This window comes from Rhinichthys klamathensis, unplaced genomic scaffold (assembly GCF_029890125.1).
Source record: "Rhinichthys klamathensis goyatoka isolate OS25496 unplaced genomic scaffold, OSU_Roscu_1.1 h1tg000289l_1, whole genome shotgun sequence".
Taxonomy (NCBI): domain Eukaryota; kingdom Metazoa; phylum Chordata; class Actinopteri; order Cypriniformes; family Leuciscidae; genus Rhinichthys; species Rhinichthys klamathensis.
The window spans coordinates 774,094-846,182 of NW_026606808.1; the positions used below are offsets into that span (position 1 = coordinate 774,094).

Below are 72,089 nucleotides of genomic sequence, written 5' to 3' on the forward strand. Positions count from 1 at the left end.
TGGTTTCCGCAGCGTTCCCTTCCCTTTTCATGGGTTAGGGCACGCTTTCCCAGTGTTATTCAATGTCCACTGAGTGGGTCTTGCGGAACAGCAGTGTGACTTCCTAGCTAGCTCCCACAATTTGTGAAACTGCTTGGGTAGCTTAGCTGGGTACTGGAAGGGGCATGGCGCTTTGTTAGGGATCCCAATTCGTCAGGGAACTCCCCGACGACACGTTGGAGTTCCCAGGACGAAAGGGAACGTCTCGGTTACGTATGTAACCCTCGTTCCCTGAGTACAGGGAACGGAGACGTGTCGTCTCTTCGCCATGTTGCTGTACCTTCGCGGAGGTCTGGACTCTGTTCGGCTCCTCAGCGAAAAGCGTCAATGCAATGTTTACTTCCGCTTTTTATATCCACGCTAGTAGGCGGCTCGCGGAATGCAAATCTTGTATGCCAATGTTTATTGGCTCGTTTTTAACTCTCTCGAAGGCAATAGGCTCCCTAGCGTGATCCCAATTCGTCAGGGAACTCCCCGAAGACACGTCTCCGTTCCCTGTACTCTTACATACGTAACCGAGACGTTTTTATAAATGACAATTTATGCGTCGGAAGTGGCGTACGCCTCTTTCAGGGCCTGTTTTGTGCGTATATACGTGACGCAACGGTTATAAATGAGGCCCCAGAACAGTCCCCTTACGCTCTCGTTTGAAGCAGTTTCTCAATAAAAACAGGATGGTGCACATTTAAGGCCTATATCAAAATAGGCTATTAGCATGCATCCATAATACCAACACAGTGGCATATTTTTGAACGATAATTTTTGAAGATTTTGTAAAGCTGTGTCATGTGAAGTCTTTTAGAGTCTGAAGCTGTTTAAAAGTGTGTGGAATGTGCGCTTTTTTGTTTTTAGTTTGTTGCAAAAGATTTATTTTAAATAATTTATAAAAGACTTTTGGTTTGCAAAGCCCACTTCTTCTTTTGCTATTTTCCTAATAAAATACGTAATTAAATAATGTAGATTTTTGTTTTTTATCTTTCAAATTACATTCTGAAAATAAAAACATGCACCCAAGTTTTCTACAAATACAGGTTTCTAAATATTTTCTGAAATCTTAATATAATAAAATAATTATAATAAATATAAATGTAATAAAACATGCAGAATTGTCTTTTTTTCCAATCCACAAAATTCCCAAGTGAACTGTTATTTTTTTATCATAACGGGATGAATATGTGGGCTAGTATTTTATGTGGGATATAATTCTGTTATTGATACAACATTTGTTTAGCATTTTCCTTGCTTTGACCCAGATCCTTTTATGTGTTAAAAGTTGTCATGACATCACATGTTTGATATGCGTTTATAACTGAAAAGGGGAAGGTTGTAAATTATTTATAGGTCTATAGGCTACGTGGTTTAGGGGATAGCTCAGGGTTAGTATTATTATTACCCAGTCACTGTAATAAGTATAGTAGGCTATGCACATGGGGAACGGGACTGTAAAAGTGCTACCAAAGTTTTTTTTTTTCAATAGTAGCCCTATAGAACTTTTTTGCACACTTGTTCCCTACTGACGAAAGGAATAACGCCCCTGGTCACGCCCTCTCCATTTAACGCGTTGTGAGCTGAGGTTTGCGTGTGTTTTCACTATTTGTTGTGACGGACGGACGAGCAGAGATGTCAGGAATTGCGTCGAAGCTCCAGCAAAACAGGGCTCGAGCAGCGGGCTTCGGTACCAACGCTCAAGCGTTCAAATTCCTTAACCAGGACTACGAGGCGCTCAAGCGCGAGTGTCTGGAGTGCGGACGCTTATTTCAGGATGACACGTTTGAAGCCAATACATCTGCGCTCGGGTTCAAGGAACTGGGACCAAACTCCTCTAAAGTGCGCGGGGTTGAGTGGATGAGACCAAAGGTGGGTGTAATACAGACCTTTTATAGCTATTTAAAATATTTAATAAAAAAAAATGAAATTGCACTGGTTAAACCTTTTGTAGCTATTCCATGTTTTGATATCTTTGGCATGGACATTTCCCTTATTTGCATGTTTGAAGTGGGCTATTCATACCCATAGTAACACATACTGGACATTCTTCTCGAACCAAGTTCAAATCTCCACTTTGACTACTTCTCTTACTGTTTTGCTCTAGGCTAAAAGTGAGCATCACCTTACTCATCTTGTTCTGTGTTCGGTAATTACAATAAAGCTCCCTGTATCTGGGTGTGTTCACCATCATTTGTTTTTTTGAGGCACTATATGAACAGGAGGCTTCACTTGTCAATAATTATTATAGTTCAGTCAGATCATTGTACTGAAAGATGAATGTGATTTCAGAAAAACAAATACACATCAGTGTGTTTTCAAAAACCATCCAGGCAGCCATGAAAGAACAAAAAGTCTACACTATGACCATGCAAAGCCATTGCTTGTTAGTCTGAACCTGACAAACTGGTTCAGTGCCAGACAGACCAGGAAATTATAGGAACATATGCTCCCCCAAGAGCATTATCATTTTAAATGCTGCATGCACTGCTTTGTGAGCCGCGTTATGCATTACTGGTTGCCAGAAGACCTTTTAGATTCAATTAGAGTAAATATGATCCTTACAGCTGGGATGATGGTTGGTTATTGTTGTATTCAAGAATGGTGTCAGTTAGACTCACAGCTTTTTTTTTTTCCAGAGGTATAACTGTATTCAAACCATTTTTAGAATAAATATCGTGGCCTAATGGTTAGAGAGTCGGACTGCGAGTTCGATTCTCAATACTGGTAGGAAATGACTGAGGTGCCCTTGAGCAAGGCACCTAACCCCCAATCGCTCCCCGGGCGCCACTTATACTGTAGGGTATAAGTCATTAGAAAACCTTTGAGATTGAAGAACACAAGATGCACTTGTCACTTTCCACAAATACACTTATGTGTCCATATAGGCAACTCCGACATTTTTGTTGTAAAAACTATTACATTTATTAGTATTATATACTGTATAAAATACCGTTAAAAGTAGCTTGTCCATCAGAGGTCTTGGCCTTGATAGCCTAGTATTCAACATTTAAAATCATACAAAAATATAATAATTTTGACACACTGTTGGACTGAAATTCAGTGTTATATAAAGAAAATCCAAACAAATTTGTAATAATTAAAATAAAAACAATTTATTGAATAACGAAAGAAAAAGCTAATATTTGGCTATATCCAACATTTTTCAACCCTGTTATGACTTGCCCCCTTATAGAACATGTAACATTCATTAAAATCATAACACCTAAGAAGAAACAACATTTGGTAGGAGGACAAAATAATCTAAATTTGTTTTATTTAAGCTAATTTTGCAACCCTGTCCTGCATTTAATTCCTGTTATAAAAAAATGAAACTTAAAATTGTAACACCCAAGAGGACATATCATTTGGACCCTTCCAATGGCGGGAAGATCAAATTACTTCATTTTCATTGTACATTTTTACACACATTTCAGAGTTAACTGCTCAACCATTCAACCCTGTTACTCAGGTCATTGTAAAAAAAAAAAAGACCAAGCAAATATTAAAATAACCCCAAAATAGCTCCTTCTGAGTTATATGTTATGTAAGCAAAGTGTTCAACCCCATTACTTGGCCCTATTTTGTTTCCTATTGTATGGATGAGCCATGTGTTTGATCATGTTGATTCAGCGATTAACTCATCTCTTGTTAAGGTAAATCTGTGATTCATGTTTTTGGAATGCATGTTTTGTCATCCAGCAACTGACGTCCAACCCAGCGTTCATTAGTGGAGGAGCGACCAGAACGGACATCTGCCAGGGTGCTTTGGGTGAGTCCATGTACCTGTAATATTAGCCTATTGTTGAGCTGCTGAAACTTTAGAAATGTTGATAACAAAAGATCATGTATAGAACTGCCCCAAATAGAATGGCCATCAGAAGACACAAAAGCATTTTTTTCTGATTTGATTCTGATCAGATTTGCAACACCCTGTTTTAACACACTAATTCAATATGATCCATTTTTTAATTATTATTACATTGTCTATTTCCTCATATCTGGGAATTATATTAATTACATATCTTAAAGAACTGAAAATAACTACCAGGCTCAGTAGAATCTGTGGAATGGAACAGAATTCCTATTGTAGAATATGGAAAAAGCAAAACCTTTTTGTCTAGGTTGCAACTCTAAATCCCAAACAAACACATAAACACACCCTGTCAGACCTGCTTTATTCCATACAACCCAAACACTTTTGTGCTTTTTTCCTATCTTGGATCAAACGCCACAGGTTTCTCACATACAAACATCTCCCTTCAGTTTTCCACTCTATCTGAAATTGTTTGTCACTGATAAGAATCACAATCATGCTGCATTTGCTGAGTTGATGCCACATACTGGCTATAAAGAAAACGCCTGTGATGCAAATGAGTTTGCAAAGTGTGTAGGAGGAGCAGGAATAATAGGATGGGTGTTGTCCCGACTCCCGAAGCATGGGAGAACAACAAAAAGCTTAGGTCGATGAGAATTTCCGTTTCACCAATGATATCGCAGCTTGTCATTGTTGAAGTTTTGCTTACAATAGTGAGTTTGTAGATGTTATAGTTAATTTAGCTCATTTAGTTTTGAACACAAAATGATATCACATCTCCCGACTGGTTTTCCAGGTGACTGTTGGCTTCTAGCTGCCATCGCTTCTCTTACCTTGAACCAGGACGTCTTCGGCCGCGTCGTCCCGTCTGGTCAGAATTTTGACGAAGGCTACGCTGGAATATTTCATTTCCAGGTTAATAGCCTCTCGTCACATAAAAGCCAACAAACCAAAAATATTACGACTGATTTTGCTGTTTTATGGGCACTACAAATACAGATTATTTGAATGTTCCCCCGTTCACATATGTCCATGTCTCTTCAGTTCTGGCAGTACGGTGAATGGGTGGACGTGGTCATCGATGACCGTCTGCCGGCAAGAAAAGGAGAGTTGCTGTTCGTCCACTCCGCCGAGGGCTCTGAGTTTTGGAGCGCTCTGCTGGAAAAGGCCTATGCAAAGTGAGGATTTGTAGATTAAAAGTATTTGTCGCTCAGTAGATTAAAAGTTGTAGCCTCAAACTCATTTACACTAATAAAGAATAAAGAAATGAAGTGAAGAACCTTTCCATAGAACCTTTCCATTCCACAAAAGGTTCTTTGCATGATTAAAATGTTCTTTATACTTAGGCATGTTTACACCTGGTATTAAGATGGGTTTTGGTTGATTGGATCACAAGTGGACGACGCTAAGTACACATACAGGTGTGAACGGGGTCTAAAGCGGTTTTAGTTTGTCCACTTTCAACCACTTCCAGAGGTAGTCAAAAACGCAATAGACCGGATTGCTTTCGTAGTGTAAACGCTCATGTGATCGAATGTGTTCGAACAGCCACACAAGACACCTGCTCTCCTCCTACTGACCTAATGCGTAAACATTATGGGAATCGCTCTAGCCAGACGGGATTTAAACTTTGTCGGCTAAAGACCTAAGTTTAGTTTGAAGATAAAAATGTACCAAGCTCAATATTGTCTGACCATTCCTGATTTCTAACACACACTCACTGCGTTCGGTCTTGCTTATGTTTATCCTTCGTCTCCGGTCGTGTTCAAATGTAAATTGCTCTAGCTTATTTCGTCAATTAGATCTGAAAAAGCCCGTACATTTACCCGCCCATAGACCCTCCCCTCGAAGAAATCAGGACAGAAGTGGTCGCAAGTGGACAAATAGATGGATTAAAACAGCAGGTAGGGGTGTAACGATTCATTCGTTTTCTCGATGCATCGATTACAAATCCTGACGATGCATATGCATCGATCTTGAAACATGTATTTCGAATTGTGAATCGTTTATTTCGGTCAATATTCGATTTAAAATGCTAAGAATCGAATAATTTGCGATTCTATATCGATTCAGTGCTTTAAAACATAAAAACAGTCATTAAATGACTACATGCGCGAATTATGAGGCGTTGTGCGGCGTCATTTCGCGTCCTCACAGCTCTCACATACTCGCTGCACTCTTACCATCTTTCACTGGATTTCGCTCGCGCTCGGTCCCATATAGCTCTCATCTGCAGACTTTTGAGCAGTCCGTGTTTGAGCTCTCCTCAGGACAGCCATTGGTGTTCACATGAGCAGATGACAGCTCTCTATCGAGAAAGCAAGCCATTGATAAAGCTGCCATATCATTGCGCGGTCACTGCTATGAAACAACGCGTTCGTTGCGTGGAAACGTCACCGTTATTTTCTTTAAGATAAGATACTGAAGTTTTACGGAAATGGGTCATACCCGTCCTGAGCAGTTAAAGTAAAACCCCACTTATTCAAGGGTGCGCATTTATTACATGGAAAGAGAAAACGTATAATAGGTGTCTAAAATGTACACCGATTAATCATGAATGATGAATGAAATGTAACTTAATGTCGTTAAACTGAACTGATGAAATAACTACAACATTAATTACACTGAAATAAGAGCGCGTGGTTTATCCATCAATCAGATGCGCATTAAAGTTGCATTCGTAATCGTTAATATAGCACAAGTAGACAGCCGGCGCGTTTTCTTTCAGAATCACAAGGAAAATGTTCAGTCGGATAAAGAGAAAACAAAGAGTATAGCTATTCCATGAGGAAACGTTAGTTAAGGTTTTAGTTGGGAAAGTTCATGGTATTTTTAGTCTCACAATGGAAGGATGTTTAATGTAGGAACACTTTAAGGTTGTGTATCCATTCCTACAAAATAGTTAGCATGATGAACTATACTTTTAAAGCCTTTTTAAATCTTGGTTTACATTTTTACTAATGCTAATTTATAGGCTTTGGAAATATTTTTTATAAGAATAGATTCATTAAAAACTAACATGAACTAACGTTAACAATAGACAAAATGTCGTTGTTTTTCTTTTCTTTCTTTTTGTTCCCACTCTCTGACCCCCGAAGCCAGCTGTATAATTCACACCCTGACTAAGACCCATTGGGGGAAGCATTTAAATAATCCTATGAATGCATATAAAAAATTAAGAATCGAATCGAATTAATTGAATCGCATCGAATTTTAATGTGAATCGCATCGAATCGAATCTTTCTGAATTTGCAAAAATCGTTCTTGAATCGAATCGAAAACCTATGAATCGTGAATCGAATCGATTCGCTGCCTACCCAAAGATTCACAGCCCTAACAGCAGGTGTAAACGGGTATGTGTCTCCCTCGTCTACTAGTGATCCGGTCGACCAAAACGCATCTTAATACCAGGTGCAAACATGGCCTAAGAAGAATTGGTATTTTAAGAACTTCTCACTGAAAGGTTATTTTGAAAACCAAAAATGGTAGTGGTATTTTTAAGAGTATATATAGCATGACTAAATGGAGTAGACTTCTTCAGAAATAAAAGCGGAAAAACTACTTCCTTGTCCTCAGGCTGAATGGCAGCTATGAGGCTCTCTCTGGTGGCACCACCACAGAGGGATTTGAGGATTTCACCGGAGGCATCGCTGAGGTCCACGAATTGGCGAAAGCAAGTCCAAATCTCTTCAAAACCATCCAGAAGGCTTTGAGCTGGGGCTCACTGCTGGGCTGCTCAATTGACGTGAGAAACTCCATATTTATGTATAACCTTGTAATTATTAGCAGTTTGTAACCAGATCTGTTAACTGTCAGTGAACTGTAATTACAAGTCATGCATAACTGGTTCTGTTTTGTGTCCGGTTGCTTTAGATTACAGACAGTGCAGATTCAGAGGCGATTACTAGTCAGAAACTGGTCAAAGGACACGCCTACTCTCTTACAGGAGCCGAAGAGGTCGGTGGTGAGGAGTATTTTTAAGCATTTCTGTGTCATTGGTTTGCATAGATCATTAAATGTTGCCCGGTGTCTGCACAGGTGGAGTACAGGGGCGATTTAACCAAACTGGTCCGGATCAGGAACCCCTGGGGTCAGGTGGAGTGGACCGGACCCTGGAGTGATGGGTGTGTAAACCGGTGTTGGCTTCAAAACACACAATGTGACATGTCTGCAAATTGATTAGCACATAAAGCTATAATTCTGGAATCCGTTTGAGGAGAAGAGGTTATGCAGGTGGTGTTGCGGAAAGTAACCACACCCACCCATGGCTCCTTTCGGACATGTGGGAGAGACCTGAGTTGCTATGGGAACTCTGTTTAAGCCCTCATGCCCTCAGGTGTTGGAAGAACAGGTTCAGTGTCACCCATCCTCCTTGTCACGCTGAGTACACCTAACAACTCAAAGCTCTTCCTCGTTTCACAACTAAATCAACAGACTATAACATACTTAACCTATTTACACTTGACTCATTCCATTTTTAAAATTATTTTTATATAGTTTATATTATAATTATATATATATATATATATAATGTTGTATTATAAAGAAAAAAAGAATAAAAAAAAAGAAAAATGATTTATTATTAAATGAATATTTTTAATAAGCAAGGATGCATTAAATTGATCACAATTGACAGTAATATTAAAATAAATGCTGCACTTTTGATCTTTCCGATTCATCAAAGAATCCTGAAAAATCGTATCATGGTTTCCACAAAAATATTAAAGGGATAGTTCACCCAAAAATGAAAATCCAGCTTTGATCACAAGAATAAATTACATCTTAAAAAAATATTACAATGGAAAACAGTCATTTTATTGTAATCATATTTCACAATATTACTGTTTTTACTGTATTTTTTATTAAATAAATGCAGTCTTGGTGAGAATAAGAGGCTTCTTTTAAAAACATATACAAATCTTACAGCCCCCAAACTTTTGATCAGTAGTGTGTATATACAGTACACATACATAGAAACTAGCTTTTTTTTCCAAGCTGGATTTAACAATTTAGCTATATAATGACCTGCAAATTCACTAAAGGTCATGTGATTGGTCTATAGGTCGACAGAATGGCGTCAGGTCAGTGACAGTGACCGTGAGAAACTGAGCTCCAAAGCAGAAGATGGAGAGTTCTGGTAACCTGCAAATGTTTTATTGATTCATTTTTCTACATTTTTATTTAGCATTTTTCCTGTTCTGCTGTCTTAGATCATTGACAAGATATATCTCTGCATTGTCATACTCAGGATGTCATACTCTGATTTCCTGCGTCATTACTCGCGGGTGGAGATCTGCAATCTGACCCCTGATGCTCTGTCAGATGACAGCGTCAATAAGTGGGCGCTGTCTAAGTTTGATGGCAACTGGAGGAGAGGATCTACTGCTGGAGGCTGCAGGAACTTCCCAAGTAATGAACTGAATATATTACATTATATTACATCAAAGTGAATCTTTTAATAACCAATCAAAACAACATAAAAAACAAAAAGATACTAAACAAAAACAGCAACAAAAAAGTATAGTCAACTAAAACAACAGTAAAACAAAAAAAAGAAACAACAAAAGGTTATTCTACTAAAACAACATACAAAAACGAAAAGAAAAAAATGAAAAAAAGAAATAAAAATAAAACAAGAATATTCAGTAATGAACTGAATATATTACATTATATTACATCAAAGTGAATCTTTTAACAAGAATACAAAAAAAGAATACTAAAAACAACAAAAAGCTAAACAAAATCAACAAAAAAGAAAACAAAGGAATATAAAAAACAACATAAAAAAACAACAAAAAGGAAATAATATAAAAAAAAACAGCAAAAAATCTTGTAAAAAACTAAACAAAAACAACTAAAAAGAAAAAAGAATAACAAACCAAAACAACAGCAAAAAACAAAAAGAAACTTAACAAAAACAGCGAAAAACAAAAGTATACTAAACTAAAACAGCAAAAAAACTAAATAAAAACTCAACAAAAAACAAATAATAGGAAAACAAAAAATAACCAACAAAAACAACATAAAAAACAAAAAGATACTAAACAAAAACAGCAACAAAAAAGTATAGTCAACTAAAACAACAGTAAAACAAAAAAAGAAACAAAAACAACTAAAAAGAAAACAAGAATAACAAACCAAAACAGCAAAAAAAAAAAAAAGATACTAAACAAAAACAGCTAAAACCAAAAATATACTCAAATAAAACAACAACAAAAAAAAAATAGGAAAACAAAAGTATATGAAACAAAAACAACAGCAAAAAACAACAAAAGGTTATTCTACTAAAACAACATACAAAATGAAAAGAAAAAAGTGAAAAAAAGAAATAAAAAGAAAACAAGAATATTAAACAAAACCAACAGCAAAAAATAGCACAAAAAAAAGAAAAAAAAGAAACAATTCAACAAAAACAATAGCAAAAAAGTCAATAAAAAAGAATACTAAACAAAATCAACAAAACAAAAGGATACTCAATAAAAACAGCAAAAAAGTAAATGAAAAAGAATATTAAACAAAATCAACAATAAAATGTAAAACAAAATAATCCTAAACAAAAAGCATTTTTTTTGTTTCATATTTTAAAGTACCATTTATTACAACAGAAGCCATGTGTTTGACCTCGTTTTGTTCCGGCAGACTCGTTCTTTATGAACCCTCAGTTCTTGATCAAGCTGGACGAGGAGGATGACGACCCGGCTGATAATGAGGTGGGATGCAGCTTCGTTGTGGGTCTGATCCAGAAGAACCGTCGCAAAATGAGAAAGGTCGGAGAGGACATGCACACCATTGGCTTCGCCATCTACGAGGTGAGCAGCCTAACACCGTCTACACACTGGAAGTACACTCACACAGCCAGACTTCTGACTTTCGTCATAGTCGGATCCAATTTCCAGCTTATTCTGGCCCAAAACTGTCAGAAGTGATAAGAACTGATTCACAAAGATAAATATATCATAAATAACTAGATCTCTCTTATCGTTATCCACAGGTTCCTCAAGAGGTATGGACTGCACACACTGAAGCACAAAATGACCAGACATACAGTACAAATTCCACTAGTGTCTTCATCAGTTCCTCTTAAAGAGAAAGTTCGCTCAAAAATGAACACCAATAATCAAATCAACATTCTGTTGTAGTTTGTCGGGAAGAGGAACGCCCACCTGGATCGTAACTTCTTCGTGCGACATGGCTCGGCGGCCCGTTCGGAGACCTTCATCAACTTGCGGGAGGTGTGCTCTCGTTTCTGTCTGCCCCCCGGCGAGTATCTCATCGTCCCGTCCACCTTTGAGCCCAACAAAGATGGAGACTTCTGCGTGCGCGTCTTCTCCGAAAAACAGGCAGAGTTCCAGTGAGTTCCTGGCTCATTAATTCTGGCCCACAATAAGATGACAAGTCCTATCGAAAGTTTCTGTCTCCTCACTGAAATGTGTTTGTTTTTTAGAGAGCTTGATGACCCTGTGGAGTGCAAGGTTCCAGAGGTACATGTTTGCACCATGTTCAGAATGAATATAATACTGTATTGTGACACAAACATGCATTATTTCAATTTTTATCGTGCAGATTGATGTGAAAGAGGGTGATATCGACGGCCGGTTCAAGAGTCTGTTTGGACAGCTTGCTGGGGCCGTGAGTATTACAGGATAATGATTTAATTATGCTATTTTGGTTCATATACATTTTTCATATCATTTTCCCTTCCACAAGGACGCTGAAATCTCACCATTTGAGCTGCAAAATATCCTGAACAAAGTGATATCTAGACGTAAGCTTTTTGACACTTTTTACAGGCCAGATTACATTTGTAAAATATATAGTAAATCATGTATTTATATAGTAATATAATTAATTCATATAATTTCTGATTTATTTACAAAAAAAACAAAAAAAATACAACAATAAATAAATGTAAATAGATCAATTATATATATATATAAATATATATATATAATTTATTTATTTACATGTATTTATTGTAGAATACGAATATATATATATATATATATATATATATATATATATATATATATATATATATATATATATAATTGACCAAATTTTAATCTTTTTTTAAGGCAAAGACATTAAAACTGATGGATTTAGTTTGGACACTTGCCGCAACATGGTCAACTTACTGGATGTATCCTTTTGAATAAATGCACAAGATTTGATGGACCGGACCAGTTTTACTGAAATAATTAGAAATGACGCAAATAACGTTTGGTTGATGTATTTCTACTCGGTTCTGTTCTAGTCTATTCTTTCCTTTATTGATGTCTCAGAAAGACGGCAGTGGAAAACTGGGCTTGATTGAATTTAAAATTCTCTGGACTAAAATTGAGATGTACCTGGTATGTTTTCATGCCTCTATCATTTTAATTTGTTGTACAATCCAACTTCGAAAGCGGCAGATAGTTTTATATATATATATATTATAATGTCGTAACATTGCGATCCGCCTGTGTTTGTCTTCTGTAGGACATTTACTGTAAAATTGACATGGACAAGTCAGGCACAATGAGCTCTTCGGAGATGAGAGAAGCCGTAGAGAAAGCAGGTCAGATCTTGTGTCTTAAAGGTACAGTTAAGCCAAAAATGGCAATTCTGTTATCATTTAATGTTTTTTTTTTTTTTTTTTGTACAGGCTTCTCTCTGAGCAACCCTCTACACCAGATCCTGGTGGCGCGCTACAGCGACTCCAATCTCACCATCGACTTTGACAACTTCGTGGCCTGTATTATGCGTCTCGAATGCATGTTCAGTGAGTGTCTGATAAAGAGCGCCTTTTGAATAAAGACTGATATGTAAATTGTGCATTTATATCTAAATTCTCATTTGCAGAAATATTTAAAATGCTGGACAAGGACAAGAATGGCACAGTAGAGCTGAACATGATGGAGGTTGGTGTCTTTGTTAGTCATGCGATACGCAGTGAAACTTCTAGAATGATCTAGAATCATGGCATGTTTATGAAGAAAAACATTTTTGGTCTGTTATCATCTTGGTGAATTTCCATTTTCACCAAATGATGAGCCAAAAAAGACTATTGTTTTATTACTTCATGACTGTAATTCTAATTCACATCTCTACACTCTTAGAAAAGAAGGTTCTAGGGTTCTTGACTCAGTTTTAAAGAACCCTTTATGCCAAAAAGGTTCTATATGAGGGGAAATGTCTTGTGTTTAATGGGTAATTTAATTTTTTTCTAGTTTTAATTTGTTTGCGAGCTGTTTAATTCATTAAATTTCATTGAAATAAAAAATGAACTAAAACAAAATTAAATAATTAAAACTAAATCCATAAAATGATCCCATGTTTGGGACCTTAAAATGTTCTGTACATGAAGCGCCTGACAGAACTCTTTAAGGTTCTATAAAGAACCTTCTTCCAAAGGCCTGTTCACAGCAAGGACGATAACAATAAAGGTGTAGTTCTTCAGATCATTCGAAATATAAAAGAATAGCAGAGTTCACCACTATTATAACGATAACGGCACAGAGATTGAACGATAAAAACATTGACAGCCAATCAGAATTCATCCTGCTTTAATAAGAGCTTGAGCATTTAAAGCGAAAGATGACAAATCTGCAGTGCACGCTTATAATAAACAGAACAATATCATCCGCTGGTGTGGACGCTAATATACTTATTGTTATAGTTATCGTTTTTGGTGTGAATGGGACTTAACAGTGTAGAAATGGAAGGTCAAGTTGAGCGCATTGCATTGTGGGATGCAGTTTTCCATCTTTCTATTCAATGCACAATACAGATAAATGGTAAATGGTAAATGGACTGCATTTATATAGCGCTTTCACAGACCCAATGGCCACCAAAGCGCTTTACAATTTGCCTCACATTCACCCATTCATACACCGACGGCGGAGATAATGTGCTTACTGTGCACAGTAAAAAATATATGATCAATAAGTTATGACAACATATGTTTTTACATTGCTTTAACTCATCAAAATAAGCAATTTTATACAAGTTATACACGATTCATTTTTTTAAGTCAGTTTAATGTAATTTAAGTTGAAATGACTTAAACATCCAAGTTGGTTGTACTTGATTAATATATACTGCAGCAACAGTTAGAAAATGATGGTATGCTTTTCCAAATATATCGTTCCCAGTCGATTGACTCTAGAAATGTCTTTTGTCTCCCTCTAGTGGCTGAATTTTTCCATGCTTTGAGGAAAATGTGCAGATTCTGGACCGCTGGGAGATCTGACTAGTTTCTTATGCATCATACTAACATTGACATCCTCTGGAATAACTAAGAGACAGAAGGAAAAAAAGAAAAACTGATGTCGCTATTTGCGTCATAATGTGAAACACAACGTCATGCTACATGTTCTCCAGACTCAGGCCTGCATCAAACTGATCACCATCTTCATTGAGTAAAAAATGGGTTCCTGTGCAGTTATTAGAAATCATATTATGGTGGTTCAGCTTGTTACTTATTGCTTGTTTTGTTGGACAGTTCAGAAGGATAAATATTATAGAGAATACTATGATAGAAGAAAAATACTATGATGATACAAAAATATGTTAGATACAAACGACCGTTTTATGTTTCTGTTTTTAAAAATGTTATCATGAATCATGAAAAATAAAAAAACTGTGAGAAAAAAGATTCTCTAGTGTGATTCCAAGTGTCATGTCGGAGAAAAAAGAGGCAGTTCATCACCTGAACAAAACTATCCCAAATCGTGACATAAAAGACAAAAGGTGTGTGGTTCACCTTCCATTAAAACACAGACACACAAACACGTGTGTGTGTGTGGTCCTGGTAAGCCCTATGTTTTTGGGTAAAATGTCCCCACAAGGATAATTATACCATTAATTTCTCTCTTAACAAGAATCAAAACAGCTTATAAATCATACTAAATAATGTTTTTTGAAAATGTAAAATATAATAATGTGTATAAATGTGCGTTTCCCTTTTTGAGTGAAGTCTTTCTTTACAAATTGACCTCAACAAATCACTTGTCTGGCCTTAAAAATGTACAGAATTATTTATCGCTTCCGCGTAGCCATGTGAACTGGAACTATTTTGACAACGTTTTATCTGTAGGGAAGGGAAGGAGGCCTTCACAGGGGAGAGAGTTTCTTCAGGACTGCGTTGTCGTCATGTCCAGGCGCAGGTCCTGCATCAGATCTGGATACGGCATGGATCCGGCGGACTGCGGTAAACCTCGGGATTAACAGAGAGACTAATATTAGCGTAGGCGCCATCCTTCTTATGATGTAACAAGTACATCAGGATTTGTGGGGAGTGTTCCCGGTTCCGGCTGACCTAATCTATGCAGCCTAACATGGAATTATAGAAGTCTATAATGTGTATGCTAGGCCAAAGAGATGTGTTTTTAGTCTAGATTTGAACTGACAGAGTGTGTCTGCGTCCCGGACAATGTTAGGAAGAAAGTCTTATACACCTAGGATGGCTTGAGGGTGAGTAAATTATGGGATAATACTCATTTTTGGGTGAACAAACCCTTTAATACACAAGAACTAAAGACATTTTCCTCTGTCACGAATGACCTGCAGAGGGCAGCAGAGGAGATCTGATACAAATAGAAAAAACATTTTTTTTTTACCCGTTTTTGCAGAAGCCTTGTGATCTGTCGAGTTCAAGCAATATCACTCGAGCGAGAGCAGCTATACTGAATATTAGACTATGTAGTGCAGTAGCTAATATGACATCTAGTGGGTAATGTTTAAATGATTCAGAGCTCCAGTGAACACACCACAGGTGTGACCAGTGGGTTTGAAATGAAATATAAACAAGCACTTCTGGTTGTGGTGTTCAGGTGTCCACATACTGGCCATGGAGTGTCGTTGTGACAGGTCTTTCTTTCAAGACTTTCGCAATGAGGTAATTCTCATCTTTCCTGCAGACAGTAACATAGACACAGGGGCGGATCAACATAAGGGCTAGGAGTGGCCCCGACATTGGCTATAGAGGGACAGAAAAAATAGTAGGCAATTGGGAGAACCTGAACTTTTCCCCAGTTGACCAATCGCGAAAACCCCACCATGCAACATATTAAACTATCAGGATCTGAGTGAGAGAGGAACCAAATGTGAGTAGATTTGATTAACACAGCAGACAGGACACAAGGTGGAGGATAACCTCTGGGACCAGTCCCTGGTGGAAAAGAACTTAAGAACTGGAGAGGATGTCGCAACACAATACAAATAGTTGCGGATCAGCCCAGACAAGAACACAATGAACCAGAGAACTGATATTTGATCACAGCTAGCTGCCAGGTAAAGAAATCCAGTGGGAAGTCTCAGGAGAAATTTCAGGAGAACACAAGGAAGAACACAATACAACAGGACTAAACAAGACAAGACTTGTAGATAAGTGATGAGTGATGACTTGCTAGGCCTTTAGTTATATGATGGGTGTAACAACAGAAGATAAGGTAATTCCAGTATCCTAGGGGGTTTCCCTGGAGATAAACAAGTTCATACCGGTTAATACACGAGTGATGCGGGCCCTCTGGAATAGATAAAATATGTCGTTCCCCAGTAAACAAAAGCCTCTGTGTCTATATTACCTGCAAGACTCAAGATCACAAGGACAACTCAGTGGGAAGAGGCAGCAAGAGAACGCACAAAATAATAAAGAACTGATAAAAGATAAAGAATCAAGTAACAAAAACACAAGATAAGAACAAAAGAGAAATTAACTAAACTAAAAGCAAATAACTACATTATACAAAACAAAAATAAAAAGGAAATACACAAGGCTGATAGAGATTGCTAAAGAAAGAAAATAACGAAAATACTATAAAAAAAAAAAACTAAAGTAGAAGTCTTGAATAAGCAACTTAATCAGAAAAGAAACGAGCAAATCTTTGACAAGGATACACAAGAAACTGTAGCAAAGACTTTGGCTGCATGCAGCGTTTGCGCACAAAGGTTCCTCGCAAAACTAATTTCGGACAGACTTTTGAGGCAGTGTTACTGTTTAATGATCAACAGCAAAATAGAGCAAGCTTTGGTGAAAACTACACTGTAAAAAAAATCTGTAGAAATTACAGTATTACTGGCAGCTGCTTGCCAGTAACTTACCGTAGTTTTAAATTGATGTTATTTACTGGCAACAGTTTGTTCAAAGTTAAATGAACATTAAACATTAACAAGTCTTTATCTTTACAGAATAAAACTAAAATAATAGCCTCATGCAAAGCATTCTGGAGAAACCAAAATCTAAAGGAAAAAAACAGAAAAAGGTTGATGAAGATTTCTGGTTCCCAGAATGCTTTGCATTAGATTGTTATTTTTTATAATTTTATTCTGTAAAAACAAAGACTTGTTAATGTTTAATGTTCATTTAACTTTGAACAAACTGTTTCCAGTAAATATACATCAATTTAAATCTACAGTAAGTTACTGGCAAACAGCTGCATAACTACAGCAATTTTTTTACAGTGTAAGCTAATATTTCATTACTACAATAGTAATTTCTCACTAGAAATGACATCAGAAGTGGAAAATGTTGGTAAAAATCGTACATTTACACACAAACTGACCGCGCGGCGGTTGGTGGTCAGTTTGTGTGTAAATGTACGATTTTTTACCAACTAAGCTAATGGAAAATGTGCTTCCAGTAATGTGCTTCCAGCAAGCAGCTGCCAGTAATACTATAATTTCTACAGATTTTTTTTACAGTGTAGTTTTCACCAAAGCTTGCTCTATTTTGGTTGAACATTGAGAAGACAAAGGAATTATGCTGTGGGAATCAGAATAAGAAATGTACAGTTGACCTTCCATATGAAGAAGTAACTATAAAAGGTGTAAAGATTGAGCAAGTTCAAAATTTTAAATATTTAGGCACAATCATTGATGACAAACTTTCGTTTTTGGATAATGTGAACTATGTACATAAGAAATCAAGACAGCGTTTAAGCCTACTCAGAAAGTTGCGAAACCTTGACATCGAAAGGAGGATCTTAACCATTGTATATAGATCGATGATTGAAAGCATTTTAACCTATAATATTGTCTCATGGTATGGAAATTTAACAATGAAATTAAAGAATAAATTAACACGAGTAATTAACGAAGCAAACAAGATTATCGGCCATAAACAGAGTACATTGCAAGAACTATTCTTAAATTTTATGGAGAAAAAGGCGCTAGTTGTGTTCTCAGATCAGACTCATCCTCTTCACACCGCTTTGAAGTCCTCCCTTCGGGTCGCAGGCTACGCACACCGTATGCTAGAAAGAATATTTTTAAAAGATCATTTGTCCCATTGGCAGTGACTGTTTTAAACCAAATTCTTAATTAGGGTTGTTATTGTGAATTATGTATACTGTATTTTTGATTGAATCATGTATTTATCAATTATTATGTGTGTATTATGTGTTTTATGTGTTGAATGTGGTTGTAGAATGTTGTTGAAGCCAGTATCAAAGATGAATTTCTGTCCAATAAATCTGAATAGACAATAAAGTTAAAACAAACAAAACAAACAAACTTAGTTGGTTGGTGGTCCGGCGGTTGGTGGTCAGTTTGTGTGTAAATGTACGATTTTGACCAACATTTTCCATTAGCTTAGTTTTTCCAACTGCAACTTTCCGACCCCATCTTTATTTTTTAGCTCAACTGTCACGGAATGGAAAGCACAGGATTGTGGGATATCAAAGGCAGTGAAGGATACATCTACTGTCCTTCAAAAATCCATCAGATGGAGGATTCAGGAAGTTAAGCGAACATCATTCAAAGGTACCTTGAGCCGAGGCCTTCCGACAATGCAGTATTTTTAAGCTTTCGTATGCAGCCTAAAGACACAGTTTAAAAGCTGACTACACGTGGGTGGCACAAAACGAACTGGCAAAGACAAGAGGGTAAAGGGTGCAGAGGAAAGCACATAAGGGACAGGTGAGGCAAACGAGGACTAGACAAGTAGTGTGTTCGATTTGAAGCGGCGCTGTGCAGACCGATCGGTGCGTGACATCAAAGTACCGCAAGATTAATTCGAAAGCATACGGAGCCGTCTGACATTGAAACAAGACGAACATAGAAACATTAAACAAAGACAAGACAGACAGAGCTGCCAGGGCAGAACTCATAATTCATGGGAAACAAACACCAAAAGCCAAGAGTTGAATTGGCGCGCAAGAGCAACTAAACCGGATTCTCCAGCTCAGTCTTCAGCGCTCTATTGAGGCGCAAGTCGCTTGACAGATTTGGAATTTTGACAAAAGAAAAAAAATGATATGTGAACATTAAAGGCTCTGTGGTGAATCTATAGCTGAAACCAGACTGAATAGATCGGACAATGTAAACTGAAGTGTCGAGGTAAACTGTACACAGTGCTGGGTTGATTAGCAACTTACAAATTGTAATCGGTTAGCCTACTGATGACAAAAATTGGAGTTACTAACGTTATCCATTACATTACACGTTTTAGGTAATATAATCGGACTACTTTTAGATTACTTTTGACCTAACTTCATTGATTTGAGTAGAATAATCTCCACAACATGTAGTGCATTAAATATTACATTACGTCAGGGTTTCTCAGACTGGAGTTTGTGATGGAACTACAGGGGTTCCTGAGTTTAATGAAAAGCTATTAAGTAATTAAATCATAGACATTTAAAATTAAAATAAGCATTTTTTTAAATAAAAACACTATTAAAAAAATATTTTATTGGTTTGGCTGCATGTCATGTGACCATTAACCGACATCAGAGAACCGTGAACTTAATTTTATTGACTTCATTTTATTATTAACTTAATTTAAAAATGTAAATCTCATGGGGTAGCCTACTTCAAGTGAATATATTAGGTCAAAGAAATTTCAGCTGACCAAAAAGTTGGGGAATCCCTGCATTGCATGCAAATGAAATTATATGAATTTGTACATTTTAATGTGATTGAAATACAAAAGCCTTTCAAAGACATTAATGCATGTTTAAATAACTCACTGAAACTTAATAATAATCAAAAGAATAATTAATGTGTGAATCAGGAGTTGATTGCATATGCAATGGCAACATATGCAAGTTGATAACACTTTCATTTAGGGTCCAATTCTTACTAATAAGTAAGGAATAATTGACGACAGGTCGTTGAATTATTAGAAAAATAATGCACACCCGAGGTGGTAATGCGGTCACGACGCGAAGCGGAGTGGCCGTTACACCGCGGGTGTGCATTATTTTTCTAATAATAACTCCTGATTAATGAGTAATAAATGAAACACAACGTCATATTAACAAGTATAGGCCTATCAATAATTATTAATTTGTTATAGCCTATTATTTGCAATAATTACGAAAACCCGTGCAGCAGGACTATCAATTATTTATAGGCCTATTCAGTTTAAATTTTAAAAAACACATGCAAATAGAGAAAAACGCGTGCAAATAGAAAAAAACGCATGCAAATAGAAAAAAACACGTGTGCAAATAAAAAAAAACACCTGCAAATAAAAAAAAACCATCTTCATCAGTTTCACGACACACGTGTGCTCCAAATAAGGAAACGCGCTGCAAAAGTTCACAACACAACCAAATAGGCTACAGTCGTGCTGCAAATAACACAGAGCACAATGGAAATGTTTCCAGGGGAACCAAATAAGTGACGAACCCGGCTGAGACGTGCTTATTGCTCGTGAGCTTCCCTATGCCATACTCCCTTCGAAGGGCAGATTCCAGCGCCCTTAAAGTGGGACTGTGGAGGGAGCAGGGCTCTAGTGTGCTGTAATTAAGCCGTGTGGAGCGCACTTGATGAAGGGAGCAACTAAAGACAACCCTGGGATGTTCCCATGACAACGCAGCACGGTGTCCATCAGCTGGTCTTACAACAGAAATATAATGCTGTTAACATAACGGATGCAAATACATTTTTATTTTTAGTTTACAAAAAAGCTGTTAAAATATGCGTTATATCTGTGTGTCTCAACTTTAAAATTTTGGACCCTAACATTTCTTACGAAACTTTTCTTTATGAAAATGTAATAACATGAAACAATTTGTACAGTGTAACTGATCTATAGATAAATATCTTTCCTTCATGTTTTTCTTCTTTATCTTTTTTATTTATTTTAGTTTCCAGCTCATTGTTCTTTTCTCATTTGTATTCTGATGACATTGAACATATTGTTACTACATTTTGTACATTGTATACAAGTTGTATGTCATAAAAAAATTTAATCTCTGTATGTTTTGCACAAACAAATAAATAAATAAATAAATAAACAAATAAATAAATAAAGTATAATTTTAAGCTGTAAGCACCAGCACGCATAGATTTATGAATATCTATGCCAGCACGTCCCAGCCGGGTTCGTCGCTTATTTGATTCCCCTGGAAACATTTCCGTTGTGCTCTGTGTTATGTGCAGCATGTGGAGAGGAACTGCTGTTAACTATAACCTAAATCTCAGGATACCACAGTGGTGTTGTAAGTATTTGGAGCACACGTGTGTTGTGAAACTGATGAAGATGTTTTCTTAATTTGCGGGTGTTTTTTTTATTTGCACGCGTTTTTTTTATTTGCACGCGTTTGTTTCTATTTGCATGCGTTTTATTTTATTTGCAGGTGTTTTTTTCTATTTGCACGCGTTTTTTTTTTTCTATTTGCATGCGTTTTCTTCTATTTGCATGTGTTTTCTTCAGTTGCAGCGCATTGAGCTCTCTCGGCCACCGTAATATAGGGCTATATACTTTATTTATTAAAATTTAACTGCATGTGTCCATTGATTGTGAAGTTAGACATCGAAAATTGCAGATCAAGCGCATGTGGCTGCATGTTTTTCTTGTTATGAATTGTATCCTATTTTCCGTTAGTACAGTTAACTACGCGAAGTGATATGGAACTGTAATGCGGTCAAGACCTGCCTGGAACTACTTTAGCCGTGCGTTTCCCTGAAAATAATTGCACACCTTAGAACGTTTCTCAACCAATCAGAATCAAGCATTCAACAGCCCTGTAGTATAACTATTAACGACTTTTGCCTCAATAAACTCTTAAATACTGCTTATTAATAATAGTAAGGTAGTTGTTAAGTTTAGGTATTGGGTAGGATTAATGATGTAGAATATGGTCATGCAGAATAAGAAATTAAAATGAGTTTTAAAAGTACTAATAAACAGCCAATATAGTAATATGCATGCTTGTATAAGCAACTAGCTAATAGTGAGAATTGGTCCCTAAACTAAAGTGTTACCCATGCAAAATGATTTCTGTGATGAAATGCTGTGTGGGTCTCAGTTTTCAGTTAGTCACATGACTAGCGGCCAGTCTGTGTGTAATTCCACAAACCTGGAAGACCTTCTGAACGTATATAAGCAGTAGGCATTTTATAGAAAGGAAAATTTAACAGATTAAAAAAGTAGGGAGAATCAATGACATGAATATTTGACTTTCATTGTGAGAATAACATGTATTCAATAAGTAACGTGAGTTATGTAATCAGATTACTTTTTACGCAAGTTACTTTGTTTTCCCATTTATTGACTGACGCTCTTCTGTCCTCATGTTGAGAGTAAACATGATGGTTATTGTAATCCGGGCCTGGGACAGGTCTTTCGTGCAAGACTAGGTTAGTCCTGTTTGCTTTGTAGCTGCTCTCACAAAGAGGTAATTCTTGTTGATGTTTCAACTTTTTAACTGCTTTTCCACTGTCAGCCAAACTCAAATTCTCATTAATCTTTGACTGATTCTCTTTAATAATTGAATTAACTATAAACTAGCATACAAACCAGAATCAAATAGTCCAGATAGTTTAATTCATGCAAGCAAATATTGACTTTCTTCATCAGTTAAATGACGACCAAAAAGTAGTTTAAAACATCTTGAAGATCATATTTTTAAAGGTTTAATTATTTTGTGAAAATGTTTAGTATGTGTGTGAACTGTAAAGTTGTCCTTCTGAGTCAGCTACAGTTCTAGGTGGATGAAAGTATGGTTATATAAATGCTGTGGGAGTGTCCATGTAGGTTTAAATGACCAATGACTTGAAGGATATTTAAATTAGCAGGCTATTCTGAAAGAAAATGATTATTTCATGCTAGTTAACACTTCATATTTAAAGTCACCGTGACAAAAATGTATATATTTTTTTATGGAATATTGCAGTTTATAATAAATTATTTATCTGTGCATTTTTTTTTATTAATATGCCCTCGTATTCTAGATATAAAATAACTTCCCCTTGTCATCTCTTCTCTGATTATGTGTTTACTGCCAGAACACTTGTTCTCGTTTCGACAAGCTGTTTCAGATGTACGTCACAATTGGGAAGAAAAGACTATCGCAACTGTGCATTTTTTTTTTTAATTTATGTAAAAATTATTGTATTACAGCAATACAAATCTAATTACATTACCACTGAGAATAATGGGAATAACCAAAAAAAAAAAAACTCAAATATTAAATGGATGTATTAAAAGTAATATCTGCATGTCAGTTCTCAAACAAAACAGTAAATCAACAAGTAATAAACAATAAAAAATAAACATGTTTTTACATGTAACACTTGTTTAATTGGTCCTGAGGATATGTTCATGATGCAAATGGTTTCACTTAAAAGAAACAAATAAAATGCTCTCTCACACACACACACACACACACACTCATTTGTAAAAATAAACTGATGTAAAGTGAACCAGTACACCAAAGTAACATGATTTTTCCTTACTGTCAGAAACATAATATGAGTTATATTCTATTCGTTGGGATATTTCCACCTCAGCATGGTTGGCTGGATGAATAAATATCTGTCCAATAAGAAGTCATCTGATTTGTGTTTTCTGTAAGTATTGCTATTAGTCCAGAATAGTAACAGCGATTGTACTGCAGTAGTCTCACCACAAACAGTTCCATGTTTGGCGGGTTGGTGGGGACGATACCTAAACCCTCCATACACAATCCAAGATATGCATCCTCGATATAAATGGGCTTAATTCCCTTTGATTCCAGTAGAATCTTTTGTGGGAGGTCTATAGAAATTATGTAACACATCCCCAGAGGATATGGAGGATATATGTCCCTGGAGTACACATCGTAGGGGAGAAAAAACCTGTTGGACGGGTCTCGTATTACATGGCTGTCATACCACACTAACCCGGTCATGTAGTTTTGTTGTACTGTGTTCAGACTCACAAGCATGTTTATCAGGTTGTTCATGTTGAGGAGCACGTCTGCGTCCACTTTCACCGCGTAGGACGCCTGTTGACACTTTTTGCTGAGCCATTCCATCATCACCATGGTTTTGATGGTCAGATTCCTGTAGGAATCCTGGAAGTTGCTCTGCAGAAGGTCTTTGTATTGTTGGCTCTCATTCCGGAGTTGCTCCTGCAACGTCTCTTCACCGTTTCCACTGTCTAAGCCTATAAGAAACAGAACCAGCACCACTTTGTCCCCAAAAACCTTTTGTGCACCCCACGTCTTCCTGATGCCATTGCGTGCATCAAAGTCTCCAGGGCGCACGGGGACAATTGCCACCACGTAGGGCTTTTGTTGTTCACATATATCTGGCTGGTCAATGATGAATTCGTAGTTTCTGGGGTAAGCGACATGGTAAATCCCTACTTCTTCCTGAAATTGTTCCTTGGTTGGTTCTTCTGTGCTTCGCAACCACTTTTCTGTCAAAGGGATATAAGTCAAATAGAGCAGTAAAGATATTCCTGGAACCAGGAGACAAAGAGACATCTTCTTTAAGGACATCTTTGTGAACGAGGCACAACTGAAAGAGTACAAAAAGAGACATGTCAATGACAGCTTTCACATTTAATGAAAGAAAAGTTACATTTAATGACTCGGAAATGGCGTAACCATCAAGTAAAAATAAATAAATATAATTATTTGCATGTTGCACCTTGGCTTGAATACATGCGAGGATACACATTACAAATATTATTATTATTATTAATTCTTGAATGCCATTACGTTTTGTGGAAGTACCAGATAACATGATGTTATCTGATTATTTTAAGAAACTGACCTTTTCACATTCATGAGGGTCTGCAGGGTCACACCCTTGTCACGATACCTTTATCTGAAGATAGACATGAGACTGTCAGGTGTTAAACAGTAAAATTATTCCTGCATTTGAGATGATGGCTGAAATCCAATGCCTCTCATTAAAAACCCAAGGTGTCGAGTTTGACGACATATAGACATTATTCACAGCAGAGCCATCTTTGATTTTTAACAGGAATGAAAGTGAGGCTGTGAGGGATAGACAGCCATGCATCTCTTCAGTGGGTTGTACTGTTATTTAATGTGTTTTTGGATTGTTCTGCTGATGTAACACTGCAAAAATATATTTCCAAGAAATTTCAGAAGACAAAAAACTCCAGACAGACAATATGAGCTGTGGAAAATGTGTTTAGGAGCGTTATACAGCTTTTTTTACAGCGAATGCCACTGAAAACACAGTAAATCTATCCCTCACCGCCTTGCTTTCATACCTGTCATGGTGCTGCTCTGAATAAGGTCTATAATACAGGTAAAGTGTGACATTTTTTTCACACGGTAATTTGTCTTTGTTTTTGTGGTAAAATATGTCCCAAATGACTTCCTCACACTAAAACATTTTAAGTAACTAAAGATCTTGACAACACCATACAGGTTCCTCTTTTTTAAAATAAAAACTTGTTCATGAGCCTCAAAGCACAATTTTCCAAGCATTTCATGTAATAAACTAACCTTTATTGTCAAAGTGGGACACCTAGTTATTTTAAACATTAATTGTATTGATGTTTTACAAATAAACAATGTATTTGGAAGAACAAATACAGCCCACAAAAAGTCGATATACTTTATCAAATATCTTCATTTATCTTTTTAGACTGATTTAACATATTCCCTAATTGCTGGCCCTGACCTTTTGTCTTAATTACCTGGATTCTGAAATGGTTTATTATTGTATCAGTAGGCAAGTATTACAATAAGATCATTTTAAGAGCACATTAGCCTACACATGGACTTAACCATGTAGACTTACCTAGAACTAAGAATTTATCGTATTTTGACCAAAATTCTGACCTACAATTCCCGCAAAAATATAAAATAAAAGAAAGAAATCTCCATTCCCCTTGCATTCTCACATTTCTCGAGATACCAGACTGTTTCTTCCTTACTAATGCGCACTGTAAAGTACGGCAAAAAACTGTAATGTAAATTAAACTCACGAAATGAGGAACATTTGCTTACATCAGTCCGCGGTTTACTGCAGTAACAACACCTGGCGAACCGCTCGGAAACGCGTCAATACTGTCTATGGTTAAGTGTCCCAGTCGATTCTTATGGGAGCAAAGTGAAGTCCGGTTCGTGAACGAATCGTTCTTTTGAGCCGGTTCTTTTTAGTGAACCGTTCTAACCAGTAAACCAGTAAACAGTTCTACAGTAAATCGGACTGAATCGTTCAAAACAGTTCGCGTTTCGAGTCAGCGCTGATCCACTGTTACTAAAGTGGATCAGCGCTCAGTGGATCAGTGGACAGTCCCTCAAACTCGAAAAAAAAAAAAATATATCCCGGAGTAGCCTACATTTTACTATACGGTTCACTGAACTGAGACATGTTGTGCTGAGATGAGCACGATACTGAGCATGCGCGTACTGCCGAACGTATACAGGTACAGCGGTTCTCGGATCACCAGTACAGAACCGAGAACTGTTTCTTTCGGACACGTTCGACATACTGAGAACCGATGAGCTGAGCATGCGTGCAATTTTTTTATGAGGGACGAAATGCATGTTTCTTAAGCTATTTTGTTGAACATCAGTAAGTGTAACAAAATAGAACATGTTGGAAACATGTTTATCACATACTGTCTTATTAGGCTACTGTTATTTAGAAACACAATTGTAAAACTGTCAAACTAAACATGTAGGCTGGCTAGGTTATTATTAGGACTATACTAAAACAGTATTTTCAGGAACAGCTAATTCAATTTCTAAGTAAGTTGATAAAATCTTTGATGTAAACTCTTGCCAAGGTTTTAAGGGTGCTTGCAAGTAAATGTTTATAATGTGTTAACCAAAACATAACGTAGCCTATTAAACATAGCCTACTGCAGACATATGCATCGATTTTTTAGTTTTGACACAGTTTCATCAGTTCTCAGCTCAGCACACACAGCTAGTTCTCGAGTCAAGTTCTGGTTGTTGCAGCAGTTCTCAAATCACCAGTACAGAGCCGAGAATTGTTTCTTTCGGACACGTTCGATACGGAGATCCGATGAGCTGGAGAGAGCATGCGTGATAGCACCGTCTCTGAACCGAACTTTCACTTGAACTGCATGTTGTGTTGCTGATACATGAGCACGGGTGAAACGAGGACTTAAATGAGGGGCCGAATTCGGTGAAATGTAAGTTTATTTAATAACAAATACAATCAAATTGATGAAGACCAGTTTATTCACTTATATATTTAAGACATGTAAAACATCCGCGTTTGCACATCGTCTGTAGCCTGCAGGGTTCATTTGCAAAGCGTAAATGTATGAAACTTATCCAAGATGATTATGACGATGGTCATTATTATTTAACTGAAGTTATGATTTCAAATGCCTTTATTTGAATAATTTTATCCGCCGGCATGATAGAATTGACGTCATTACGTGAGGACGTATAATAGGCTAACTGGTGAATCGTTTTTTTGAACCGGACTGTCCGAAAGAACCGATTCGCGGAAAAGAACCGAACTTCCGATCACATTTGTTGTGTGAACAAAACAGGTGTGCCCTCACACCTTAATAGCCGCACCCATAGGCCCAGTCCCAATTCTCACTTGAGCCCTAAGGCCTTCCTGGAACTGGACACTTGTTGAAAGTGCACTTAGCGGAGTAAGTGCGCAAGGGCCCAAAGCTGTGAAGAGCAGAATTGGGACAGTTTTGCACACGCCACTTCTGTTGTGATCAGGAGAGCAAACACCATTCATTTGGCTAATGTGTGTGCTGCTTATAATAGCTGTAACTTGACACAATCCTTTGAATGAAAAAAATTATATCTTTTTTTACTCTTAGCTACCAACCTTTCTGTTAATGTTATTAATATTAAAACAGTTTTTGGCTAAGATAAATTGTGATTGGGGTTTACCTGAGCTTATACTGCCTTACCATATTCACAGCGATTCGAAATGCAATTTTAATTATGTTATTATGGAAATTGATATATGACATTCTTCCCATCCCATACATGAAAAAATACATGACGTGTTGGTGATATATTATATATAGGCTAAGGCTATATTAAAAGTCTTACATAGGCTATATGAAATAAAATGACACAACCCTGTCTCTTTTTGTTAAATTTCAGTTTTATTGATCAATAATAGCCATTATTAAATTATACGTAGCCTAAAAAGTATAAGAAGCTATATAAGTCAAGAAATAAAGCAAGTTAAAAGATTCAGTCAAACATAAGTCACAGGCTAACGTTACAGTTAAATAGCATAAATATATAAAGTTATGAAACTTCACTTTGCCCTCAGCCAAAACGATTTGCCAGGGAACAAATCATAGATTAATGAGACCAAAGATCGCCTGTTAGATATACACAAGCCGATTTATAGCTCATGTTTAACCACTAGACACAGAGCCCGCGGGAAACGTCAGAATGACTAGCAGGCTGTTCCAGGCGGGGTACATGAGCGCTGTGGCGCCGCCACGGGCGCCGCTGATCCCTGGATATCCGAAAAATTCAGATCAAAATTTTAAATAGGCGCTATCTTTATAAACAAACCACAGATTTGAGCTTTAAACAACTATATTCTCGACTGAAAAACTCTTAAAACTACATTTCGTGACACGATAACACTAATATTTTTAAATTTCGCGGCCTTGAAAAACACTTCACCATACCGGCTTCCTTTATCTTCGGCAGTGTTGCCAACTATTTTCAAAGGAAAGTAGCTAAGGCCTTCCCTAAAAGTCGCTAAATGTCGCTAGATGACGTCATACGTCAATTAGCATATTAATGACGTCATCGCGCCGTACTTGCGTTCTGTCAGCCTAGTGCGTTTTCTCTCTAAAATTAAAGGTGCTCTAAGCGATGTCATGTGTTTTTTAGGCCAAAACATTTTTTGTCACATACAGCAAACATCTCCTCACTATCCGCTGGCTGCCTGTCCCCTGAACACACTGTAAAGAAACGCGATCTCTGTAGACAGCCCATGCTTCACAAACAGCACCAAAAACAAACTGCAGCGACCCGCTCCCCAAAACATAACAAACTGTTCCAGCCAATGACCGACAAGAAGGGTTTGGGGGTGTGGTTTGGGGGGTTAGTGTGCGGATGAGGAGGAGGGAGGGTCTAGCTAGCCTCCGTTTTGTTTGACAATAGTTCGAACGTCAACAAGAAGTGACGTCACCCAGGATCGCTTAGAGAACCTTTAATGCTCTATTCAATATAATATAGCCGAATGTCAAATAAAGCTGTTCTCATTTCCTATTTTTGCTGTTGTCAGACAATTGAACGAGTAGCTATAATATAGTGAATGATTACATTTTGTATAGGCCTATGTGGAACATTATCTGAATTGAGAGAGTTAGGGAACCGGATGAACTAAGCTCTGTGATAGTGTTACAAGTAATAAGCACAATAAATAAATAAAATTGAAATGGTCAAACTAAAAGAGAAGCAGATAAGTGATAAGTCCGTGGAAAAACACTGCTCATTCGCGTCTGTCAGCGGCCGTGCGCTCCTTTCAGCCATTCACTGAACAGGGGAGACGCAGCTAGAGAGAGTGACGACAGGGAGAAAGCAAGACCTCGCGCTCGCAGGACAGTACTGATAACATTTTGAGGTTACTGAGGTTTGTCCAAAAAGTCGCTAAAATTGTCGCTAGTCGCTTTTTTGAAAAAATGTCGCTAAAGGGGTCTGAAAAGTCGTTAAAAATAGCGACAAAGGCGCTAAGTTGGCAACACTGATCTTCGGAGTTTCCGCTCCCGAACAGCACCATAGCAGCCATTCTCCCCCATTGGTTAGCTGTTCGAAACGTCACAACACTACAAGGATTCTGGGTAATATCCCACAGCAAAGTGAGGTCTGATGCGCACTTTGCGAAAGGGGTGCATTAAGTGCCCTTATGATCACCCCTGAAGAACACTATTAGAGGATCGGGACACCCTACGGTCTTGCACCCCTTAGCGAGAACGCGCATTGAGGGGCACAAGGGCGCAAGTGCGGGTATTGGGACAGGGCCACAGACATAACTAGGCTCTATTGTCTATGGCCATAGACAGTAAAAGAAATGGACAGAGCCATCTCATTGGAACTCAGTTGAGACAGTTGAAGCCCATTTTTAGCGATTTTTGAGCACTTCCCTTCCTGACGCGCAGACTCAAACCGACTCAAACTAAGCTTGATGACGTGAGCAACCTGTCTGACAGACGTTAATCTTCTAGTAGCTGTGCCAAGAGGAATCTGAATCATTCCCTTCCGAAACTTGCAGAGCCGGAGATCGTGAGTATTAGCTGTCCATGAGCTCGCAGCAGGAGCAGCTTTACAACTCTCTATGGGCTTCTCCCTTGACTTTATGCCTCGACGTCCCCCCGATTGCGCGCGAGTTTCTACTTCTGTCTATACGGTAATTTCTGTACAGCGCGACAGAGAGTCGATGGGTTATGATGCAATCGTTAGCCTATTTTTTACTAAATCTGTTTCTACGGGGCCATAACGTAACATAGAAGGTAATGGAGCCTTTTATACATTGTCGTGTTTCTTTAGAAATAAATAATGGACAAATGGAGTCTTTAAACGCCTCGGATGTAAAGTTATTCGCTGTCAAAGTGACGCCAAAATGAATGGGAGTCAATGGAAATGCTAACGCAAGTGAAGTTCTGCTACAACATGGCGGCGCCCGGACGACTTCAACTTCCGGTCGATGGATTACCCCCTTGTCTATGGCCCACCCACCCTCTTCTTCTTTAAATTTTATTGGCGGTTGGCAAACCAACTTAAAGGTGCATTACCGCCACCTACTAGATTGGAGTATGGACAGCAGCTTGACGGGAAGGAAGGATGAGAAAGAAAAAAAAAACTATATATTCATATTAAATTCTTTCACTTATCCCTATATTTTTTAAATAATTTCCTAGACATTTTTTCCCCATATTTTGTTCTCCACCTTGTATTTATAACGCCATTCTTTCTTCCTCATATCTTTTACAATCGAACAAAACGTGTTTTACTGTCTCTTGTGTGTTAAAGTGGGTGCAAAGTCCAGTGGGGTGTTTTCCTATTCAATGTAATGTGAAATTTAAACCAGCATGACCTGTTCTAAGTCGAGTAGGCTAATGATATTTTCTTCTTTTGGATTTCTGCCCAGCCTAAAGCTTATGTCTATAGGCTACTCGTTTTTGTACATTATAATGTCGTCCAGTATCAGCTATATCCCAGTATTCTTGCCATATTTTGTTTGTATGTTCCTTTATAAGTGTTTTAATATCTGCTCTACATAACGGTACTTGTATATCAACTTTTTCAAGTTTTATTAATCCTTTAGCCAAAACATCCAAAACTGTAATAATTACAGTTTTTCTTTTTCTCTATTTTGTGTGTACTTATGGACCATTTTATTTGTATGTCCTGAATAAAGAATGATGATGATGATGAATTAGTTCTACTATGTTTTGAGCAATCTTGTACGGTGACCTTTGAGGGATGTATCCCGCTATGTCCTTGTAAATTTATCCAATACGCCAAAATAATACTTATACGTAAAGGCATCTCTCCTGCCTCAACCTGTAATGCATTCACTGGTGATGATTTAAATGCTCTAGTTCAAATCCGAAGCGTCTGTGCCTGTGCCACATCAAGTTTTTTTAAGGTTTGATTCTGATGCTGACATACTAGGCAACCATAATCTAACGCTGTTCTTAAAAGAGCCTGATAGATGTTTGTGAGCGATGTTCTGCTTCACCCGCACACCTCAGGCTATTTTGCTCCTTCATTTATTGTCAAAGTAGGACACCTGACTCTTTTAAATACATAATTTAATTGTAAAAGCGAATCTGTTTAAGTTAATATGGGATATCCTTCGATTCCTTTAAAAAACGTATTAGGCCTAATTAAACTTTCAGCCTACATTTAAATTGAACTTTTTTTTCTTGACAGCTGGTATATCTCAATTTGTTGCGACACAAATAAAACGTTAAAAACTGTAGTATGGTGTTTGAAATTATATTTATGGTTGAGCGATCATCATCGTTAATTATTACAGTTTTTCTTGATTGGTTAAACACTAAATTTCAAAACCATAACGCCATTTATCAAAAAGCACACCCATTTCCCTAAACTATAAACACTATTCCCCTGTTTTGACACATGAGTCAGATTTGTTGAACTGTCACTGCAAAACTCTACACACAAATCCCTTCATTTCTCATTGCCTACACCATGTTGTCATTTAGAAAGCACTAGCATTCAATATTGTTCACTCAAGTCAGCACAGCTTCAGCTCGGTTAGCACACAATTACCCAAGTGGAAACACATTTGTCACACACCAATCAGAACCTTCAATAGATAGATCAATAGATAAAAGGGCCAGAGTCAGTTCACTGGGTTTTGGAACAATGGATCCAGAAAGACATGAAGGAAGAGGTTGAGGACTCGAGTGGAGGAGGAGGAGGATGAGGAGGAGTAGATGGGAGTGGAGGAAGAGGAAGAGGTGGTGGAGGAGGTGGTGGAGGAGGAAGGTGAAGGGCAAGGAGACATGTCTCGGATGAAATTCGTGCCACTCTTGCCCATGTGTTTGTCCATGGTATGACTATGAGGGAGGCTGGGCTACGAGTAAGGCCAAATTTGAGTCGCTTCACTGTCGCCTCGATCATAAGAACCTTTATGGGGGAAAAACAGGTAGATGTACTTCAGGCTGCTCTCTACTGTATTTTTTGAGAGCTGTACTATGTGCTGTTACAACACATACCACAAGCAACAACTAACCAGTTTTGGAAATGTGGTTTTGAATTTATTGCACCAGTGTACATCGGATGTGTGGAAGCCATTCTGACGCTTCTGTGGTAATTTAGCTAAATGTCAAATAAGCTGTTAACACAACAGTATTTAGTTGCCATCTGGCTTGCAGGCAGTGGTGGACAAAGTACACATACCATGTACTTGAGTAAAAGTAAAGATACTCAAGGTAAAATATTACTCAAGTAAAAGTAGAAGTGCTGCCTTTAAACATTCACTTGAGTAAAAGTACAAAAGTATTTGCCTTCAAATGTACTTAAGTATCCAAGTACTTTGATTTTTTTATGGCTATAATGTCCTATTATAATTTGTCACAAGACTCTTGCTTAACTCAGTCTAAGTGAAGACTAATGTCACTCCGTCTTGGCACACCAATCTATTAAAGGTGCCCTAGAATGTTTTTTTATATTATTTTATAATGTTTCCTGGGTTGCCCTTATAATGTTAGTATGTTTTTTAGATCAAAACTAGTCATAATTTAGAAATAAAAGGCATTTTTCCTAGCCTGATTTTAGCCTCTGATTTGAACGCTCTGTTTGAAGGGCCGTGTCTGCTGTGTGTAACCGGCCTCTGCTGTGATTGGCTGACATACTTGCATATGAAATAGCTATGTATTACATGTGAAACTCTCTCGAATAATTTTACTACAGCTATTATACGTTTTTACTATTACAGCTATCGAGATTAACGAATCGTGAGATGTTTTTAAAGTATTTAGATCTATTCCCATCACATACAATGTTGCCGTGATGACTGAGCATTGAGCGCGCAGATGACAGTCTGTTGATCGCGAGCATGAAGATCTTATCATTGCAATGCAGTTTCTGCACTCTCTCTAATGCTTTCACCAATGCAAACACGATTATGTAAATACAGTAAGAGCTTCGTTGTGCCGTGTAACGTGCGTCATTGAAGTCATAACGAGTTTGGCAAGTGTCCAGATAAACTCGCGCTGTGGAAAGATTGTTCTTTGATCGCTTTCTTTATATAATTTATTCACAATTTAAATACGTTTTTTTTTCATCCTACTAAAAAGAAACGATGTGAAGTTAATATTTTAGTCACTGGCTTCAGTGGCTTGACTTAATGATGCATAACAGTATTGAACGATTTTGAGAGAAAGATTACCTGTCTGAACTTGAACAATTACACATCAGAAAGTGTTGCTTGGTAGCTCGATCCGAGGCCAGCTCTGTATTGGCCCAAGTTGAGGAAACAGTCGTCAGTGAAATGTTTGGACATTTCCAGAGAAAATAAAATTAACCCATTGTTTCTTCAGAGGCTCGGATGAAGGAAATAAAAAATACTTTTGTGTTCATGTGTACATCCAAACACTGAGCAACTGCTATGCTTCGGCTGCGGAGTTCCGCCTGGCATTGAACATGGGCTGGCATATGCAAATTCTTGGAGTCGTACATATTAATGATCCCGACTGTTGCGTCACAGTCGGTGTTATGTGGAGATTCGCCTATTTTTCTAGTCTGGGTTTCCCCATACTGCCTTCCCGCAGCGCGATTTTATTCACGCTGAAAGGCTGTATGGATACCATGGACCAAATTTTCGCCTCATTTAGGGAACCAATCACAGAACGGGGAGGGAGCAGCAAGACGATGACGCGTCTATGCGACACACCGAAGCAGTTTGTTTATACCTATGGATCAAACATGGCAGTAGACGCGAAGTTACCTTTCGATGCAGCCTTACGGCCGCTTCACACATGGGTTTCACACCGCAAGCGTGAGCGGCACTTGAGCAGCGCGACAGCGTAACTACATCGTCACTGCAGCTGCAGACGCGCGAGAGTATTCACACTGGAAGCGTTTGTAGACAGTGTCACAGCAGCGGCTCCAAAGCTACATATCGTTAGCCTCATAGCATAATTGCTTAAGTCATTTTGTGTTTTTTCTTGTTTTCCAAAGACATTGAAATATGACTTCGGCATTATATATAAGCGAGCAATTCTTTACAAAGACAACTATACATTTGTTTTTAGAAGTTGGTCATTTTATAACATTGATAGTCTTGAAATTTTGTAAGGGGGAGGTGTACAACATTCGCATATAAGTTAAATGTAATACAACAAAACAACCCAGAAAATGGCTCCAATCTATTAGTTTCAGTCATACTTTCGAAGTTTTTACCGGGTAAATCTTCTATAAATATTTTAGAGTCTTTATTTTCTAGAGTCTAACTTTTTGTGGCAATATTTGTGTGAAATCACATTTATTTTTGTCCATCAAAAGTGTGCTTTCACTTTAATTTAGCGTGAGCAATGCAGCAAAAAACAGATTCGAAACCCCCGCTTCACTGCTGCTCACGCGCTGCTCCCGGTGTGAATGCACTCATTGCTTAACATGCACGCCGAAAAAAATACGCGCCGCTCACGCATGCGGTGTGTGAAACGGCCGTTAGATACCATGTTAGATACACGCCATCGTGTAGGCTACACATAAATCTCTGGCCCATCGGCCATCGTCGTCTCCCTCGTCTAATTTCTGTCGCTCTACATACGTCATCTGGTATAATCGAAACGATTGGCTATGAGCTACGTACAGGCGCATTTGATAGACATTCTTAGCACCCAATAAACAGCTCTGGGCATTCGTAAACCACGCCTCAAATACGAGAAAATGAACATGTGGTTCCCAGACCCAAGTCTCAACCATAGACAGTAAAAGAAATGGACAGAGCGATCTCATTGGAACTCAGTTGAGACAGTTGAAGCCCACTTTTAGCGATTTTTGAGAACTTCCGTTTCTGACGCGCAGACCGACTCAAACTAAGCTTGATGACGTGAGCAACCTGTCTGACAAGACGTTAATCTTCTAGTAGCTGTGCGTGAAAACTGCCAACATTAATCTTGCAGAGACAGGGAACTTGAGCAAAGAGTTCTTTGGCGTGAGTGAGCAGGAGTAAGTATTCCGTTGCTTTTATGGACTCATTATCTATGGGCTTCTCCCTTGACGGGGCGTCCCCCCGATTGCCTTTGAGCTTCTCCTCCTGTCTGTACGGTAATTTCTGTACAGCGCGACAGAGTCGAGTGGTTATGACGCAATCGTTAGCCTATTTTTACTAAATCTGTTTCTACGGGGCCATAATGTAACATAGAAGGTAATGGAGCCCTTTATACATTGTCGTGTTTCTTTAGAAATAAATAATGGACAAATGGAGTCTTTAAACGCCTCAGATGTAAAGTTATTCGCTGTCAAAGTGACGCCAAAATGAATGGGAGTCAATGGAAATGCTAACGCAAGTGAAGTTCTGCTACAACATGGCGGCACCCGGCCGGCTTCAACTTCCGGTAGATGGATTACCCCCTTGGTCTCAACGAGAATTGGGTCTGGCGTTAGCCAGGCTACTATTTTTCAGGGGTGTTTTTCAAAAACGAGATTTAAGTAAGAAGGAGAAAACAATGGTGTTTGAGACTCACTGTATGTCATGTCCATGTACTGAACTCTTGTTATTTAACTATGCCAAGATAAATTCAATTTCACATTCTAGGGCACCTTTAATGAAATGACATTAATTAGTCTGATATATATATATATATATATATATATATATATATATATATAACATATATATGTATATATATTGGAATTGAATTAATTTTTGTGTGTGTTTAATTTTGGAGGGAAGGGGACTGTTCCCATAAGGTATAAAACATTTACAGTATTTACTGTATATATTTTTCTCCAGCGCCTATGGTCATAATTATTAACATCTTAATTTTATGATACATTCACATAAACCTGCACAACGCCATTAAATATATATATATTTATATATATATATATATATATATACACTCATACACACACACGCGCGCGCGCACACACACACACCCACACACCCACACATAGGTCTACATATTCTATATTCCATGTTATGGGAGCAGCCGATAGTTGCTCCAATAATAGCTGCTGCTCTCTGTCGCGCTTAAAATCATTGTCAACGCGATTTGTTTGGAACTATTAAGAGCTACAGGAATAACGTGACCGCGCGGAGGCGAGATCACTGTCACAACCATCTATGTTCGCAACTCTCATATTTAACGGCTCTGGTTCGCGCTTAGTGGAAACCGCCAAGGCAAGTTCAAAACAAAGCGTGCGCGCTGTAGCCTACTCTGATTGGTGGCTCGTTTGTCCAGTTACGTTTTTATCCACTCATAAATAAAAAGGAACGACTGATTTTGAAAATGTAGTAGAGTAAAAAGTAAGATATTTGACTTTGAAATGTAGTGGAGTTAAAGTAAAAGTCTCTCAAAATGTAAATACTTGAGTAGGCCTAAGGTACAGATACGCAAAAAAGCTACTTAAGTACAGTAACGAATTACATTTACTTCGTTACTGTCCACCACTGCTTGCAGGCAAATGAATGTCGGAGTCGTCGCGTTTATCATTTTATGCATACCGTCACACATTGAGAGATTTAGTTCTCACTCGTGGAAGTTCCCTGATTGTATGTGTTATAGTGTCCTTGTTGTAACTGGTTTATAGACTTTTATCTGTCGGTGATGTGGTTTATTTCGTGCGGAGCGCATCCGCGTTAACCAGTTGTAAAGTGCAGTAAGTTACTCGTGTTTTTGGAGCAGTTTAATGCCTTCAAACAAAAGCTATCAGAGGAATCGTCAAGAAAAGGAAAGGCCATTTAAGACTTGCTTGATTTAAAAGGCATGAAGATATAACGTGAAGAGAGAGTGCGTGAAGATGCAGTACAGCTGGATCAAGGAAAACACCACTAACATTACCTTTTTTGCCAAACGAGGCAAGTTAATGTTATGTTTAGGCCTACGTTGGACTTTTTATTGTCTTGTTTTTGTTTTAGACAACACACAGACATTATACACACGCATATTATATGACTTTAAACCCCAAATAATGACCTTGGAAGATTAATTTACATTTAACATGACTGCTATTATACTTCTGCCTGTAACGTTATGTTAGTCATTCTTTACCAGCTCCCTCATTTGTTTGTTTCACAGTGTTTTGTTGTTTTCTTATCCATTGACAGGACTTTGCTGCTGTACTGTGCATCCCAAGCACCACCCTGCATGCTCCTTATGGGTTTGTATTTTGTTTTATTAGCATTTTTTAAAAATTATTAATCATGAGTGTTCAATATTGGCAAAACACATTTAAACTTACAGTCTGAGGAAAAATGTTTATATGGATATGGCTATGGATACCCCTTCTAATGCACAACATGGGTCTAAAAAGACCCGTATTCATTATGTTATTTCATGCATGGCTTGGCATTTTTTTTGTTTCACCTTTTGAAATCACTTTATTTGAGCATTTAATATTTCATGATCTATAAATTTCATGATTTATGAATATTCAAAATATCTTGTTTTCAATTATCACAAATTCATATTTTAATCTTTCCTAGATTTTGTGTTAATACATCAAGTTTACACACATGGGTCTAAAATGACCCATCTATACAAGCGTGATAAAACAAAAGAATTAAGAAAACTTTTTGTTAAAATAACCATTGTCACAGTTGTTTAGATCAACACATTTACTGTAACACTTGAAATATGTTTATTGGCCACTTTGTCACACATAACACACAAATAACCGATAACACTGAAATTGAACTGTATTGCAACTTTTATTTTGTTGACCTAGCTAACATTAGATAAAATAGAATATGTCGACCGCAAGCTAGCTAATAGAATTGAACATGTTTCTCTTGTGCACTATGGATTTCAAAGTCAAGGTAACCTTAGCCTAAACGTTCAAATATTAGGCTATATCTAGATGTCTTTCACAAAATATCAAATATTTTCTGTGACAAAAAATGTACATGCATGAAATATACAAAAGCAGCCTTGTTGAATTGTGAAATGTGTGGCAGCAGGTGAATAGTTTTCTGCAGTAAATATATTTATACTATTTATAGATATATAAAAGGTTCCTATATGGATCATTTTTGACCCATGTGTGTAAAATTGATGTAGAAATAGTAAGAAAGTAAGAAAGGAAAAATATATACATAATGATTTGTGGAAATCAAAAACAAGATATTTAATGAATACCTGGATTAATAAATTTTAAAATACATTTCTTTCAAATATTCAGCAAAGAAACATGAATACGGGTCATTTTAGACCCATGTTGCGCATTAGAAGGGTAGTGACACAAAAACGATTTTTATTCGAAAAGTAAGAAAGGAAACATTTAAATAAGGATTTGTAATGATCTAAATTAAAACAGGTTAATTGAGGAATACCTGGAATACTGAATGATGAAATTAATTTCTTGCAAAGATATAGAAAATCAAAACTCAGTCGGGTCTATTTAGACCCATGTTGAGCATCAAATGGTTAAGCTGATGGGCATTCAGGATTGCTGTCATTCAAGAAGTAATTATTGACCACATCTCCTACCCCATTGTGGAAGTGAGCTACAAAATACCCGAAGAAAATGGCACTTATCCTGGAGTTCATATAAAGGTAAACAACACATTTTTAATGACATTATTTAAAGAGCATGTTGTTGTGTTACTGTTTATATAGTTGAAAATAATTAAACATATTATAGGTATAGTTGAGCAGACAAGCTAACATAACATGCAATTGAAGTCCACTGGAAACAGACGTTTTAGCATTTTATACAGTGTTTGAATTTGAAAGAATTAGGAATGGCAGTTGATCATTAAATGAATGTAAAATACTGTACGATTTTTTTAACCTCAACCTGGTCTGCATGATACTTTGTAGTTCAGTTTCCTTCATTTAATTTCTTGTGTAGCTACAAACATATCCATTTTGTTCTTCATATCCAACTTTCCTGTGCAGAAATCCTGAACGAAGGTTGAAAAGGCTGAGATGAAGGAAACCAAACGTCTACACATCTACTAAAGACTGCTGAAGTTCCTGTATGAACAACTTCGAAAATCCATGTAAAGTTTAAGCTTTTGTCAAATCTCAAAATGGACCTTTAACTGAACATACCGAAGAAGGAAAGTTTTTTCCTTCACATTTGCTCACATTTTCTTTTTTTAATTCTGCCATGTTTGTTTAATTTCTAAAAACGTATTCCACAATACAAGCACTTTTTAATGGTGCTTTGCACATTGTTAAATTTATGTAAAATATATATATATCTTTACCCATTGAATGCGTTTAAGAATGTTTACATGAAAATGTTTACAAAAATAAATCATGTTCAATTTGTATATAGTTCTTGAATTATTTGCTACCAAAAGATATGCCATACAAATTCTAGAAAAATAGAAATTTCTGTATAAGGATTATCCGTGAATAGTACAGAAAATGTACTGTTGATATACAGAAGTTTCCGTTTTAGAGTTGAAGGAACTGTCCGTAATTTAACAGAAAATGTCCTGGTAATTTTCTGCCACATTATCTGTTTTTTTACGGAATCATTTTTTACAGTGTGCAGTAATTTATGAGTCCCAGAAAACTTTCAAGCCTTTGATGCTTTGAACCCCGTGTGTACATGGTATGGAATTCATAATAGTAGGCACGTCGGGGACGACTAGCGGAAGTGGGGCGATTAATTGGTTAATGGCGCACAGGTCTTGAGTCACCAGCTATAGTGCCATGTGCTTTAACAGCTGGATTACTTGGTGTGTTATAGGGTGAATGTGTTGGCACGACTACACCCTGTGCTACAAAATTGTCCAACAGTGGCTGGATACACAGGTAACAATGGGTACTGTTTGACATATACACATGAGATGTGTCATATTTAAATTTAGAACAAAGAATTGGGTTTACTTGTACAACTTATGTGGTTGTGCTTCCTGTTTCCTGGTGCAATGCAACGGCATAACATACATTTAGCAATGGTTCAACTGAGAGCTGCAGGTTTGACAGAAATGTTTTTTTTTTGTGCTTTTTCTCAGGTCCCTGGTCTCACACTTTCTTCATCATTTTTTCCACACCTCATAAGATTCATTCATATATTTTGTGTCCCGATTTGGATCACCCCAACCCTCAAGCACCATTGATTTCATTGTGTGCATGGCCTTTTCTCTAAACGATCCATCTCGTTGATCTAAAATGTCATTATAAAATGATAAAAAATTCTGAAGACTACCTTGCTACACTATGTAGCCTACTGTAGGCAAAATTATATGGACCAATGTCAGGGTTTTTTCTGGCTCAAAATGAGGCAGAGGTGGCAAAATCGTAACACTAAGATAAGATAAATTCATTAATCCGCACTTTGAGTCACTCGAATCTGTTGTTAAAAATAAATAATAATCCACCCGCCAACCACCCATATTCTTTGATTTAGATATCTGCATCTGATCATCACATTACAATTATTCAATTAAGCATGATAATATGGTAACATATCACACTGAAGTAGGCTGATTTAAAATTAACATTTATTTAAATTAAAAGTTCTTCTTTTGGCAAAATTACATTTCCTTTATAGCCTAAACAGAAGCTTTACTCCCTTTAAAGTTAAATTGTCAATGTTTCATTTTTGAAAACACTCTTATCTGAATAATTTTTTGTACCTTTATAAAGGGCACTTTCCCCCTAATTTTATTTAATGTATGATCTAAATTTCATTTCAAATTCGTACATTTTCTTAGGCTACATTCAATTAAAATAATAAGACAGCCTAGCCTAGTGGCTGTTACCAATCAAATTAAATAATTTACATTGAAAAATTATAACTGTATTTAATGAGATTATGAGATTGTTTTAAATATTTTTTGAATATACAAATAAAGAATGTTGAAAAGAATGATACTTTGAAACTAAATTGCGGAGCGGCAGGCGGCCGTCTTAATGAGCGAGTCATTGAGTCATTCATTTAAACGATTCGTTCAAACGGCTGATTTATTCAGAATGAGGCGGTTTAATAATGGGTAATTGAATCGTTGACTCGAGCATTTAGTTCAAAACACTGAATTATTCAGTAATGAATCATGGGTGAGTGATGCTCTGAAATGCGCTGTGGTTCTGCTGTTTGGAACTATTTTCGCTGATGAAACAGAACAAAAACAGTCATTGCGTCTAAAAATGTAAGTAACTTATTTTAAACTATTTAAACTATTTGTTTATTGAACTGTAATGAAATCAATATCTCGGTTTCAATCGTGATGGCATTCAGGAAAACAGCACTCTGGTCGTGTGTAGCCTATATATTGTTTCTTAACTATAAATCAATATGTTATATTAATAACTGCGCTAGCCTCAACAGCGCAACTTTGTTACAGACTGAGTCTGTACATTAGCGTCGAGGACCACAACAACAACTCACTCGGCTAAGAGCTGCCCTGATTGCTGCCTCGCGCTAGGAAATAAATTAAGCACTGTTATAAATATAAAACGTCACTAAAGACCTATAATTTTCACAATCATTTTTAATGTTAAAATATATTTGTCGGGACCCCCCAAAATCCAAAAATAAATTCTTATGGGGGGTCCCTAATGACTTATGGAGGGTCAGGGGAATTTCCCCAGGGAGTGATCTTGAAGTATCTGACCCCATTGCCTCATTCCAGCAATTAATTTACACACAAATCAAATGACAATCAACAGATAAAACAATTACAGATCTGGTCATATTTCGGTCACTCTATAGTCCGTTATATGAAAGTCGCACGACTTTGATTCCCCCTTGTTCACTTTAACCAAAGTGGCCTGGACAAATTCCAGCCTTAAGATATCATAAATCCTTTTCTCTTTGGGGTTTTATGCCAAACAGAGACTACAGCGAGAGTAAATGTACTTCAACAAAGTTTTATACAGGCTGACATCATGCAAGGTTACAGGTTATCTCAATCTTTAGAGAAGAAAACACACTTACACGATCAGCCTCCTGGAGATCAAAATTGGTCCTGGAGATCCAAAATTGGTCCTGGTTCTGCTTGGACTATCACATACACAGCCACCAATCTGTTAGATGATAATTATGGATCTTCCTTATCGAATTAAAGACAGAGTGACACTGATATCAGGGACCAAGAATGAAGCAAACACAGAAGGTTCACTCAAAAGTCAAGTCTTTGTTGAGAGCCTTCACGTGCATCTGCGCGTGTAAGAAATGGTGTAAACTGCAACTTTGAGATAGATGAGGATGTGGTGCTGTGATGCTACAAATATATCCATATATGGTATATCATGTGATGAACTCCTGCACAGTGGGCTGGGGGGGGGGGGTACATAAGTACAATAAGTACACCAGTACAATAAGTGCAATTCCTTTCTTTTACAATTGGATTTTACAGGAATAATGTGAAATTGCTGCTCAAGAAACATTTCTGATTATTGTTTAAACAAATAAAGTTAGGATTCTTTGATGAATAGAAATTTCAAAGGAGATTTATCTGAAATAGAAAGCTTTTGTAACATTAAAAATGTCTTTACTGTCACTTTTGATTAATTTAATGGATCTTTGCTGAATAAATGTAATGCAGTATGTCCAAATGTCCAAATGCATTATTCATTGAACAGGGTGTTACGTGCCAAACAAGATAATGAGACACAGGTGAATGTGATAATGGATGAAGAGTCCGGACAGTGAGTTATGGGAGATATAGTTTGTGAGGGAATGAGGGAATTATTAGTTTGTGCTAATCATTCTTTTTCTTACGTGAATAGGGTAACATTTTTAACCTTTAGATATCATCATGAAAATTACTGAGTTGATTATTTACATCAAGACAAACAAAAAATGCATTACAAGTTTTTTGAAATTGTTTGTTAACATGGGCAAACGGTGCAATCTAATTATGTATGTGCTAATTTGCATAAATACCACAACATATCTAAACATTGGGTATAGCCAGGTGAAGATGTCTTGTTGAATCTGGTTGACATCTTACAGTAAAAGACTATAGAGGCAAAGAAATGTCACCATAAGGAGCAGAGATTCAGTCATTCATTCAATGTCCACTCAACTGTCACTAAAGCTGTCACTCAGGAAAGAAAGATTTCCTTTTGTTTCTCCTATGTGGATTAATTTGATTGTTTGATCCAGACACTTTTTATTTGACCTACCTTTTTTCTTCTGCATTCTCCTTACCCGTGTCTCCTGTTCTTCCCTCAGACTCATCCCCCAGAAACAGTCCCACGGACCCAGCCCCAAACCCCATCTCTGCAATAATAATTAATTATTATATGAGTGCAGCAACCTGACTCACTAGCTTAGGACTTCAAAGTTCTTTTGTACTCAACACAAAACGTCAGCGAATAAAAGTCTTGAATCCAAAGTTCTTCGTTTGACTGTTTAATTATGAATTTCAAAACATAAAATAAAACAAAAAATTTAGGATCTTTACTTTTCTTACAAATTAACTAGTTCCGTGTAGGTCAAAAGACTGTGTTGCTTCAAAGTCCAGTGGCTTCTGGCTGCTTCGCAGGATTCTATTTCTTTCATACTAAATCTAACAACCAATCACATTACACTAGATCACTGGTCAACTGTTTACATTCAAATTTCTATGTTCCATTTGCAACACAGGTTTTCTCAGGTTTTACTAAATAAACTCAAAATATTATTATTACTTCCATTGAAATGGCTTCAACATATCCCGGTCCCTAATTGACTAGGCCTTAACATATCAATTATCAACTTAAACTTAAACTGAAGCCATTTATACTCCTAAATGTAACACTTTCTCAATTCCTTTTGGCAAAAATCTTCTTCTCTTCACAGAGAAGTATTTAAAGTAAACATTAACTGGAAAGCATTAACAACTAAATACTTTTCACAGACTAATCAAACTGGTAATTTCTATTCAACATTCAATCTACTCTGGTAAGTATTTTTAGTTTATTCAAGTCTTTCTCTTCTATTTTCAGTCTTCTCCCTGCAATAAACAAAGTTTGGTTATGGGTCTTTGAATGATGCTGGTCTTCGTTCGAACTTCAGCACTTCGGACAACGCCTTTGGAATCGGGCATCACCCTCATGATTCTGCCTAACACCCAGGAGTTTCTTGGCAGGAACGAATCTGCGACGAGGACGACATCTCCAACCTTGAAACTTCTCTTTAGGCCGAGCCATTTTTGCCGTTCTTGCAGAAGCGGTAGGTATTCGTGAGTCCACCTTCGCCAGAATAGATCCGCCATATATTGTATTTGTCTCCAGCGCCGGTGGGCATAGACATCATCCTTAGCAAACACACCAGGTGGAAAACTAGGCTGAGTTTTCAACGCGAGCAGATGATTCGGCGTCAGCGGCTCGAGGTCATTGGGGTGATCTGTGTTCGTGGTTAAGTGTGTTGTCCTCACTGCAGTGTAGCAACTGTAGCTATACAACCAGCTAACTCTGATGCAAAATGACGACAAGTCGTAGTGAGCGATTTCTTGCTGTTTACTGTGGCTTCAACATCATCTTACATGACAGAGTGAAAACTGTAACAAAGAAATAAAGTTTGACTGTTTTAACATAAATCTAGTTACAATAAAAATACCTGTATATACATGTAAATAAATATGTAACTATGTGTAGTCTTTTCTTTTTAAACAGTATTGTAACATTAACTTATTAACATAAAAATGAATTTTGTACTTACGACATTGCCTCTAGTGCTAACAACAAATGGATTACATGTGCTCACATTCTGTCAGCTTCCTTACTTCTGTACAGGAAATAACCTCTAACCCCAAACTCCAGGTCTACATCATATCAAATTAAAAGTCCCTAACATTTTGCCTTAATGGCAACACACTCCCCGCCTGACATCTGGGAGGTCACTACACAAACAAGTTATGTATTAACTAAACAGATGAACATCACTCTCTACTCAGAAGCAAAACAAGTCCTGTCACTGGTCTAAGGTACTTTTTTGAATGTCCTTGATCTGTGGTCTTCAATTCCACCTTACGGACTTTCCCGGAATTTTTCCAGGAATAGCCTTTGTGACTATCGCCATAGGCCAGCTGTTGCGGACAACTTGGTTGTCCTTGAGGAGGACGACATCTCCTTCTTGCAGATTTTGGTGAGATTTGGTCCATTTCTTCCGGCCTTGTAAGGTTGACAAGTACACTTGTCTCCAACGGCGCCAGAACATGTTGGACAAGGCTTGTACTTATCTCCACTGCTTGGTTAGGAGGTCTCTGTCCGTAAAGTCTCCTGGAGGAGGTGGAGTGCCGACTTTCTGAGTTAACAGCATAGATGGTGTGAGAATGAATGGATCTTCTGGATCATTTGAAACTGGAACCAGAGGCCTTGCATTCATAATTGCTGCCACCTCTGCCATTAGAGTGCACAAGACTTCATGAGTCAGGCGAGTGCCATGTTCAAGAAGCATTGACTCCAGGATCCTTCGAGCCACTCCAATGAGGCGTTCCCATGCACCACCCATGTGCGAAGCATGAGGTGGGTTAAACACCCAAGAGCATCCTTGTTGGTTTAGGTACCTCTGCACAGTGGTGTCTGGTTGTTCTGCGCTCATCCCGAGTTCTCTGCAGGCCCCAATGAAATTTGTGCCACAATCTGACCTCAGTTGTTTGGCTGGTCCTCTTATGGCAAAGAAACGCCTTAAGGCATTGACACAGCTTGAGGTGTCCATTGAGGCAATCACCTCAATGTGAACCGCCCTGGAGCTCATACAACAGAATAATATGGCCCAACGTTTGCTCTCAGGCTGAACTCCTCTTGTACGTCTGGTAGTGATGTGCCATGGTCCGAAGACATCTAGCCCTACATACGTGAAGGGAGGGCAGGCCTTGAGACGCTCAGGTGGTAAATCCGCCATTAGTTGCTCCTGCATCCGACCTCTGAGTCTACGACAGGTCACGCATTTGTGAAGAGTTGAGTTAATGAGCCTTTTACCTCCCAAGATCCAAAGTCCTGCAGCTCTCACAGCGCCTTCTGTTAAATGGCGACCCTGATGTTTTACTTGGGTATGATGGTGTCTGATGAACAGTAAGGAAACATGGTTGTCTTTTGGGAGAATTACAGGGTTCTTTTGTTTAATCTCTACGTTTGCGTTTTTCAGACGGCCACCAATGCAGATGAGGTCATTCTGCAAGATAGGGTTGAGACGACGTAGACAACTGTTTAGAGGAATTGGCTTGTCTCTTTCTAGAGCTTCAAATTCCTTTCCAAATGCTTTCCTCTGAACGGCTCTAATGATGACTTCTCTGGCCTGGGAAAGCTCATCCGGAGAGCGAGGCAGCTCACATGTATGCCATCCCCTACACTTGTCCATGATGTTAGGGGACTTGAAAGATCTTGCAATGTGAATTAAGAGTGCCACAACTCGCTGGAGTGTGTCAGGTGGAGAACCTCTCAAAACGCTCTATGCTGAGACCTTTCTCGTGCAGCTGGGTGGCATAACTCTTCACATCTGGACGAATCTCAGCATCCAATTCTGGTGAGACTAAGCTGAATGACTGAATAGGCACTGGTTGAATGGAAGGCTTACGCAAAAAGGTAGGTCCGCTGAACCACATTGTTTGTGCGAGACGTGATGCTGGAACAGACCTTGACGCAATATCAGCCGGATTGTCGTCTGTGCGTACGTAGTGCCACTGTTCAGGATTTGTGGTCTGGCGAATACGCTGAACTCGATTGTGGACATATACATAAAACCGTCTGGATTGGTTATGAATGTATCCAAGGACCACTCTGCTATCCGTGTAGAATTTAGTGGAATCTAACTTCAAGTCCAGTTCTTCCTGAATCAGTTCAGCCATTTCCACAGCCAAAACCGCAGCACACAGCTCAAGTCTCGGTATGGTTGGCTCTGATTGAGGAGCAAGTTTAGACTTTCCCATGACAAATCCAATGTCAACAATGCCTTCTTGGATGGTCTTCAAATAGGCTACAGCCCCAATGGCCATTGTAGAAGTATCACAGAACACACAGAGTTCCATCTGTTCGGCCTTGGTTAGAGAGATGCCTGTGTACATCCTTGATATATGGAAGTGCTTCAACTCTTGAAGTGAGTTTCGCCAAGCCTCCCACTTGCCTAGTTTATCTTCAGGTAATGGAGTGTCCCACTCTGAAGCCTCAGAATTCAGCTCTCTGAGAAAGGCTCTTCCTTGGATTACGACCGGAGCCAAAAAACCCAAGGGATCAAAAACACTGTTCACCATTGAGAGTACTCCTCGGCGGGTAAACGGTTTTGCGTCAGTTGACACAGAGAAAGTGAATGTGTCCCTAGCTACCTCCCACAGGAGGCCTAAGCTGCGTTGGATGTGCGACTCCTTCCCACAGAGGTCTACCTCTTTTCCAGCTGCCACACAGTCCTCACTTGGAAAGGCTGCCAAGACAGCCGGACTATTCGATGCAAACTTGTGGAGCCTGAGGTTGGACTCAGCCAATGAAGCCTGAGTCCTACGCAGCAAGTCAATGGCTTCAGCATCAGTAGGGACAGAACAAAGGCCGTCATCAACATAAAAGTGGCGCTCGACAAAGTTGATGGTGTCTTGTCCATATCTTTGCGCACCCTTTCTGACAGCTCTTCTAAGGCCATAAATTGCCACTGCTGGAGACGGGCTGTTCCCAAACACATGGACCTTCATCCTGTAGTCTACAACTTCACTTGCCATATCATTGTTCTTGAACCATAAGAATCTCAAATAGTTCCTATGTTTTTCTTCTACGAGGAAGCAGTAAAACATCTGCTGTATGTCTGCCATAACAGCCACCTTTTCCTTTCGGAACCGCATGAGTACTCCCATAAGGGAGTTGTTAAGATCAGGGCCAGTCAAAAGCACATTATTTAAGGAGATTACGGAGTGTTGGGCGCTCGAATCAAACACCACCCTGATTTGACCTGGTTTTTGTGGGTGAAACACTGCAAAGCTTGGTAAGTACCAAAACTCTTCATCTTCCCTTAGTTCTGGTGCCACCTCAGCATGATCATTTTCCAGCAGTTTGCCCATGAATGTCACATATTGCTGTTCCATCTCTGGCTTTCTCCTCAAGTTGCGTCGAAGTGATTCAAAACGTTTGAGTGCTTGGCTGCGGTTGTTAGGCAAACGTTCTCTAAGCTGTCTGAACGGTAGTGGAGCGACCCAACTGTGTGAATCATTTCTGTAGACTTCTTTGTCCATTATGTTCAAGAAAGTCTCATCCTCAATTGATGGTGCCAGCTTGTTGTCCTGTTCGGTGCGATCGAATACATTTTTACCCAGCCTGTCTTCTTTAGCCCTGCTGGGCCCTAAGACACTCTTCCTGGGCTCTTTGCCATGAAGCTTCTCCCTGACATGCATAACACTTGTGCACGGTTGGAGGAGCGAGGGCCGTTGACAATCAAGCACTGTTGTCCTGTAAATGCTGACACTTGGCGTGTGCGCATTACCTAGGCAGACCTCTCCAACCATCACCCAACCTAGGTCAAGACGTTGAGCAAAAGGGGCATTGGGAGGGCCATTTACTTGTTCCCTTACCTTGTGCACTCTAATTATATCTCTACCAAGTAGCAGGAGGATCTCCGCAGTAGGGTCCAACTCGGGAATGTGTTCTGCTACCTTGACGAGGTGAGGTTGATGAAGAGCGGCGTTAGGCGTGGGAATTTCAGCTCGGTTGTCAGGTAAGTCGTTACATTCAATAAGCGGGGGAAGAGGGATTGTCACTTTCCCATCAAGTGCTTTGACCATGAAATCTTCAGCCCTTCTGCCAAATGTTTCCTCTGTGCCGGAGCACGTTCTCAGTAAGTAAGGATATGGCTTACTCTGAATGTTGAAAAGGTCAAAGAAACTGGACCTCGCCAATGACCGGTTGCTTTGGTCATCTAAAACGATATATTCCTTGATGGCTTTATCTGGACAGCCCTTGTGATACACCTTTGCTAGGCATATCTTGGAACATGACGTCCCAACTTGACCTGCACCACATACTTCAGTGCAGCTTGAGCTGACGACTTCCCTGCTGTCGTTACCATCTTCTCGCTCCCCGCCATTCTGTGGCGAGGTATCAGGAGCAGTGATCTTTGGAGGAGGAGCCGGATGCATAGCTGAGACATGCTTGGTGCTGTCACACTCAGAACATTTCACTACTGCAGTGCAGTCCTTCGCCACATGACTATTTGAGCCACAACATTTAAAGCAGAATCCTCTCTCCTTCAGAAAGGCTTTCCTGTCTTGTAGATCTTTGGCTCTAAAGGCTTTGCACTTCTTCAGTGGATGCGGCTTTGCATGTATTGGGCAGCTCTTATTTGGATCACTGGAAGTGCTCGGCTCTGCTGGGGAGACATTGGTCTTATGAACTGCAATGGGGTTCTTGATGCTTTTAAATTGGGGACTTTCAGCCTTTACAGCAGATCCGCTAGCATTTAAAAGGGCAAAACTGGGATCATTCCTTTTCTTTGCCTCATAGCACATGAATCTGGTAAAGAATTCAAATGGTGGAAACCGTCCTCCATTTTCTTCTTTATACTTTGAACCCGCAGAAATCCATTTTTCCTGAAGTCCATAAGGCAGCTTGGCTACTATAGGTTCAATGCCTCGTGCAGTATCCAGGTAGGACAAACCTGGAAAGTAGCCGTCTTCCTTAGCACACTGCACTTCCATCAGCAGATCTGCTAACTCCCTTAGCTTCAGATTTTCTTTCGCCAAAACCTTGGGGAACTTGTCAAGTCGAGTGAAGAGGGCCTTTTCAACTACCTCTGGCGCTGCATAACATTCCTGTAGACGTTCCCAGGCTTTTCTGATTGCTATGTCTGGACTTGCTACGTGCACTGAACGCAGGCGTTTCACTTGGTTGCTGGATTCTTTGCCAAGCCATCGAGTCATTAAGTCTAGCTCTTCAGTAGCAGTGAGACCCAGCCCTTGTGTCGCATTTTTATATGAAGACTGCCAAGCACGATAATTTTCTGGTTTATCATCAAACTCATACAAGCTTGCACTCACCAGGTCACGTCGCGCTAAATATTGCGCAAGATGTTCAGTTGCAGACACGCTCTGATCAGTGTTTAGCTGGGGGTAATAGCATGGAGCAGAAATGTGACCTGATCCAGCAAAATGATAGCCTGGTTCTACCAGACTCTCGTACATTTCATTTGTACAGAGAGTCTGGCCTCGCTCCATTGAGAAACGTTTACTTCCTTGTAGGCGGGTTCTCTGTTAAAGTTCAAAACTATTGGATCTGCCCAGCGTCACTCAGGATCTGCCATAGCCAATCGCTAACGTGTGGTCGTGACGTATGTCATGCGCCGAAACCGGCTGGAAACAACAAGTCCGAATTCCATATTCATAAATCTAAATATCTAAATGCTAAACCTCTCTTTCTTATATTTGTGAAAGAATTTTAAAAATACCTCTTTTCAATTAAGTTGTCTGAGAACAAAAAAAGCCTTAAAAACATTATCTGTTTGTAATTATTTTCCTTTTTTCAGTGTCATGTAATTTTCTTAACTTGTTCATGTTTATTTTATATTATCCCCCTACTGTTTTATTTTTGTTTTGTTTTTATTATTATTTTTTGTTTGTTTTTGTATTATGTTTTCTGTTATTACTTGTGTATTGTTTTAAGCAATAAAAAAAAAACAAGTCCGAATGATCAGAGGATTATGTTTAGAATAAGATGTCTGTCAACGAGAGCTGCATGTTTTGTTCATCGAATTTAAGAGTTCAAGGAACAATTCTAAATGTATATTTGACACTAAGGACAGTGATGTATTCAGTCAACTGTCGAAGCTGGGTGTAATCACTAACAATACGCCGCTGCGGTCGTTTCGGATCTGCCGCAAATGCTGTACAGTGATCATCGTGCACGCCGAGCTGCCCAGCACCAACTCCTAACCTTTCTGCCTCCCTCACTTGGTCCTCCATTAGTGCAACAAGAGGAGACGACAACAACTATCGGCTTTGCATCCTATCGTTCGCCTTAGCTTACTCATTCACCACTAGCGGAGTGAGCTGGAAAATTAAACTTTTCCCGAACCCCGTGGGGAGGAGGGCCACAACATCATGGCCACCAACAACACTTAGCAAACATTGATCTTGCTCCGGCTTTAACTTCTGGATATTCGGCAGTTTTGCAACAACGGACCGAATAGATTTTCTCACGTCTTTCTCCGCTGCCATTACTGAACTCCAACTCAAACTGACACGCTACATCAACGTCATCGTTCTCAGCCACTCCCTCTGTTCGCTGATTGGACCGGTAAAAAAATTATTTCTGGAAACCAAAGTCTACAGCACAATCCCAGACGTAGTACTGAAGGAAAATAAAATTGAGCGGAAGTGCGTAGGAGGGCGGAGCCAGGCTAGCAAAATGAGTCACAGTGACCCAAATTTCAAAATTGAGATTTTGGTATTAGTGGAAAGAGGAGACCATCAGCTTTCAAATGATATCCTCAAAGCCATACCTTGAATGGTTGTAAAGATATACACATTTAAATTATGGTCGTCTGCCCTCTTTTTCCAATTGAAAACCTGAGAAAATCGCTTTTAAAGTTTTTTGCCCGTTTTTTGTTGATATCTTTCAAAATCCATTGGATTTAAAGGGATAAACTATTTATTTTACTGCTTAATTTGACTAAAGACATTAATATATATATATATAAATGCTATTAAACCAGGCTGAAGCTCAAATTATTTTAAAGTTTTTATTTGAATAAATAATTTAAAAGGCACTTTTACAAACATTTACTAAAATCAGAAAGATTGAACAGAGGTGCTACATTTTTGCTTGAGAGAGAGAGAGAGAGAGAGAGAGAGAGTGTGTGTGTGTGTGTGTATGTGTGTGTGTGTATTTTGTGTGTTTGTTTTTGTGATATATGAGGACACAAATGTGTATAATGACATGCATATTACACTGGTATTACAACTTACACGTGATATATGAGGACATTGCATGAGTCCTCATATTTCAAATAGCTTAAAAAACATAAAAAACAATGTTTTTTTTTTAATGTAAAAATGCAGCATGTCTCCTGTGATGGGTAGGTTTAGGGATAGGGGCAGTGTAGGGGGATAGAATATACAGTTTGTCCAGTATAAAAATCATTACGCCTATGGAATGTCCTCATATATCACAAAAACAAAGCTGTGTGTGTCTGTGTGTGTGTGTGTGTGTGTGTGTGTGTGTGTGTGTGTGTGTGTGTGTGTGTGAGAGAGGCAGAGAGACAAGGAAACGGAGAACAAATAATGCTAGCCTATGCAATCATATCTTTGTGTAGGCTATTTGACAATAACAGTGTAACAAATTCATAACGGAGATACCAACAGTTAAATATTGGGCTAAAATAAATCAAACACGTTTTCATCATCATCATCGTGATCCTCTTCCACAGGCCTGTCACTTTTGCTGTCGCTGTCTTCAGAGGATGACACATCTCCAGATCCCAAAAAAATCACTGACAAGCCTTATGGTGTGTTCACACCGAACGCGAATAGAGCGTCAAATACGCGTCTATCGCGTCTAGTTAGACGCTTGAACATTCGCTCGAGTTCAAATTTTTCAACTTGCGCGGAAGACATTCGCGGCAAACGCATCGCCCAATTCGCGTCATTCGCAACGCCCGGCGCGAATGATGCTTCTATTCGCGTCTTTGCATTGACTTTGTATGTAGGCCTAATCTACTCGTGCAAATAATTAAATTCGCGTTCTGTGTGAACACACCATTAGCCACTCTTGCTGACCAGCAGCAGAGCTTAGGTTAGAAGCCTCCAGTGAGTTCAACGCTTTGGCGACTTTGCTCTCTTTTGACAGCGACATTTCTCAAATTAATAATATTTAATCTTTCTGAGGAGATCTGCTAGCTTGTTTACAAAGAGCGCTGCGAGTCTGACAGGAGGATGGCTGGACCAATCGCGTGCCGGTCAGTCGAAACGGGGCTTCCCATTGACAAATGATCAGCGTTTGTGTACATTTCTAAGCTTTTTGATTGGTTCCATACAACTTGTAACACCATATTTGGAGAGCAGAGATAGTGACGTTTCAGGGGATACCCGGGAAATGCTCAGAGGTGACGAGAGGAGTTGACGAAGAATCCAAAGAATTTAGTAAAACTGTCTACACTTTAATAGTCATTTAAATACCTTTACTCAATTATCTGGAGTATGAAACTTTGGGAGATTATTTTTGAATGTCTGTTCTTTGAAATAAAATAAAATAAAAAATAAAATTGTTTTTCCACATAATCGGCCCATATCTTAAAATGGAACGTTGCAACTTCCGACTCATTTCGCCAGAGCAGGTCACAAATATTCAAGTCAGTATGAAACTTCTTTGAATCGACTTGAGCATCCTCTCTGTCAACTAAAGTCTGACCATATGACAGTTTGGCTGCCGGTGGAACATAAACATCGTCTAGACCATCCTCTGATAAATTCCCATTTCCTATGTTATTAGCCTGTCGTGGCTCATGTGAAGAAACAGGAACCTGCTGGTATGAAGAGAAGGGATTGTTCGGACTGAAAAGGAGAGTGCCATCTGTAGCAGGCTGAAAAGCCTGAGAGCAAGCGTTCATAGCTTCTCGCTTTGGGGAGCTAGTTGGGCCAAAATGAGTTTGAACGTATTCGCTCGTCCGCTCCATTTTATCTTCTCCTGACGAGCCGGTTTCATCCAACAGAATACACTTTGCAATTGAGTCAGCCGATTCCCAAACGGCTGCTTCAGCTTCAGCAGCTGCTGCTTCACGACACATGGCGAGTGTTTCAAGCTCAGTCTCTCTTTTCACCTTCTCCAACTGTGATTCAGCTTCTTTAGCTGCCTTTTCTATTTTAGCTTTAGCCTCTTTTTCTGCATATTCAGCACGTACTTTAGCAGCTGCTGCTTTAGCCCGTGCACGGATCACTGCACTCCTTGATGACGCAGATGAGTGAGAACTTCCACTTGCTACGGAAGACTTAGCACGTTTTCCTTCCATCTTGCCACGATGTTCAACACTAACCTTTCTCTGTCTTTTCACTGTGTTGTCCTCACTGCAGTGTAGCAACTGTAGCTATACAACCAGCTAACTCTGATGCAAAATGACGACAAGTCGTAGTGAGCGATTTCTTGCTGTTTACTGTGGCTTCAACATCATCTTACATGACAGAGTGAAAACTGTAACAAAGAAATAAAGTTTGACTGTTTTAACATAAATCTAGTTACAATAAAAATACCTGTATATACATGTAAATAAATATGTAACTATGTGTAGTCTTTTCTTTTTAAACAGTATTGTAACATTAACTTATTAACATAAAAATGAATTTTGTACTTACGACATTGCCTCTAGTGCTAACAACAAATGGATTACATGTGCTCACATTCTGTCAGCTTCCTTACTTCTGTACAGGAAATAACCTCTAACCCCAAACTCCAGGTCTACATCATATCAAAATAAAAGTCCCTAACATTTTGCCTTAATGGCAACACAGTCTCCCATTGATGATGCTTTCAACTTCGCATAGGAGAGTGTGTAGTCCTTCATCTTCTAAGAGCTGTTGCTTCACAACAGAGCTCAGCACTTTTCTCACTGTGCGTATTTGACGTTCCCAGATACCGCCGTGATGGGATGCAGCAGGCAGGTTGAAAATCCATTGCACACCCTTTCTCATCATGACTTCATTGATACGAGACTGATCCAGCTCTGACAATGCCTCACGCAGCTCTCGTTCAGCACCGACAAAGTTTGTGCCATTGTCGGAACGAATGATTGACACTTGGCCTCTTCTTGCTTGAAAACGCCGTATGGCATTAATACATGAATCGGTGTCAAGAGAATGGGCTACTTCTATATGCACTGCCCTGACAGTTAAACATGTGAAGAGCACTCCATAACGCTTAACCTTTGCACGTCCTCTTCTGACCTCAAAAGGTCCAAAATAATCCACACCCGTGTTGGTGAAGGGTGGTTTGTCAGGAAGCAGACGGTCTTGTGGCAGATCTGCCATTTTCTGCTCTCCTGCCTTTGCATGGAGTCTTCTGCAGAGGTTGCACTCTGAAATCACTTTTCTTGCTGCTGCATTGGCTCTTGGTATCCAAAACCGTTGTCGCAATATGGCTAAGATGTGGTTCCTACCTCCATGTCCACACTCTTGATGGATGTGGTGGAGAATGAGGTGAGCTATTCTGTGCTGTTTATGCAAAATGGCAGGATGCTTGGCCTCCTCAGGCATCGCCGATCTGTTCAAACGTCCTCCTACTCTCAACACATCATCTTGCAAGTATGGATCCAGTTTGAAGATAGAACTGTTCTTTTTCACACGGGAGCCTCCCGGCTGCAAGGCTTGTATCTCCTCTGTGTAAGCTTGTCTCTGACTGTATTTAACCAGTTCCATTTCAGCTCTGGATAGATCTTCCACGGTAAGTATTCTTTTTTCCAGGTTCTTCTTGCACATCACCATTTGCTTTTCAACTATTGATCTGCATTTACCTGGATCAATCTCATTCTCCTGTATGTTCTGCTCAAACTCTTTTCTCTTCTCGCTCAGGTGCCGCAACGTCCTTCTCAAGTGCAAAATCCAGGCTGACGCTTTTTTCAGCTTATGCCAACTGGAATAATACTCAACGAGCTGGTTCAATAGATCTGTGAACTTGTTTGAGTTTGTGCATGACACTGCAGCGGATGTCTTCACCTCAACATCATCTTCAGTCAAGTAAGTACACTGTTCAGGTTGTTCCGGCCATTCAACTTCTTTTTGCAGGAAACTAGGCCCCTGAAACCAGCTTTTACTTTCCATGAAGCTCTGGATCTTCAAACCTCTTGAAGCCTGATCGGCTGGGTTTTGTGAGGTGTTGAGATACTTCCACTGAGAAGATGTAGTCGCTTCTCTAATGAAAGAGACACGGTTTGCCACAAATGTCTTGAAACTAAGGGCATCGTTTTCAATGTACTTCAGTACTGTTGTACTATCTGTCCAGAAGACCGACTCCATCAGGGGAACTTCAAGTTCTTCTTTCAACATCCGATCGATCTTGACTGCAACAGTCGCTGCTGTCAACTCCATTCTCGGGATCGTGATCTGTTTGAGTGGAGCGACTCTGGACTTTCCCATCAAGAACGATACATGTTTCTCAGCCCGATCATTTGTCAGCAAGAGATACGACACAACGCCATATCCATCTTGACTAGCGTCTGAGAAATTGTGGATTTGAGCAACCTTTGTAGGCCCAAATGCAGGGGGTTTGAAACATCTGTTCAGACTGAGTTCTGAAAGCTTGTCTAAGTCTGTCAGCCACTTCATCCATGTCTGGCATGACTTTTCGTGGATCTCTTCGTCCCAACCTTTCTTCTCTTGGCAGAGATCTCTTAAAATGAGCTTGACAGGTAGTAGGAGTGGTGCCAAAAAACCCATTGGGTCATACACCGAACTGACTACAGATAAAATGCCCCGTCTTGTGTATGGCTTGTCCGGCAGATGTATTTTGAACCTGAAGCTGTCAGAACTTGTGCACCACTGCACGCCCAATGCTCGTTCCACTGGTAACTCATCATGCTCCAAATCGAGATCTTTGACTTCAGCCGCTCGTTCGTGGTCAGGAATGGAGCCCAGCAGGGCTCGGCTGTTGCTGACCCACTTGGTCAAATGGAAACCACCACTGGCGCACAGCGTCATCAGCTCCCTGACAAGAGCAACGGCTTTGTCTTCTGTGGCTACCGACTTCAAGCAGTCATCCACATAGAAGTTCTTGAGGACTGTCTGTGTGGCTTCTGGTGTACTCTTTGATACTGCATCCTCCACTGTTCTTCTCAATGCATATGACGCACAACTAGGGGATGATGTACAGTAGCACCGAACAGATGCACACACATTCTGTACTCTTCTGGTTCCACATTCAGATTACCGCCTGACCACCAGAGAAAGCGTAACATATCTGCGTCCGTGTCTGGAATCCACACCTGGTAAAACATGGACTCGATATCTGCCATCATGGCAACAGGCTCCTGTCTGAATCTCAGCAACACTCCGATGAGGGTGTTAGTTAGATCAGGGCCTTGCAACAACTGGTCATTTAGTGACACACCTTGGTAAGTTGCTGCACAGTCAAAGACGACTCGGAGTTTCCTCTTTTTTGGATGATACACCCCATGGTGTGGAATGAACCATACTCTTCCATCACTGCGAATCAACTGTTCTTCTGGAATCTTTACTGCATAGCCCTTTTCCAGTATGTTGTCCATAAAAGCCCTGTACTCTTGAAAGAAGTCAATATTAGCCTCTGTCAGAGTTAAGCCTCTGTTCAGCAATACCACGATTGCATGGCATCTTCACCTTGTCATCCTTCAAAGGCAACTTGATGCAGAAGTGACCATCCACAAGCTGGGCTGATGTTGTCACCGTATGCATGAACTGCTTGTCATGTTGAGACTGTTTTCGTCTGTCGTCACATCTTCTTTCTGGAAAATCTGCATTGTAATACTTCATCAGCATGTCTTCAACGCTCATCACAGAAATACGGTTGACAAGGAAACTTTGTCTTTTGCCATCGTCTGATTCCTTCTCTTGGCATCTGCTGATTGGCCCATTGACAACCCAACCAAGAGCTGTCTTCACAGCGTATGGTCCGTCGTTCTGGCTATTAATGATCTCCCACAGCTCCATGGCTTTGTACGCGTTGACACCGATGAGCAGACCAACTTCTGCCTCTAGTTTTGGGAGATGGACTCGACTCAGGTAAGACCACTTTTCCAAATCTTTCTTCTGTGGGATGTTGGCCTTTTTTGCAGGTATATCTGGCTGAGTATACACATTGGGCAGCTGAATGTAATCTTGCTCCTCTAAGCCACACACCTCCAGATCTGTAAGTTCATAGCTACAAACTTTCTGTTCTTGCGCTATAGTGCGAAGCAGGAACTCTTGTCTTTCTGCCTCGCATATTCAACTTCTTCGCCAAGTCTTCAGTGCAGAAAGTCGCTGTACTTCCTTGATCCAGAAAAGCATAGGTTTTGATTATCTTTGTGTCTTTCTTATGTTTTACCCGAACAGGTACGATGGGAAGAATACACTCACTGTTCCCGGCCCCAGTATGCTCAGACCTTGGTGAGCGCTCCCTCTAGCGGTTTGGATACTTTATGCCACGGTATGCAATAAATACCATTCTTGCAGATCCCTATTAAGGCAACTAAACAGGAGTCCAAGACACACTTCAAGCACTTTCAGAAATTAAGTCTGAATAGATATGCCTGTATAATAGTCTCAAATTTTAAATGGGGGGGGGGGGGGGGGGGGGTCTTCCGTTTTAATGACTTTAATTTACACTAGTGCCACACAAAATTGTTTAGTTGTGGTACAATAATTTCACATAAATGACAAAGAATGAAATGTAAGAGCAGCAAACAAGGCTAAGTAAGACTAGACGAAAGCCTATTCAGCTATAAATGGCTTAGAATGAGACCTTATGTTTGTTTTTGTACTGAGTAATTTCTTGTTATGATGATGATGATGACGATAAGCTGTTTTTCAGCTTTTTTTTCACAATTTCAGCTTTTCTCCTCCAAAAATCAGCATGATTAAAATGTGATATTAAGTTACTACAACAGTTTAATAAACAATAATTTAATTACAACTACAAAATGTTGCATAATTATGTAATACATGAATGAATAATAGCCTAAATAACATTTGTGCCAAAAGGGTTCTTTCTTGTCATTATAGAACCTTTTTAGCATAAAAGGTTCTTTGGAGTTGAGTAAAGAACCCTATGGTTCTATATAGAACCCCAATGAACCTTTTTTTCTAAGAGTGCTGGTGCTGAAATTTGTGTGCGGCCCAACTTACCCATCCTTCAAACACTCTCTGACATTACACTCACTGCATGTGCAACTGCCCCACAGACGTTTAGTGGGGATGACAAAACCCATAACCATAATGACATATTAACAATTAGGCTACTTAATAGTCATGTGCCTCAACAAGTAAAGTCATAACATAATGATACCTTTGCAAATCATTAGCTAATGATTAATTAAAGCAGACAACTGGAAGTTAAAGTGCATAGCGTTGACTAATTGTGGTAATTAACACATTCATTTACACTATTAATAAAATATGTTATTAAGGAATTAATACATGATGACACGTTTAATTAATAGCAATTCATTTATTACTTAATCTATTAATCATATAGACTCTTTATTAGTTGCTGATGCAGTAATTATTAATTAATGGTTTAGTTCTTCATGAGTCATACATTAACTCATGATTATCTGTGCATTAGTTAAGGATGAATTAATGCATATTAGTGCACCCGTATTGTAAAGTGTTACCCCTTGTTCTGTGTAGTTACAGGATAAGTGCAGTAAATATACAATAAAGGATCCCATTTAATTTCTGACTTTTATTTTACAAAAAAAAAATTCAAAACATCTTTTCATCTTAATAAAACATTGTCTTTTCTACAGTACTCAAACAAAAAAGTAACACATTATAATCGCTCATAAAATAATTTGCAAATATGCAAGAAAAGGTTTGTACTCTAAAAATACTTTATTTTTAACAACAGGAGATAAAGAATTTACAAACGTGTGGAGAGCCGAAACATTTCAGCACTCGGACAGCGCCGTGCGTGTTTTAAAAGCATTACCGGTACTTAAAAAGGTTTCTCATCTCATCATATCCACATCCAGAGGTACAACGTCATCATATACAATAAATCCGTCGGGTAGCATTACAAAAAAACACATTTAAAAATAGATGCAATATTTGCATTTGTTTAAAGCATTTAATTACTTACTACAGGTGAAGCAGCTCTTTACGCCTTCTAACGTCTCGTAATCGGTCCTCATTTATGTCCAAGAGACTCAATAATAATCTTTTACATTTTAATCCTTTAATTTTTCATATTATAAAAAGGGTTGTGTGCTGCTGCGCATCCATGTGTGATAAGCAAACGCGCATTGTCGTCCCGTATTACTAATGCGCTAATTAAATAACAAAACAATATTGCACCCTTTAGACTTTAGAGCAGGTTTTAGTTGGTCAATGGCGTAGTCTATTTTAGTTGCCTCAAAATAGCAACGCCCCAACAATGTGCCTGAGCACACCTCTTTTTCAGACCAGAACGCCAATGGGCGCAAAATTGGGCGCAATTTTGAGCGCATTTGCGGTTTAAACAACATGGCGCTAAACGTGAAAATGATCATTGCGCCGGGTTGAAACTCGCAAAAGACACTTGCGCCCGGGTGTATGATAGGGCCGTCACTAGGGCTTGGATAAACGATTATTTTTTAAACGATTAATCTAGCGATTATTTTTCCGATGCATCGATTAATCTAACGATTCGTTTTTCTGTCCGATTCGATTTCGATTCGATTCTGTTATCGCTTATCTCCCCATTAATTGACTAATACCAATTTATACATGTTGATTTATATATCTGAATGAAAAAAACATGAATTCCTTAACATTGCAATATATGTTTATTGCTCTTAAAATTCCCAAATAAAAAAAATATACAAGTGCAAAGTAATGCATTCTTAGTCAGAGGTAGCATTCAATAAAACTTTGAAGCCTTGAAAACACATAGGCCAAGCTTACTAAAAAATAGTGCATCTTGTAATTCTTCTTTCAGATGAAAATACCAACTTGATGTCTAGCATTCAATAAAAAAAAATTCTATAAATATTTTTGAGTCTTCATTTTCTTTTCTGACATAGCCTACTCCAGTTCTTGTTAAAACACACCAGACATGCAAATTCTGTGCATTTGGGCACTTTTTGAGTGAAATCATATTTATTTTGTCCATCAAAAGTGTCCTTTTAATTGAGAGCAGTGCTGCAAAAAAAATACTCTGCGCCGAAACCCGCGCTTCACTGCTGCTCACGCGCTGCTCCTGCTCCCGGTGTGAATGCACTCATTGATTAACATGCACGCCGGAAAAAAAAAACCCGCACTGCTCATCACATGAAAATCGGCCAATTCCGGTCACCAGCCAATCAAGCGGTGCATCTCTACTTTAGAGGAACGAGTGCACTTTGCACCGTGCACTTTGAAAGTCTGAGGAGCCACCATAGACAGTAAAAGAAATGGACACAGCGACCCCATAGACTTCAACCATAGACAGTAAAAGAAATGGACACAGCGACCCCGTTGATTTCAACGGAGAGAGTTGAAGCCCAACATGGGCACTCACTTCCTGATAGCCAAGCGCACTGCGCAGGCTCAAACTGAGCTTGACGACGTAGTTGTCACGTGAGCAACCGTTCTGACCTTCTAGTAGCTGTGCCGGGACAAATCTGAATTGAAATCTGAAACAAATCTGTTGTTGAAATATTTTGTCCCGTTGCTTTTATGAACTCTCTATCTATGGGCTTCTCCCTTGACTTTATGCCTCCATGTCCACCCGATTGGCTCATGGACAGTAAACGATTGCCTACGAGCTTCTACTTCTGTCTATACGGTAATTTCTCTACTGTGCGACAGAGCGTCCCGTGGTTATGACGCAATCGTTAGCCTATTTTTACAAGAATGGCTTTTACGGGGCCATAATGTAAGATACAAGGTAATGGAGCATTTTATACATTGTCGTGTTTCTTAAGAAATAAATAATGGACAAATGGAGTCTTTGGACGCCTCAGATGTAAAGTTATTCGCTGTCAAAGTGATGCCAAAATGAATGGGAGTCAAAGGGATGCTAACAGCAGGTGATAGCCAGCTACAATAGCGGCCCCCGGAGGCAGCTTCAACTTCCGGCTGATGGATTACCCCCTTGACTTCAACGGAGAAAAGTGAAGTCAAATAGAAGCACTCACTTCCTGATTGCCAAGCGAACTGCGCAGGCTCAAACTGAGCTTGACGACGTAGATGTGACGTGAGCAACTTGTACGTCTTCTATTAGCTGTGCCAACAGGAATCTGAATCATTCCCATCCTAATCTTGCAGAGCCGGAGATCGTGAGTTTTAGCTGTTCATAAGCTTGCAGCAGGAGCAACTTTATGACACTCTATGGGCTTCTCCCTTGACTTTATGCCTCCACGTCCCCCCGATTGCGCGCGAGCGTCTACTTCTGTCTATACGGTAATTTCTCTACTGTGCGACAGAGAGTCGCGTGTTATGACGCAATCGTTTGCCTATTTTTACAAAAACGGCTTCTACGGGGCCATAACGTAAGATACAAGGTAATGGAGCCTTTTATACATTGTCGTGTTTCTTTAGAAATAAACAATGGGCAAATGGAGTCTTTAAACGCCTCAGATGTAAAGTTATTCGCTGTCAAAGTGACGCAAAAATGAATGGGAGTCAATGGGATGCTAACAGTAGGTGAAGGCTTGTTAGCCAATGGCGGCCCCCGGGGAGACTTCAGTTTCCGGCTGGTGGATTACCCCCTTGGGAGCCACTCGTGTTGATACTACTCTCCGGCGCCGCCATCTTTGTTTTGGGTGTGACGAATCGACGCGCATATTTTGCGTCGACATATTTTTTGCGTCGACTTAATCGATGACGTCGACGCGTTGTCCCAGCCCTAGCCGTCACTGTTTATGCGATACCCAAAAAATGATTGGTGTACTAGTGCAACCTTTTTTGATATTCTACATGTCTGTACTTGTGATTACAGGTGACAATAGCATCAGATGGGGAACAGTTTTCTGTTCCTACTTGTACCCCAGGGACAACTCTGCAGTCCTATGCCAAGGACTTGCAGCAGTTTGTGGCCTCCTGTCCCCAACTTCGGAAGAAAATTGAGGACATGAAAAAAGAAAATAAGCTGCTACCTATAAAAAATAAGTTTCGGCATTGATTTTTTTTTTGTACAATTTGTTTAAACCAATTGTTTGTTTTCTCTGTTCAACTGTGTTGGCGATTATTGTTATTTATACACTTTGTACAGTGTGATTTCAAGATTATTTCAAAATTATTTCTGTTCTGTTTACAGTTTGTACAGTGTTAATGTCATTTCAACATTGTGATTGATTATTTTTAATCTTGTTTTAATAAATGTTTTTGGTTTAATTGTGCTACTGTTCTTTTACAAGTACTTATTTAGAAATTTGTTGATAATGCTAATGGTGAAGCTAGGTTTGTCTGTTTCAGCATACTGGTCTAATGTTGTATTTACCCTGTAACTACACAGAACAAGGGGGTAACAAGCGCCACTTTAATTTACAGCCCGCAGGAGTTACACTTACCCTGTAAATACACAGTTGAAACGGGTAACAAACACTACTTACTAGTAACAATACGAAACAACACTATTTGCACAGTAATTACAGAGAAAGGTTCTCTTATAAAAAATAAAAAAAAACTAGGGATGCACGATATAGGATTTTGGCCGATATTCGATATGCCGATATTTTCAAACTAATTTTGCCCGATGCCGATACCGATATCGATATATTTTTATTTTTTTTAAGTGCAAAAAAAGCTTATTAAAGCTTCTATTAATGTTCTCAGTCAAGAGCAGTGAGTGATTTCCTCTGTGTTTTGTTGTTTTATTAACATTAACGGGATAGTTCTCCCAAAAATTTTAATTGTCATCATTTACTCTCTCAAGTTTCTTTCTTCTGTTGAAATTATAAAAGTTATTTGGAAGAATGTGGCTAACCAAACAGTTGCTGTACTCCAGTGACTTCCATAGTATATTTAAGCACAAGAAAGAAATGAATCCAGGTTTGAAACAACATTAGATAGACAGAATTTTTATTTCTGGGTGCAGTATCTCTTTAAAGACAAGCGGCAGAATATTATTACTGTCTCTTTAAGAACTGCACGCGAGTAACGAGACGCGTCTAATATACACGCATTTGACAAGCAGATTTTCTCTGTTTGCTTTCACTTTAGACATAACCAACTTTGTTTATGTAAACCTTGTGTGTATTTGACAGTATCAGCGCAATAAGACTCGAAAGATTAGTCCAGTATGCAGGCGCTGTGACAGGCTTTTAGTTCCTGTGAGCGTCGCGTGTACGCGCTCAGAAAAGCGGATGTTAGAACAGCGCATCAGCACGTGAATGACATGTTTACCTAGCAAGACTTTGACGCACATGCAAACAATGAACTTTTGTGAATTGCAGTGTCCCGTGAGTGTAACTCTACCTCTGCGTTTACATGTGATGTGAATGTACGTCGCGTTGTACAGTATGTTGAGATGAAGGCGCCAGAATTGAACTGATAGAATGCAAGATACTATGATTTTTCTTCAAAAGCAGATCGTGGAGACATTTTAATCGTCCACGATCAAAAACCGTGAGACGCGCACCCCTAGTTGGATTAAATAATCATAATAATAATAATAATAATAATAATATAATATATAATATTAGACAAACTGTAATTTTCACTAATAATCGTAATAATAATAATAATTAAAGGCACACTGTGGAACTTTTCAACCTTTATAATATATTACCAAAACCCATTGAGATGGTACATCGACTTACAATAGGTTGAATGACACGTCTGCCGTAGCCTGAAGGTGTCTGTATCGCTTTTCCTAGCACTATGTAACTTCGGGTTTCGGGTAGGAACCCGAGCACAAAAAGAACTACAAAATTCGACCGCTTTACGGCATACGTCACTTCCCCCACCACCCACAACTTCCTCAGATTCTGACCTGAGTGCTCAACTCGCGTTTGATTGCCGTTGCCGTCTGTATATTTTATGTTTTCGTCATGGCCGAACCAACAGCTACAAGGAAGAAGGCAATGGTTTTGTCAGAGGACACTAAAAGAAAAAGGCATAGTGACAAATGAAAAGCCAGGACGAGGATCACCATTGGTCCAGCGTTCGCTCGCTGGCGTGAGCTACAGGAGGAGGAGGGGTGCCCGACCGATGCTGACGCTTGCCTGCACGCAAATGCCGTTTCCAAGGTGACCCAGATAAATCATATAAGTAGTGTAGTATTTTCTGGTATTCCGGCCACAGCCGATGGTGTTATGAGTGTAATAAAATGCCCACAGCCCATTGTTCATTTCTACACACAAACACAGCCCGCCACAGTGCAGGGCTCGCACAAATAAAGTCGACTCATGTCAAATGTACATTAAATGTAACGTTAGTGAACGTGCCCACGACTCAGTGCCCACAAACACTACACACAACATGTCCCACGGTTTCTGTAAAACGAACCCAACACACATAAGTTACAGTCAGCTCAGGCCGACGGTGTTTTTAGTGCAGTAAATGTGCCCGCCGTCCCGCGCCCACATTCACTCACAGACATGTCAGCACTAAGCCCCACGGGGCTCGCCCCGCTCGCTCTCTCTCAGCAGACTGCTATAAGGGAATCGAGCGCGGCAATGCTGCCCACCTCAAACACTGCAAGCACACACAATCTAAAGACACGGGAGGCTGACCCACTGTCTATGGGCTGACCGGTTGACTTTTGCGACAGTGCTGCGGAGCTTGTGGCCTCTAGGGACGCTAGACGTGAAAGTTACAGGTCGAGCGCCACTAGTGGCCAAAAGTTCCGCGGTGTGCCTTTAAATGCCTTTTGTTGACCCAGGAACATCATATTTTTATGTTGACCCAGGGACATCATTCTTTATTACTCATCTAATATAAGACAGACAGTAATCAATCACTGTATTTAAATAATCATAATAATACAATATATTTTGTTGACCCAGGCGCATCATACCTCATAGCTCATTCAATAAGTTGTATCTCATTTGAAGATGATCACAATATGAAACCAATTTCAAATTTCTTAATTAACATAATTTTTTTTTCTTTGTACAGATCATCTATGGAGAAAGATAAAGGGTAAATATTATTAAAATATTGTCTGTCTGTATATAAACCAGAAATTTGCCTTATTGCAACATTTGTACAAAAATTTGTTGTTTTTTTCTTCCTTTTTTTCCTTTGAGGTCCTTCCGTGTGCCCTTATTGACGAAAGAGTCACTTGCGACACTAGATGATGGAATGTGGCTGAATGACATTGTCATAGACATTGCATTGAGGTAATTCTTTTGAAGCATCATAAAACTGCAAATCATAATATTCTTAGCAATAATTTTCAACTAAATCTTTCTAGGTCTGTTCATGAAGAATTAGGACGTCATATAAGGCGGAAATCTTTGATCTACCCAGTGCATTTTTACACTAAATTAAAAACCAGGTAGGAGTTACTGATATGTTAACAAAGATAAAGGGATCATTAAATGAATTTGAATTTCACAGCCAGATTCTCTTTATATATTTGTAGATGTTCATGCTACAGTGTCTAGCCTTGCATGGCTCTTGAAGAAGCCATGTAGTGTCATAGTTATATATTTAATCCTATTATTGAAGAATAATTGTAACCACATGATTTATCATGTCATCTGTGCAATTTTAGTGGATTTTCTGGTGTCATCAACTGGACAAAACATGAGGACATTTTTCGAAAGGACTATCTTTTGATAGTCGAGAATGTTCTTAGGTGAGAACTTTATTTATTTACTGGTTGTTATGACTTATTACACAGCTCTGTGTCAAGCTCAAATATGAATGGCCAGTCGCACCTTGTAACAGTCTGCTGATTCTCAGTAACAACACATATTGGGGTTTATTATGCAATAACCAGTCTAATTAACTTTTCATGTTACATATTAGATGCCCATTTAAACATTTATAAAAATGGAAGTGATGGTGCCCCTTAAAATAGTAGCACTGTGAATGGCACATATGCAAAACTTTATCAAAACTTATTTTACTTGTATTGTCTATTAATGATTTTCAGAAAGCACTGGAGACTCATGATTGTGTGCTTCCCTGGAAATGAAGAAGTGGAACACATCAAAAGGGGACGAAAATTGGTGCAAAAAAGGAGGTAAATATGTATTTAGCATTTGGGTAATTATATTTGGCGCTGTTGCCCCACAATGAAATAACGCTGCTACTTAGTCCATTACCAAACATTTATATTATTAGATTTCTCTGTGTTAAATCAATTGTGTTGTACATTTAGGCCTTGCATTTTAATGCTAGACTCCCAGTCTGAGCAAGTGAGTGACAGCATGGATGTGTTCCAAAACATTCGAAGGTTGGTTCTGTTGTATATCGGCCCATATTTTTATGTAAATACAACACAAAATTAAAATTTTTACTCATCCTCAATTTGTTTTAAACATACATGACTTTCTTCTATAGAACACAAAGGAGGACTTTGAAATGGTTACCTGGGATTAGTCATTATCACACAAGTGACGATAATAAGTACTGAATGTTAGCTTTTGAACTCCATATAGCATGAAAAAGGACGACAGTTGAAAGTAGTAGTCATTACACATTTATTATATTCCAAGGCTTCTTAAACCATACACTACGTTTGTAACAGTAAGACAAATTCAATTTGATATCAGCAAACTTGAAAAGTGGATAATGGTTAGCGAACAATAATCCTAGTTTCCTAGCTGTCCTGTTAATATATAAAGGGGTAAAAAAAGTCCCTTAAAGTTTTCTGTTTGGCTAAAAAAAATAATTAGAAACTTTTATTACAGTTTAGGGCTGTCACAGAGATGGATGCAATTTCAGAACTGTTCATTCTCTATTTAAAGCTTGAAATAATTCTGTTTTATAATGACAGTTGGCATTGACTGTAAACTGACTGAGAAGGACAATCCTCAAAGATGACAATCTTCTTGTGATCTGTTTGGCAGAAGAAAGTCATTTGAAGTACATTTGAGTGATTAAATTATTGATAGATTTATAGATTGATAGATTTTTCATTTTAGGGTGACCTATCTCTTTAAGATATGAGCAAGTATAATGTTGCAAAACAAGGACAAGGCATGCTTTAACAAAAAGCAGAAGAAAGAGAAAGTGAAGAGGAGCAAACGGTTGCTGAGAGTGAGCAAGAGAAAAACATAGCCAAGAAAAGAAAAATAGAAGGTATAGAGGAGGAAAAGATACCTGAGGAAAAAAAAGACGACAAAACAACCCGGGGAGGAAACTATACAGTTCTGGGTAGGCTGTCAGTGCCAGGCACCAAAAGGAAGTACACTGTAACCCAAGATGAACTAAAGAGAAGAATCATGGCAGAAAACATGTCTAACAATCTGTTAAGAAGCCTGATTAGGGTTTGTATATGCTCTCTATATAAACCTTATAGCTATTTGCTATACTTTTAAATTAGAGCAAAACATTTATAAAACAGTAACATTGGTTTTACCTAAAGGTTCGTAAAGAGGATCTCCCTGAGGAGCTCAGAGAACAGCGGCCGATCAAAGCAAAGACAAAGATAAGCATGTTCTCAGCTCTCAGTGAAGGGGAGGCCACAGATTTGGCCCAGGATCTGGGAGCCATGCTTGGGCGACATGTAAACCTAGACATGACTGAAAGTGTTCCCAGTGCTGAGGCAGACGTTGCAAAGTAAGTTGCTTTCCACATTTCGATTTTTTTAAACTTGCATCTTGCTTTAAAATCTGTCCATTGATATTTACAGGAGTACACTCTGCACTCTCCAGCACTTGCTAAGGGAAAAACTGGGAGAGGAATCACCTTTTAGTCTGCTAACCCATACGCTTGGACCACAAGTGGTAGATGTTGTCATCTCATTTGTAATCAGTCAGTTTAAGTAGAGGTTCACTGAGCCATTGAACACAACAACTAATGATTGTTAAATTGTAACAAACATTGTCATCTCAGTTAAGCAAGTAATGTTACATTTAATTGGTTTAAAATATACAACATATCACTGTTGCAGAACACATTCAGACAGCTGAGTAATGTAAAACGTAAAAGCTTTATTTACAATTAAAGATGGCATTATTTTTTTTTTTCAGATTTCAGATGTTGTAAAACGATGCATTTAAAATGTATAAGTAAAATAAACATCCAAAAATCAGCAGCCTCCTTCACTTCATTTCTCATATGCACACTTAAATTTAGCAAGTTAATTTTAAATGTATATTTTACATTGTCTTAGTGCCTTAGTTTTTTTTTTTTCATATCTACATTCACTTTTATAATTTAGTTTGTCGTCTTTTGAATTACTGTCCATACTTTCGTTTCATGTTTTTTGCTCTGTGTGGAAACAATGGTCTTATCTTTCTTGTCAGGTCTGTAGTTACTGCTGAAAATGCGGCTGTTGATCTACTCATGCTGGCATTTGTTACACTGTCATGCAGGTTTTGAATTTGCTGGCTAATGTGCTGAGGAATTGTCTGCCAATTCTGCACACTCTCCAGTATTTCCTTTAACTTCTGCACTTCAGTTTTAGAGTGGTTTGCTGCAGTGTTCACATTTAACTGCATTGACGTGTCTTCTTGTCACAAAGTAGGTACAGCTCTTGTTGATATGACATCAAATAATTAACTTGCCAGTAGAAGGCAAGCACATTTCTCAATGTAAGAGTATGTACAACAGGTGCATTGAAATGTCATCGCAGAAGTGTGGTAAATTCTCTCATGACATAAACTTTGTACATCTACCTCTTTTGTGTCAGAGCACAGAATGGAGTAAAGCTTCTTTTGCTTAAGTACGCTAGCATGTGCGTTTATTTGATGATCCAAAGCAGGAAATTTTTGAGAGTCATGTTTATTTAGCAACTCAGTAACTACAAGATGTTTACAGGGATGTCCTCTGATTCAAATTGGGCAGCTACAAAAACTTTCAGATGGACAAACTTTGTAGGATAGACCAGGGGTTTGTTCTGATGGAACTTCATAAAGGTACGTGTTGTTGGATATAAGATTAATGCTATCTTGCCAACCTTTTTCCACCAATCTAGAGGCAGACTTAAGTATTTCTCCTGACTTCAAAGAGGCATTTTTCATTCTTCCAGCTGCCTGCAAATCGTGAATGACCTGGAAGTATCCATCTGTCTTCTTGATGAGAATGCTGATAAGATCATCCAGTCTACGGTTCCTTATGCCTCCCAAAAACTGATATTTTAGGCGATGGAAAAATCTAATTGGACAAGCAAAGAAAAACAATGCATGTTTTAATGTGATTGTGTTAGTTTGATATTAAGATATGATAACAACATCAAAATGCTGGTGATTCTATTACATAATGTGAATTAACTCAATCAAGTTTCATAAGTTTAATTTCAAATATTACCTTTCAACAAGATTGTTTGTATCGGAGTCAGCATGGTTGTAGCACCGTCCAAAGTCAGCACTGTTAAAAATTGCTGTAAAAATACAGCCAATTTCCAACAGTAAAATACTGTTATTTCAATAAACAGTTTTATCCTGTAAATTTACAGTCTATGTTCCATAAATTAATTGCTTGCTGTAAATTTACAGCATTTATGTGTAAACCAATTTGTTCCTGGAAAAAACAGTCTTGGACTGTAAAAAATAGCACGTGTGGGCGGGGCATCTTCAACGCGGTCTCTTTTCGAACAGAAAGCAGTCAAAGAACAAAATGGTTTCGCAACACTCCTGCTGTCTTAAAGAAGGCCACTGTTCAAGGTAAGTTTATTTCTTTGCTGTTATTCTTTTATGTTGCTCCAGAGTACCTGTAAAATCGCCTTTTTCATGAGGTATTTTTTTTAACTGCTTACTGAGCGCGAATCGCGTTTTGAAGACAGAGCTCGACGGTTGAGACATTTCGCCTAGCTGCTAATGAATGCTCTCTGAGCTCCGATTACTAACGTAAATCTATGCGATTATTACTGCGAATTCTTTGCTTGGCTAAAGTTGTTACCATTTAGAAATTAGTTGGGCTTTCTTTTGTAGTAGCCTAACCCTTAACTCGATTTATATGAATTTGTGATTCAGTAGGCCTAACGTTACACGGTGCGAATTACCAGATGCATCAATTCGCATAATATCATGCACATAAGATGGAGAATAATTACAAAACAACTCGAAATATCCAGATCCAATGTTGTAATTAAAATGTAGTGGTCAATTTGTTTAGTGTCCATGCAAATAATATTAAAATTCCCAAAGCAAATTAGATATGTATTTTTTTTTTTTTCGATTTAGTGATGCAAGTACCTGCGTTTTTGTGAGATTCACATGTAAGTTAGGCCTAACGTTATAGTATTAAGTCAAAGAGGTTGTGTTTGAAAGACGAGGCAGAGACGGATATTCTTAGCGGCGCGAAACACGTTTTTGCAGACAGACAGTTATCAACAGCTGAGGCATTTCACTATTCAATGTTCTCCGCACTCTGACGTCGATTTTCTTTGCTTGGTTAAAGATTTCGAAATAATTATTTTCTTCTTTTTTCCTAGGAATCCTTCACTTGATGTAAATGTTTTACTGAGACAGTTTGCCCTAATCTTTGGTGAGTTTAACCCTCATGTGGTGTTCGGGTCAATTTGACCCGGAGAAGATTTTCTTTTTCCCGAAAATACTAGTTAATGTTATCGCTTTGGACTGAAACTTAGTGACTTTGTTCCCAAACGGTTTAACTAAATCTCAGGGGTTTTTTGAAAATTTTCTTATTTTTTTGTGGGAGTTTTGTTACCTTGTTACACTTGTGGTGTTCCCGGTCAAAAATGACCGGCCTATAAAAAATAGCTTATAAGTCACTCATTATACCATATTTTCACCCAATCTTGGATTCAATCTTTTTGTCAACT

The 72,089-nt window shown here is 38.7% G+C and overlaps 4 protein-coding genes across 4 annotated transcripts; 1 reads left to right on the plus strand and 3 right to left on the minus strand.

The window, feature by feature from the left end:
• Positions 1-1,592: 1,592 nt before the first annotated feature.
• capn2l (calpain 2, (m/II) large subunit, like) lies at positions 1,593-14,444 on the plus strand. Its single transcript, XM_056269773.1, has 21 exons — positions 1,593-1,896; positions 3,727-3,796; positions 4,638-4,756; positions 4,886-5,019; positions 7,418-7,586; positions 7,715-7,798; positions 7,880-7,965; positions 8,904-8,978; positions 9,090-9,250; positions 10,481-10,650; positions 10,833-10,844; positions 10,981-11,192; positions 11,286-11,322; positions 11,405-11,470; positions 11,549-11,606; positions 11,917-11,981; positions 12,124-12,192; positions 12,320-12,398; positions 12,486-12,602; positions 12,683-12,741; positions 14,012-14,444. The coding sequence occupies exons 1-21, from the start codon at positions 1,660-1,662 to the stop codon at positions 14,033-14,035; spliced, it is 2,103 nt and encodes a 700-aa protein (XP_056125748.1). The 5' UTR covers positions 1,593-1,659; the 3' UTR covers positions 14,036-14,444.
• Positions 14,445-23,509: 9,065 nt separating this feature from the next.
• Positions 23,510-32,581, minus strand: b3galt11 (beta-1,3-galactosyltransferase 11). The gene is made up of 3 exons (XM_056269728.1): positions 32,381-32,581; positions 26,029-26,117; positions 23,510-24,556 (listed from the first exon to the last, which is right to left on the minus strand). The coding sequence occupies exons 1-3, from the start codon at positions 32,579-32,581 to the stop codon at positions 23,560-23,562; spliced, it is 1,287 nt and encodes a 428-aa protein (XP_056125703.1). The 3' UTR covers positions 23,510-23,559.
• A 12,431-nt stretch (positions 32,582-45,012) lies between these two features.
• Positions 45,013-46,986, minus strand: LOC130103533 (uncharacterized). Its single transcript, XM_056269780.1, has 2 exons — positions 45,313-46,986; positions 45,013-45,151 (listed from the first exon to the last, which is right to left on the minus strand). Exon 1 carries the CDS (start codon positions 46,951-46,953, stop codon positions 45,829-45,831), a length of 1,125 nt encoding a protein of 374 aa, XP_056125755.1. The 5' UTR covers positions 46,954-46,986; the 3' UTR covers positions 45,013-45,151; positions 45,313-45,828.
• An 8,126-nt stretch (positions 46,987-55,112) lies between these two features.
• LOC130103475 (uncharacterized) lies at positions 55,113-57,397 on the minus strand. The gene is made up of 2 exons (XM_056269729.1): positions 55,177-57,397; positions 55,113-55,132 (listed from the first exon to the last, which is right to left on the minus strand). Exons 1-2 carry the CDS (start codon positions 57,242-57,244, stop codon positions 55,113-55,115), a joined length of 2,088 nt encoding a protein of 695 aa, XP_056125704.1. The 5' UTR covers positions 57,245-57,397.
• Positions 57,398-72,089: the final 14,692 nt, after the last annotated feature.

Bases quoted from the DNA above. Each gene is read 5' to 3' on its own strand.
- capn2l (XM_056269773.1), top strand. From the start codon at position 1,660: ATGTCAGGAATTGCGTCGAAGCTCCAGCAAAACAGGGCTCGAGCAGCG. The intron at 12,399-12,485 runs GTCAGATCTTGT...TTTTTTGTACAG, and splicing joins AGAAGCCGTAGAGAAAGCAG to GCTTCTCTCTGAGCAACCCT. The intron at 12,742-14,011 runs GTTGGTGTCTTT...GTCTCCCTCTAG, and splicing joins TAGAGCTGAACATGATGGAG to TGGCTGAATTTTTCCATGCT.
- b3galt11 (XM_056269728.1), bottom strand. From the start codon at position 32,581: ATGGACAAACACATGGGCAAGAGTGGCACGAATTTCATCCGAGACATG. The intron at 26,118-32,380 runs GTGAACTGACTC...TGCTCCCATAAG, and splicing joins ATCCATTGTTCCAAAACCCA to AATCGACTGGGACACTTAAC. The intron at 24,557-26,028 runs GTAAGCAAATGT...GTACTCTTTCAG, and splicing joins GCAGTAAACCGCGGACTGAT to TTGTGCCTCGTTCACAAAGA.
- LOC130103475 (XM_056269729.1), bottom strand. From the start codon at position 57,244: ATGACGCTGTGCGCCAGTGGTGGTTTCCATTTGACCAAGTGGGTCAGC. The intron at 55,133-55,176 runs GTCAAATACGCA...TCTGTTGTGAAG, and splicing joins TCACGGCGGTATCTGGGAAC to CAACAGCTCTTAGAAGATGA.
- LOC130103533 (XM_056269780.1), bottom strand. From the start codon at position 46,953: ATGGACAAGTGTAGGGGATGGCATACATGTGAGCTGCCTCGCTCTCCG.